General features: G+C 35.6%; 2 protein-coding genes across 4 annotated transcripts in view; both read right to left on the reverse strand.

The window, feature by feature from the left end:
• Nucleotides 1-6,169: 6,169 nt before the first annotated feature.
• Nucleotides 6,170-29,005, reverse strand: LOC118025671 (natural killer cells antigen CD94-like). Of its 3 annotated transcripts, XM_035028232.1 has the most exons (9): nucleotides 24,564-24,911; nucleotides 18,510-18,585; nucleotides 17,260-18,233; nucleotides 12,605-12,704; nucleotides 11,162-11,254; nucleotides 10,955-11,017; nucleotides 9,283-9,434; nucleotides 8,323-8,426; nucleotides 6,170-7,258 (listed from the first exon to the last, which is right to left on the reverse strand). In XM_035028232.1, exons 3-9 carry the CDS (start codon nucleotides 17,332-17,334, stop codon nucleotides 7,138-7,140), a joined length of 708 nt encoding a protein of 235 aa, XP_034884123.1. In that variant the 5' UTR covers nucleotides 17,335-18,233; nucleotides 18,510-18,585; nucleotides 24,564-24,911; the 3' UTR covers nucleotides 6,170-7,137. The 3 variants fall into 3 exon arrangements, with proteins under 3 accessions (XP_034884123.1, XP_034884125.1, XP_034884124.1); XM_035028234.1 differs by lacking the exons at nucleotides 17,260-18,233; nucleotides 24,564-24,911 and adding an exon at nucleotides 28,858-29,005; XM_035028233.1 differs by lacking the exon at nucleotides 24,564-24,911 and having other exon boundaries at nucleotides 18,510-18,647.
• Nucleotides 29,006-49,616: 20,611 nt separating this feature from the next.
• GABARAPL1 (GABA type A receptor associated protein like 1) overlaps nucleotides 49,617-72,089 on the reverse strand; it is a 37,878-nt gene continuing 15,405 nt past the window's right edge. The window contains exon 5 of the mRNA XM_035028236.1: nucleotides 49,617-49,659. Within this exon, the coding sequence (XP_034884127.1) occupies nucleotides 49,632-49,659 (28 nt within the window). The 3' untranslated portion in view covers nucleotides 49,617-49,631. The remainder of the gene's footprint in view (nucleotides 49,660-72,089) is intronic.

Below are 72,089 nucleotides of genomic sequence, written 5' to 3' on the forward strand. Positions count from 1 at the left end.
AACGTGCCCTCTTTAATACCCATCACCAGGCTAACCCATCCTCCCACCCCCTTCCCCTCTAGAATCCTCAGTTTGTTTCTCAGAGTCCATAGTCTCTCATGGTTCGTCTCCCCCTCCGATTTCCCCCCTTTCATCCTTCCCCTAGGAGGGTCATTTTTTTTTTTAATTCTTTTATTGTTATGTTAGTCACCATACATTACATAATTAGTTTTTGATGTAGTGTTCCACGATTCATTGTTTGCATATAACACCCAGTGCTCCATTCAGTATGTACCCTCTTTAATACCCATCACCAAGCCAACTCATCCCCTCACCCCTCTCCCCTCTAGAACCCTCAGTTTGTTTCTCAGAGTCCATAGTCTCTCAGAGTCTGTAGTCTCATAGTCCAATCATCCCCCCCTCGAATTTCCCCCCCTTCATTTTTCCCTTCTTGCTATCTTCTTCTATTTTTTTTTTAACATATAATGTACTATTTGTTTCAGAGGTACAGGTCTGTGATTCAACAGTCTTACACAATTCACAGTGCTCACCATAGCACATACCCTCCTCAATGTCTATCACCCAGCCACCCCATCCCTCCCACCCCCCACCACTCCAGCAACCCTCAGTTTGTTTCCTGAGATTAAGAATTCCTCATATCAGTGAGATCATATGATACTTGTCTTTCTCTGATTGACTTATTTCGCCCACATAATACCCTCTAGTTCCATCCCCGTGGTTGCAAATGGCAAGATTTCGGTTTTTTTGATGGCTGCATAATAGTCCATTGTGTGTATATATATTCAAAACCAGTGAGCTCTGGCTCCTTGTTTTAAAGGCCTTTCCTTAGCTAATGGGTCTCCTACTGCATTGTAATATAAGCAAGAGGAAGAAACTAGGCCCTATCTTCAACAATCTGGCTAGAAATAACTTTAGCTTGTTCACTCAATTTATTAGGTACATTTTCTACATTCCACATATTACAGTGATGCTAAACTTGATGCCACTGAACAGTAAGAATTCTTCTTATTCCAGTTTCTAAAACATGTTTCTCACTTCCCTGTATGCCCTCACTAGAAACCTTCCATCATTTTTTTTTTAATATAAATGGGTCATTTTATTCACATATAGCTCAAAATTAAGCCAGACTAACCTGTTGAGGGATACATATTTATAAACTACAAAGAACAACAAGGAAATGGTATGCCCAGAATCAGGATGGGGGCCACTGGACAGCATAGCGGGTGATCCCAAAGGACCGTCTCTGGGGTCTTCAGTGGCATGGCAGGCATGTGATGACTATTGGCTAAACTACACGCCTTCTGCTTCATGCACTGTAAGTGTGTTGTATTTCACAATAAAGGGTGGACAAACATTAACCCCTGCATATACACATGTGTACTAATTTATGTGTACAGACATGTGTCTTATACACATATTCACTTTTTGCTTGTATCTGGTTTTTGGTTCCCAAATTTTCCAAAGTGAACAATTAAAATTATAGTGAGTAGGGGCATCTGGGTGGTTCAGTTGGTTAAGCATCTGCCTTTGGTTCAGGTCATGATCCCAGGGTGCTGGGATGGAGCCTCACTTTGAGCCCCTGGCTCAGGGGGGAGCCTGCTTCTCGCGCACTCTCTCTCTCTCTCAAATAAATAAATAAAATCTTTTAAAAAATTAAGTAAATTTACAGTGAATGGAAAAGTGTCTCTAAAAATGAAGGCAAGTAAGCCTGGCTTGGACTTGCCAGCTGGTGGGGGCTCAGGCTGGGCGTGGGAGGGGGAAAAAGGTGCAGGCAGAAGGCTTTGGTCTTTCTAGGCCTCCCAGCTTCCATCCACTGTCATGGTTCAAGTACTCTGTTTGTTTCTTTATGGTTTCTTCTGGTACCAAAATCTGAAATATCTATTGCTATGTAATACATTATTCCAACACTTAGTAGCTTAAAAATAGACAGGTATTATATCACACACTTTCTGAGGGTTAGGAATCTTAGAACAACTTAGCAGAATGAATTTGGTTCAAGGTTTCTCATGAGGTTTCCATCAAGATGCTGGCTGGGACTATGTCGTCTGAAGGTTTGTCTAAGGCTGGAGAGTTAGAAGCTGTCAAGGAAGAGGAAGTCTCATTACCTGACGTTGGACTTGGGTTCCTTGCTCACTATGCATAAAATACTTTAGTTCATTGTCACACTGTCCTTGCAACAGAGTTTCTCATGATACAGTAGTTGGCATCCCCTATATCAAGTGATGTGCGAGAGAGAAAAGAGGAGGAAGCCATGCTATCTTTTATGATTTAGCCTTAGAAGTGGCATATTATGATCCCCACTGTATTCTATTGGTGACACAGATCAACCCTGGTACAATGTGGAAGGAAATTATACAAAGGTATGAACACCAGAAGATGAGATCATTGGCAGACACACTGCAGGTTGGCCGACACATATACTTTATGGATTTTTACCTTTTACAATGAGCTGGAAAGACACAACTGGTTTTGTACAGTAAAATTAATAAGTACATTTACAACTGCTAAGATGTGATGAGGCAACGTGGAGAGTAGGGTTCGTGCCTACATATTCTCATTTTAGCCATTTTGGCAGGGGTTGGCAAACTATGACTTACAGACTAAATTTACCCCACCATCTGTTTTTATAAATGAAGTTCTTTTGTAACACAGCCAAACCATTCATTTATGTATTATCGATGTCTTCATTTGCACTACCATGGCGGAGTTGAATAGTTGAACAGAGATTGGCTGACGAAGTTGATAATGTTTACCATCCAGCTCTTCAGAGAAGGCTTTCTAACTCCTACTACACTAAAACATAAAGAGAAAAAATTTAAAAAGTCCAAAATTACAGAAATGAAAAAGGGGGTTTAAATGTTCCAAAGAGGGGCGCCTGGGTGGCTCAGTTGGTTAACTGTCTGCCTTTGGCTCAGGTAATGATCCCAGGGTCCTGGGACTGAGTCCCATGTCAGGTTCCTTGCTCAGAGGGGAGCCTGCTTCTCCCTCTGCCTGCTACTCCCCCAGCTTGTGCTCTCTCTCCATCTGACAAATAAATAAATAAAATCTTAAAAAAAGATAAATGTTCCAAAGATTTTCAGGTTTAGATAATTGAAAGAAATCATAAGATTTTAGTAAGCATACCCATATAAGGCTTTTTAAAAAGGCACATAATATAATACAGCAGGAGAAAATTCAAATAAGCAGTTGGGGACCAAAAAACCATGTAGGAAAAAGCTTCCCAATATTCTTACTTCTACAAAGGCATGATTCATCCCTGAATAAAACTGCTGATATTTGTGCTGATTCTTATATGCAAAAACTTGGTTTTAGGAGAGCTCAGACAGAAGTTTCCTGCATAGTCTGGTTATATGGTAGAGACAGGAAATATAACTAATTATCTCAAGTATGTTATAAATAAACAAATTGGTTCTAGGTTCCACACAGGAAGTTTGAACTTTTAAAAAACTTACCATTAGTTTTTATGCTAGTTAGTTTTTATGTTAACTGACTTAGTTACTTAGTTAGCTAGCTCACTGCCCTACATAGCCAAGAGTCAAAAATCAACTCTCAAGCATCCCTGGAGATAAGCAAAGAGCTGTCTCAATCCAGCTGTACAAAAACTTTGTCTTTAATAAGCAAACTTAGATGTCAGTAGTGGAGGAACTAAGAATTAATACATTGGAAAAAATTTTTTAAAGTATTATTTGTCCTGGCATATATGAATTCAATTCTTAGTTATCTTACCAAGAATCAAAAGGCAATGTTTAAATTCAATAAACTATGTAGCAGCACTTACAGCATATTTTTAAGGAATATGTTGGTATGGTAGGCAGCTCTAAGATGACCTCAAAATTCCCATGCCCTGGTGTACATATGTATAATCATGTGCCCTTGAATTTCAGTGGGATTTATGAAGATGATGGGATGTTGCTTTGTGATTAGATTACGTTAAATGGAAAGATTAGGCTATTTCCCAGATGTAACATAGGTTCTAAATTAATCAATTTTCAGTTAATCAAAAAGAAAATATTGTAGGTACAGCTGACCTAATCAGTTGCATACTTAAAAAAGACTCTAGAGGTGAGAGAGAAAGGAGTGCTTTCCTTCTGGCCTTGAAGAAGCAAGCATCCACGGTGTGACCATCTATAAAGAGGGGCAGCCACTGGGAGGCAAGGGTCTCAGTTCTACAACCACAAGGAACTAAATTCTGCCATCAGCCTGAATAAACTTGGAAGAGGACTCAGTTTTAGATGAGAATTCAATGTGGCCACGACTTTGATTCTAGCCTTGTGAAGCCCTGAGCTGAGGTCTAAGCCATGCTCAGCTCCTGATCCATAGATACTATGACATACAAACATGTGCTGTTTTAAGTTTCTAAATTTATCATAATTTGTCATGCACCAATACATTCATAGTAATACACTTAGGTAACAGGATAAAATTAAGGAAGGATAAGCTAACTCTTGGCAATATTATTTTGTTACTGGGGGGTGGACATTCCCTCACCCTCTTTCATTAGTTTCACATTCAAGACTGAGATATTCACTCAACTAGATCCTTCCATGTGCATTAGCCCATTTCATAACAACAACAAAAAAAGAACAAAAGAAAAATAACATTTCTCCCCAGAAAAATATATCAGAAATCATGTTAGAAGAGAAAAGAGATATTTAATAGGAAGACCTTTATATAAAAGAAGTCTTTCCTATCCCAACGATGACAAAGATATTTTCAAGGTGAAGGAAGGTTATATGCAGGTAAGAGTAGGAGGAAGACTAATTAAAATAAAATGGGTCTAATGGTCATGGACTCAGTGTCACTAATATGATGGGATCATGCTGTGAGAAAGGCTCCCTAATGTGGAGGACTAGTATCTTCTTTTCAATCCAGGAGTTTCCATCATAAATATCCTGAGATTACATGGGAATTGAAAAAACCACCTAAGCTATAATGGGAGGCTACAGGAATTTTCCTCTCTCAGTAGAGACAATTTTTTTTACATAGATGACTGTCTGAAATTAGATCTAATTCATCATATTTAGCACCTTCTGTTTCCTCATTGATCTTGCAATCTTAATGAATGTTCACGAGTTCTCAGAATAAAGGCAGATAGGGCTCTGGGCACCGCATAGGGTGATGATATGAAAAGTAACAATTTGAAGGTATACTTGGCTGTGGCTAAATGAAAACACTTGAGATTCATTCTGGACAAAATTATAAAAAATAGACCATCCTTGGTTCACTTCAGAGAAAACCACCCCAAATAGAAAAGCAAACAAAAAACCAAGAGGAAATCGCCTTATGAGAAGAGAACAGGGAGATGGGATAGTTGGGATTGAAAACTATTAATTTTCATGATGTTTATCTCTATTTTTTAATTTCATTAAAAATATACTATTTTTAATTTACATGGACAACAAAGCCAAAACATTTTAGAGATATTTATTTATTTATTTTAGAGATTGGGGAGGAGGGACAGAGGGAGAGGGAAAGAGAGAATCTCCAGCAGACTCCCTGCTGAGTGTGGAGCCCAACATGGGGCTTGATCCCAAGACCATGAGATCATGACCTGAGCCAAATCAAGAGTCAGAGACTTAACCGACAGAGCCACCCAGGCGCCCCAAAACCAAAACAGTTTAAATATCCAGAAAGTATAATGTGTGTCCTCCTAGCCCAAGTTAAACATTTGATTTAGATTGTCTTGTAGTTTTCATAACATCACTTAAGTGCATTTTTCCTAATCTTCATACAAGAATGTGAAGAGTGCAGTTTGTAGTCTTATTATACTTATATATATTTTTAAGATTTTATTTACTTATTTGACAGAGAGAGAAAGAGCAAGAGAGCACAAGCAGGGGTAGCAGCAAAGGGAGAGGGAGAAGCAGGCTCCCCGCTGAGCAAGGAACCTGACGTGGGGTTCGATACCAGAACCCTGGGGTCATGACCCGAGCCCAAGGCTGACAGATGCTTAACCCACTGAGCCACCCAGGTGCCCCTTATTATACTTATATTTTAAGAACTAAAACACAGGGCTTTTTCTCTTCCTGGCTCTTTATTAAAAATCAAATTGAGGTTCTTAATTATTATAATTTAATTGAAATATAAAACAAAAAGATGTGTCAATATAAATTTTTAAAGATATATATGCAATAGTTTTAAAAAAGGGAATTGGCTTTTGATATCTGTGATATTAGGAAAACCCCATCCAGGTCACAGACATCAGACCGTACTATGTTCCCACCCTTCTCTGACACAGTCAGAAGCCCCTCAGTTAAATGGGTTGCTCCCTCCCCCGACAGAAAAAGGGAATTGTTCAGTATTTCACACCTAACTTTTAGGAAAAAGGCTTGGGGTTGATTAGAGATTAAGATCTTCAATTTACATCTCAGTGACTTTTTACTGGTGGATAACCATAAGGCAAGAAAGATGTGTAGGATAGAAAAATAAGTATTGCAAATTTATGTGATCAGGCTTGGATTCCATTTACCCTTGCAAAAGCTAAAAACAATCACATGGGAACCACTATTTGGACAAAGATTCAAAATTATTCTACAGAACTCAGCACCATCAAGAGAAGAACACAAATATGTTCCCCTCTAAAGTCTGATGATACACATGAGGAAGCTGTCATATGACACTTTAAGCTCTGAATTAAAACATATAGATATATAGATATCTAGAAAGAACTAAGTTCCAGAAAAGTAAAATGAAGATGGGACTTCCAATTTACTATGCCTTACAAAGAACTTAAATGACATTGATATAGGTCATTTGATGCAAATTATTTTATTTGAATTTCTGCAAAGAAAATTTACAAGAATATATGCATAAAATATATTAAATTTAATATTGAACATATGCATTAAATTACAACAGTCCTGAAATTTTTTACCTTGATGCATTGTTATTACAGATATAGGTGCACAAATTTCACCAATTTTAAAACATTATTTCAAATATATGAAAATTGTATCACAAGACTTGATTTGAAACATTTTACAGATCCCATAAGTAGATAATTAGCAATAATATAAGAGGTAAAGTTATTCTCCTCATTGATCTTGCAATCTTAATGAATGTTAAGTAGTAAGTATAAGGACTTTTTCTCTTATACTACTGAATCTTCACCACCCACCCCTTCCACTCCAAGAAACACTAAATAACTTTTTGTTTACATATAAAACGATATTTATCGTCACAGGGTTCATCCAAAACACTTTGTCTTGCGTTATACATTACACATTTCTCCGGACTTAATTTTTGAACTAATAGCAATCTGTAATGAAAAATAAAATGTTAACATATGAGAAAAGGAAACGAGAATATCTAGGGATTGTGTTTTTTAATTAAATGATAGAATTTTTTAAAGCACTTGAATGAGATATTAATATATTGAGTCAATTGATTTTTATTCAAGAGCCATGTTTTCACAATTTCAGAGCACAGTATTACAAAACCTCAGCTATTGCCCCAATAATCAACAGCATTAAGGCCAAGAATTTTGTGTTTTTGCTGTTGTTATTAATGGTTTTGATATATGGTATACCTCTATTTTGTTTAAAAATGTACTGGATAATCTAGCCTGGGAAAAGAAATCCAAGCATAAGATTCGTCATTGTCTGATGCTGCACGTCCAATGTTTATGAATTAAAATGAGAATTAAAGATTACAAATATACAGAAAATAACCTCAGAATATTTGAAACATGGGAGTATACTGAAAAATAACAGGCTCAAGAAGAGTAAAAAAAATAATAAATATGTTATTTTCCCTGGAGAGCTTCTGTGAAGGTAAGCATCTGTATATGCACATACTCATCCAAGTGCTTATACAAAGCAAAAAAAAAAAAAAAAAATCAAAAGCTGTTTAATGGTCACAAGTACACTAACTTCATGTCAGTTGAGCATAAATTTGGATAATCTAGATGGAACTAAAATTGTTAGATCTCCTTTCTTTTCTGTATTTTCATGCCTTAGACAGGTTATCCTAGCTACAGTGCTCCCAAATGTTACAGTCTCTGGTGAGATCTATAGATAAACTCATAAAAGAGTAAAAAGAGGGGCACCTGGGTGGCTCAGTCGTTAAGCGTCTGCCCTCGGCTCAGGTCATGATCCCAGGGGCCTGGAATCGAGCCCCGCATCGGGCTCGCTGCTCCACGGGAAGCCTGCTTCTCCCTCTCCCTCTGCTGCTCCCCCTGCTTGTGCTCTCCCTCTCTCTCTCTCTCTCTCTCTCTGTCAAATAAATAAAATCTTAAAAAAAAAACAAACTCAACTAAAAAGACCTTAAAAAAAAAAAAAAGAAAGAAAGAACTAAAAGGAAACTTGGCTGCCAGAAACTTACAGATCTTGGGAGACACTGGAGCCATCTTCCCACAACCAGGCATCACATTCTTTATGGTAAGAGAGTCCAATCCAGTAAAAATATTTACTGGAGCTCATAAAATACTGATTGAAAACAAAGACAAACACATTAATCAAACTTGAATCTATTCTGGGAATAATGTACTTTGAAGAAAGTGTCAGCATCAGATTTAGCTTTTTAATCATACAAACTGAAATAATTTTTAATGTCCAGTTTAGAAAGTATAGTCACATGCCTCATATTTCTTCCTTTTCTTCCTTATGTTATTTATTCCCTAATTTCCACAAATATTCATTTAAGATATAGAAATAAATGCCACAAAATATCACTTCTTAAAGGAATAAGACATTAGAGGGAAGTAAGAGTTTTCATGGAACACCTCCTCCAAAGAAGATTAAATCAAATTTGATCCCACATCAACAGTATCTTGAGGATATATTTCATAGATATAGTCTACTTAACTTATACTCAGGACAGGTTCTTCATGCAGCTATAGAAATTTTTCACTTTTTCTTAAATTGGGTAATTTTTTGATCATACTCTCCGTACTTATCACACATTATATCCCAGAGTGATGACAAAAGATATAATTACAAAAGAAATTATAAATTTAATTAATGAACTAAAAATTATGAAGTTATTTTATTAGTCTTTGAATAAAAATAATGGCCTATTATTCGTTCTTTGAATTATCTCTAAAATGTTCCTTGTGCTTTATCTGGAATGTAACTTGATTTTTATTCCTATAATATAAATCTTTGAGAAATTTTATGTAGGTTTTATAATGATTGTTTCAAGATATAGCAAATTAGTAAGTCATTAGTTCAAATAATAACAATCCACTTACTATAATTAAAGACAAACAAAGTATTCAGCTTACTTAGGTAGCATATTTTCCTAGGTCAAAGAAAAGGTAGGAAACCAGAATTAAATACATGCCAATTTATCTCCGTTTTCAATCTGAAGTAGACTGGAATTCTGAGAAACACAGAAATCACGACTCTCTTTCCAGGTTTTTAATTCACCAGAAAAGAAGTAGCAGTTGCAGTGGTACCCAATCCACCCTTTTGGGCAAGAACAACAGTTAGAGCCTAAGAGAGAAAAAAAAAAAACAACACATGACTTATGACATTCAATTTTTTCAATGCTATTTACTCATTCAAAAATCATTTGTTATTTCTTCACTATTTTCCACAAATATTCTTTGAGAATCTACTACACATACTATAGTTCAGGGGCTATTAATGTGAACAAGTCAGACATAACCCTTTTTCCTAATAGAGGTTATAGTCGAGATATAGAGTCAGAACTATATAATTTCCAATCATTTATCTATTATATTTAATGATAATTTTGGTAAGTATACACAAGAATAAGTCAGTATGTTAAACCATAGGGTAGCAGAGTATAAATTGGAGGGTGGCTAAAGAACCTTTTTGAGGAAGTGACCCCAAATTGAGCTCTGTTGTGTAAATAGGAATAAACTAGATTAAAGAGATATTTAAAGGGAAATATTTTAGCATATTTCCCGAGTCAGAAAAGAATATAGCACAAATTGGAGAATTCTGATGTTTGGATATTTTATTTACAAAATAGAGATAAATAAAACAATTAGCTTGAAGTCTAATACTACAGTTTACCAGTGATGGGTCTTGAACATTTACTATCCTCAGTGATAAAAGTCAAGACACATGGTAGGCACTCAAATCTTTGTCAAGTGAATGGTTCTGAAGTGTAGGGTGGAATGGTGGTTACTAGGAGCTGGAGAGTGGGGTAAATGAAGAGATGTTGGTCAAAGGGGACAAACTTCCAGTTAGAAGGTGAATAAGTTCTGGGGATCTAATGCACACAGTTATGATTATAGTTAGCAATACTGTAATATACACTGCAAGTTGCTAAAAAAGTAGATCTTGAATGCTCTCACCATAAAAAAAGAAATGGTAATCATGTGACATGATAGAGGTATTAGTAAATGTTATGGTAGTAATCATATTGCAACATATAAGTGTATCAAATCAACCTGTTGATTACTTTAAACTTACACAGCATTATATGTCAATAATATCTCAATACGGATGGAAAAAATGCAAAGGGGAAAAAGATAAATAAATATGATCACAGAAGATGGCGAGACAATTTGGAGACCATTTGCAAAAAATACCTTAAAAATTGGACTTTGAGCTGGCTTTCACTGGATAAGTAGGGTGTAAAATAACAGAAATCTGTGCACTATATTCTGAGACATGCAAAAAGCAGAAGCAAAGGTAAAGAGATATAAAAGTATGAGCTATGAGCAAACCAGCAGGTAATTAGGATTAACCATAGTATTTACTGTAACTTATATTTGTGATTTAAACATGAGCACTCATATAGGAAAAAAATGTCATTTCAGGCTAATATTTTCCTTATGACTTAAATATGTAAATGATCCATGTTCAATGTAATTTAATGCTTTTTACATTAGAGAATAATGAAATGTTACTATCCTACAATTGGTAGGTAAACTTGCATTACTAAGTGTACTATTCCATTATGCTCTGTGTGAGAAAACCAAGAAACTGTCTATTTCATCCTTTACCAACACTAAGGTTTTCCAAAGTATGGAACCTACCTTTCTGGAGTTCTGTGATTGCATCTGGAGACAATGTTGGCTGAATACTGTGTTTAGGATATACTGTAAGAAATGATTAAAAATTTACTTCATTAGATACAAGCTTATGAAATAATAAAATACTACACATTAATAAAATGAAACCTTTGCATTAAATGGTTTCACCACAGTTATGGTCTTTATACAAACTTGCCTAGAAAAACTTACAATCTTTCAACAAAATTCCCATAGTAGCCATCAAAAAAAGGCAGATTACTCCTAAGATCCCAGAAATCAAATTCCATGAAGTGGTCTGAGAAGCTGTAGTGAAAGAGAGATACAGTGGTTATTTAAAGAACAAAGGCAGGAGCTGAAGATCTTAAAAGCAACATGGTGAGAGAGAATCTAAAACATTCTTTGATTTGATAACCCAATCATCTTGCCAATGAAACACTGGAAAATGAAAATATTCCAATCAGAACTCGCCCCAATACCCAAATTTTTATGTGGTGTAATTTATTCATTACTGAGATTATCTATAACTTTTCTCCTTTACAAGTCCTGTCCCCGTAAAGTGGACTTACCATTTATTTCTTAATTCCACAAAGAAGCTTAGGGATCTGGAGTAAGAAGACATCAGCAGGCATCAGGTTGTGTTTTATGGGCTTACGTAACAGGTATTTATTTTCTCAACAAGAATCACAAGATAATATGATTCCCATTAAGTAGATAAGAAAACTTAAGGTCACTACATCAAAAACTAATGATGTATGGTGACTAACATAACAAAATAAAATAAAATTTTAAAAAAAGAAAACTTAAGGTCCATTAATAATGTTATTTTCTCCAGATACCAAAGCTAGTAAGTATCCAAGTCAGAAATCAAATGAAAGTTTGTCTACCCAGAGTCTTTTACTTAGCAAATTCTGCCATTGGCACAATAGTATACTTGGAAATGTGCCCTTCTAGTCATCTTAGTGCATTCTCTACCTAAGAAATATCTGGCTGCTTGTAGTTTTGTAGAGGTTTTTTTTATAGGGAAGATAAGACATAGGAGCACTCCGGACCTGGTGTGATGTATGGGTAATACCTTGGGGACCTGAATTCATTTCACAGCACATTAAATTATGATATATAAGCAACCATTTTTTACAAGAACATTATGCTTTTTCATACCAAAAATTACTGCTTATTGGCATTTACCCTAAAATAATTTAATGTTAGGAGATTTGGCATTAACATTAGCATACTCCCAAAGAGTCACTAACAGCCCAATGTGTCAAACTATTAATCTAGGTGATTTGGGGTGTCACAGCACAAATAGTAAATTTTTAAAAAACACTTGTAAGCATTGTCACTAATACTTGGCATTCTCTATTTACTTTGGTGCTAACATTATGTGGCTCATAATTTAACCTGGTAAACTCAGTTTACATTCAGAGTTTAGAGCTATCCCCGTCAGAAGCCACTCTTTAAACCTGCTGGAAAATCTTCACAAAATCTTTTCTAAGTTACAGATAAAGAATCAGAAGTGGAAAGTGCTGATACATAGAAAGCCTAAAAATGTCTACTTTTTCCTATAAAACACTGCCCTGAAATTAGCCATATCCCTGAGATGCCTTTTCTGTTTCATTTCATTTTTTTAAATTTTATGACTCGGGCCTCACATACCTGCCATGAGAAAGGATCCAGTATCGATGCCGACAAGGCACAATGTGTGCTTAACCAAGAAGGATGCGTGTTGTGTTGGTTCACAGAGCTGAGCCGGAAGCTAAACAATCCAGAAGTCACGCAGAAAGAAATTTAAAAGAAAAAAAGAGAAAAATTATTTATTTGAACAATGTTCTTGAATCTTCTATTGGTGAATGTATCATATAAACAAGAAGCAGTAAAGTCTCTAGCTTCTAAAATGTTCCAGGAACCACAACACAGGAAATTACCACAGTACATGTGTAATGCAAACCCTCTGACTATCATAAAAGAAAATGAGTGGGATTTTTTTTTTTAATATGTGAATATCAAAGTCATCTTAAAACATCATTTGGAAAACAGGACATGTATGGTTTTCATCCTTTGAGTTTACTGGGAATCTAGGTAGATTTTTTTTATCCTGTTAAATTGTTATCCTGGGGGCACCTGGGTGGCTCAGTCATTAAGCATCTGCCTTCGGCTCAGGTCATGATTCCAGGGTCCTGGGATCGAGCCCCACATCGGGCTCCCTGCTCCGCGGGAAGCCTGCTTCTCCCTCTCCCACTCCCCCTGCTTGTGTTCCCTCTCTCACTGTGTGTCTCTCTGTCAAATAAATAAAATCTTAAAAAAAAAGAAAATTGTTATCCTGCTTCCTTTGTTTTCTTGTCTCAAATTTCACACCCTGAGGCTCTACCTTGAGGGCAATTTTACAAAACTGCCTTGGTGTTACCTGAGGTTAAACTCAAAAAAAGACTTCAGAAGAGCACCAGAACTACCTGACACTTAACAAATTATGGGAGAAAGTGGAGCCATTCTCCCAAAACCAAGTACTAAGTGAATGTCTGACCTAAGATGGTAGGGAGTTCATAAAGCCCTGGTTAGAAACACAGTGGAACATATAAAATAAATCCCAGTCCCTGCAGGCCCAATTACACAAAGAGTCACAGATTTATCTTTGCCTATGCAAATCTGGGCACATTGCATTTTGAGTAAAGTAAATGAATGCCATCAGACTCCGCTATTTAACCACATGTCCAACATGATTTTCTCTTATAATAAGCAAGTAATCACATGACTCATTTCTCTCCCTCTTCCTCTCCCTCTCTTTTTGCCCATTCACTTATGGTTTATAAATCACCACCAAACTGTACTCATCTTAGGAGACATCAGAACATAAATGTCTTAAGCAACACTTTCTTCCTAAGTAATTAGATGTCCCCTCTTGGGACATTTGAATTTAATGAAACTTTGTGAATAAAGCATGTGCGTATGTCTATAGTTTATTTTTTAAAATTTTATTATATTATGTTAATCACCATACATTACACCATTAGTTTTTTTTTACCACAATTTTTTTTATTATGGTATGTTAATCACCATAAATTACATCATTAGTTTTTGATGTAGTTCCATGATTCATTGTTTGCGTATAACACCCAGTGCTCCATTCAGTACGTGTCCTCTTTAATACCCATCACCAGATTAACCCATCCCCCCACACCCTTCCCCTCTAGAACCGTCAGTTTGTTTCTCAGAGTCCATAGTCTCTCATGGTTCGTCTCCACCTCCGATTTCCCCCCCTTCATTTTTCCCTTCCTGCTATCTTCTTTTTTTTTTTATAGTTTCTAAAGTCAGCAAAAGTTTTAAATGCAGCCATAGCAAGAACTTTTTTTTCTTAAAAGGATGGACTAGTTTTTATGTTCATACCTCTAATATGGCTCCACATCTTATTTCAGAGATGCAAAAAAGCCCCATTATTTTAAAACAAATGGTATAAATGAGTTAAAATTGTTATGATTCAAAACAAGTTTAATTGGTTGTTGAATAAAACAATGGATAAAATGAAATTCTACTTTATTTTAAAGCCACATGTTAGAATTATGATTACCTATTTTATCTCCAATCACCTAAAGTATGAAACATGAACCTAATCACTTTATTTAAATGAAACATCACCTGGTAAGAATATGTATTTTTATTCATAATTAAAACAATTTATTTTCATAGGAACACAGGTGTCTGTATTTTAATATTTCATAATGGTCTATTTTTATTCATTGTAAATTTTCATAAGAGTTTCTTAACCTTTTCCCAGAAACCTGAATTTTATGCTCTTCACATAATTTGGTATGGCACCTTATGTCAGTTTTATAATAATTATTTTAAGGTACAAGGAACAACCAGATAATTTGTTCAAATGTTCATTCAATAACCTAACAATCAAATCAAAAACATTCAGCTTAATCTTGAAGTGTTTTTCAATGTCACCCAAAGGAAAATGTGTGACACTCAGTTTGAGAAAATATTGATTCATCTCTACTCTCTAACTGAAATACCCTAAAACTCTAAAATATAACAATACACCAATTCAATCAATCCTCAAGCACAGGAGACCCCAGCTCTCTCTCATTTGTGCTTCATTACAAAGGAGGTAGCCCTTGAATCTATTCCCAATCCACTCTGGAACAGAACAGAGAAACAGAGGAGGGAGAGATGACTTCAGAAAGAAAAAGGACTCATATTAAAATTGAAATTTGAGCATGAGCTTGTAGGATAAATTGGACTTGGAAATACAGAACTGTGGTTACAGTGAGAGTAGATAACAGACATGCCTCAAACCAATACCTAAATAAGATGGAAAAAATTCAACACACATATTTTCTTCCCATCTTTTTAAATAAAATATACATTTTGAAAAGTTATAAAAGCAAAAATTCTAACGAATTATCAAAGGCAAGACCTGCAACTACCACCCCCATCAAGAAATAGAACATTTCCAGCACCCCCAAGATCTTTCCTCACTTAAACTAGTACTACTACTCTCTTTCTCCTTCCGGATATCACCACCATCTTGACTCCAAAACTATCTTAACCTCAAATGCAAACCATAGTTTAGTTTTGCCCATTTCTTAAATTTATATAACTAGAACAACATAAAATAAACTCTTCTGTTTCTAGCTTATTTTCCTCACATTCTTGAGAGAGTCATCCAAGGATCCCTCTCCATCTTGTTGAAACTGACTAGGCCATGTGCAAATTACTGTGGCTAGTGGATAAGACACATTGATTGGTTTGAATCAGTTGGGGTCTAATTTGGACACTGGAGTGGGGTCAACTTTACTCAAAACAAAATGAATAGTAATGATCATCTAAAGGAAATCTAAAGCACTAAATTTCTAGAAAGATGAACTTTGGGAAATTGTTGACCCCTTTCAATAATTTTTAGTTTTTGTTTGTTTGTTTGTTTTATTTCCTTTATTTTTTTCTTAAAATAGGTCTTTATGAATGAGTCTACCACTGATCAACATGTAAAACTTTATTTTGAAGCACAGAAAAAGAGTGAACTTCTTATTGTGTACCAATTATAATCAATTCAAGTCCAGATTCATCAAGAAACAGTGTTATAAAGATGAGCAATGACTTCCATGAGCTTTGATTTGAAAACATTTAGCACATCCACCATCTCTGAATTTACTATTTTTTTTAAGTAGGCTCTACACCCAGTGTGGGGCTCGAACTCATGACCCTGAGATCAAGACCGGGGCTGAGATCAAGAGTCAGGTGCTTAACCTACTGAGCCACCCAGGTGCCATGAATTTACTATTTCTGAGGTGGAATGAATATTTTGTTAAAGAATATAACAGGGCGCCTGGGTGGCTCAGTTGCTTAAGCGACTGCCTTCGGCTCAGGTCATGATCCTGGAGTCCCGGGATCGAGTCCCGCATAGGGCTACCTGCTCAGCAGGGAGTCTGCTTCTCCCTCTCCCGCTCCCCCCTCTTGTGCTCTTTCTCTCTCTCACTCTCTCTCTCAAATAAATAAATAAAATATTTTTTTTAAAAAAAAGAATATAACAGAATTTGACTTTAGAGAGAGGATAGTGTAGTTGAGACATAAGAAAGTAAAAAGAAGATAGCTAGTGCTAATACCAAGAGAATGCACTATCTTCTGTTAACCTCTTTTTTTTTTTCACTTTTTATATTGCAATGCTTATAGATTGACGTAAAGTGCAAAATTAATAAGTACAGGTAGTTCCCTGGTACCCTTCATTCAGTTTTCCCCATGGTAATATCTTACACAATTAGAGTATAATATCAAATCCATGACATTGACATTCATACAATCCATAAACTATTCAGATTTCACCAGCTTTATATGCACTTATTTGCTTGAGTGTGTGTGTATGTGTATAGTTTTATGCAGTTTTGTCTTGTGTATAAATTTGTGTAACCACTATCATATAATCTCTGTTTTTATATTTTAGAAAGTAATTACCACCATTTATTTTGTTACTCTGAAGTTTGATTGTTAAAGAAAAGACAAAGTAAATGACTGGAACTTTTCCTTTGTTTACCAATTTTCATTTTAATAAGTTGATTTAGTGGGGGAAAAATTTAACATTTATTGAGCAAATATCACATGTCTATTCTACTGTTTAATTGAATGTCTCATTAAGTGTATGAGTACACATTTACCAGTATCAGTACATTTAATTCTAGTAAAATATTTGAGCACTCTACTGTTTCATTGATGTAGAAATTTGTTAATACATCAGAAATTCTGTTTTATCCAATACTTTCTTTAATGTAAAGATTATACAAGTAAACATAGCAATAAGAAATCATTTAAATTTTTCCCACCTTTGAATATTCTTGTCCCAGAGTTAAAGATCCTGACATCACTTTAAATTGAGTAACCAGATTCTTATTGGTCATTCAGTTCCACCAATAGAGCTTTCCTAAGAGTTGACCAGAATTGTTTCTTACAGGATCTTGCTCTGGCCTTCTCTAAGGAGTTGAGATGATCATTTTGTAGCTCCATCAAGTGAGGAAATATTTGCCATTAGTAGAAATGCTGATTTTTCAGTTCTTATTCAATACCTTGTTTTAATTTGATCTCGGGTCTTTTACCCAATATCTGTGCAATTATATTATGGGTTTTAGATACTGCACTGTTGTTTTGACAAGTAGGGTATCATTTTACAGTTGTGATTTAAATGACCATTTAAATCCAATCATGGATATTAACCAAAGATGTTAAACAAGAATGTTTCCCTTTTTTCCCATGAAATTAAAAGTACCAGGAAACTCCTACCCATCAAAAGAAGTAGAAAAACAAGCAACAAAACCAAAGAAACAATCAACTCTGCATCTGGCTCAGGAAGAGCTTATTCAGATTCAGATGAAAGAAAAAATAATAATGTGAAGGTTTGGGGTATATTTAGATTTTTCTCAGCACTTGAACCTCCCTAATAGCTGTTTTATAAAGTAAGATGTCTACACGGGAAAAGAAGCATTCAAAATAATGTCCTAATCGGTAACATAGATTTTGGATAAAACATTGGCAATCTCTGATTATTAAGGGCAGAGAGGGGTTTATAAAACCAGAATGGGGGAAAAAAAACGTACAATTTGTTTCAAAATTTCTTAATCGCAGCCTTTAAAGCATATGTCTTCTAATTACTAAGTCCCATCGCAGGAGACTTCGGTAGAGTGTAAGACCTCATGTAAGAGTCGCAAAGACCTTGTTGGCTGCAGCTGTGGCTTGTCGGTCCCCATGTAGATGGAAACAGTTTGTCTGCGGTGAGCTGGTGGTGGGTCTTTAGGTTCTCACTCTGAAATAACACCCCAAAGTGACACATTGTTTACTTCCTAAAGTCTAAAACTGAAGTATTTTTACTAAATATCTGTGGAACGGCACAGAGCCTCTTTCTTGACTTTAGACAAAAATACATGCATGATAAAACTCTATGATCAGTATCTCTTGATGAAACTTGAGCATAAAGAAAAAATAGGGGAAGTAAAAGAATTCCCTAAGAATAGTAAGACACATAAGTACCAAACAGGAGGTTACTCAGATCAGTAAAAGCCTATCAGTCTGGAAAACTCACCTTTTAGTTTTCATACTGATCTCTTGTCCAGTGAAGATCAATTAACCTATACATTTCCAAAATCCAGTAGCGTGAACTAAATTTGAAGGAAAAGAGGCATATAAAGGATTATTCTTTTTTTCTTAAAGATTTTATTTATTCATTTGAGACACAGAGATACAGAGAGAGAGAGAGAGAGAGCATGAGCAGGGAGAGAGGCAGAGGGAGAGGGAGAAGCAGGCTCCCTGCTGAGCCAGGAGCCCGATGTGGGGCTCGATCCCAGGACCCTAGGATCATGACCTGAGCCGAAGGCAGACGCTTAACCATCTGAGCCACCCAGGCGCCCCATAAAGGATTATTCTTAAAAATGTTATAATGTGTCTCTAATTCTTTAGTAGAGAAGTAGTCTTTTATTTATTTATTTGTGATTTTATCAAGTTATACAAAAACAAATATATCGTTTAGGTGGTACATAGATTTGGCAAGAAAAGGAGAGAAAGAAGGAAAGGAGAGAAGAAAGAAAAAAGAAAGAAGAAAGAGAGAGAGAAAGAAAGAAAGAAGAAAGAAAGAAAGAAGAAAGAAAGAAAGAAAGAAAGAAAGAAAGAAAGAAAGAAAGAAAGAAAGAAAGAAAAAGAAAGAAAGAAAAAGAAGAAAGAAGAAAGAAAAGAAAAAAGAAGGAAGGAGAAAAGGAAAGAGGGAAGGAAAGAAAAAAGTTACGAGGGTGGCACAGAAACTATTAACAGAAGCTATTAGACTCAGTTTCCAACATTTCTAACATTCTAGTTTTTCCATTTATATCATTTTTCTCATTCTGTAATAACGCCAATGATAATGATACCTTACACTTTATTTTCCTTTAAATTCACACAATTTTCATAATATATTATAATTTTCATATCTAATAATTATCTTTAAAGCAGTTAAATATTTTTCAGTTTACTATATGCCAGGCTTTGTGGTAGATCTTTTGCATAATTTACTTTATTTAGCATTATTTCTTAAGTTATATAGTTGAAAACACAGAGGATTATCAAGGGAAGTATGCTTTAAGTCAACTAGCTAGCAACAGCTGAGCCGAGACTCACTAAGCTTTTTCTACCTCTAATAGATCAAAATATAGAGAGTCACTTTTCATAACTGTAAGATGATGTATATTATTTGTCCTTCATTGTCCTAGTAATTTTGAATCTTCAATTTTTAGATACATAAATAACCATAGATGTATTGGATGCATATTTTCTATATAATAATAACATATATCTGTATATATCTATAAATATATAAATATTTAAGTTTAAGGGCACCTGGGTGGTTTGGTCGGTTAAATGTCTGCCTTCAGCTCAAGTCATGATCCCAAGGTCCTGGGATTTAGCCCCGCATTTGAATCCCTGCTCAGTGGGGAGTCAGCTTCTCCCTCTCCCTCTGTCCCTTCCCCCACCCCTGTCTGTGCTCTCTTTCTCTCAAATAAATAAATTAAATGTTTTAAAAAATATATTTAGTGTTTAATAATACACATAATATTTAATAAATTATAAATATGTAAATATATGCATGCACACATACTAGACTATGTACCATTTATTTTTATGAAGATAAAACCTAGATTTCAACAGATCATTAAACTAGATTGTCACCAAAATTTTGTATAACCTCTAATAGCTTTCAGTTATATGCTTTGCTTCCTGGTTTGCCTGTTTTCATTCTTTCTGTCTTCTAAAAAATATAACATATTTTTAATCTGTCTATATACACTAATATCTATTTGTGAATTTAATGATACTTTCAGATATAAAATAATTCACTTTAAGAGGATATTGGTACCAAAGTGGATGCTTCTTTTTAAAATTTTTTAGGTTTGTTTGCAGTTAGACTTCATAGGAAAAAAAAAAAAGATTTTACCCTGCTCCCTCTTTCTATTCTGTGTGTGTGTGTGTGTGTGTGTGTGTGTGTGTGGTAGGAGAGGTGATAAATCTTTAACCAGAAAGATATAAGTGCAAAGTTAACATTATAACTTGTCAGTAGCAATTAAATATATTTACTATTCACTGTATGTGAATATCATGTTTACAATGTTCCAGGCAGACACTAACAGGTAGAATGATGAGAATAAATGTTATCTCTAATTTTAAGATCTCTGCCTAGTGAAAAGTTTAGAAAATTGTAACTCAATTTTTTAGTAACATAAGAAGGGTGCATCCAACATGCTATGAGATAATAGAGTTAGGTCTGGTAAGTCAGCTTCATGACATGAAGTAGAAAATATAAATTGTCTCAGTTGAGATAAACCTTCTTTGTCAGTGATAAAGACTTTGTTTTTATTTTCCTGTAACCTTAAGATAATCAAAAATTTTTATATTACATATACTACATTTTACAATTTACTTGTTTAACATGAATTTTTCCCGGTTATAGTCACCTTCAGATTGCTGGAAATTAAAAAAAAGGAACAGAAATAGCCTGTATCCTGATTACTTTCTCCCAAGTCATTTAAATGCAGTTGATACTCTTAGTCTTTGCAGTGACTGGCATGAGAAGAAAGTGAGTGTTGAGTGTTGTTATTCCACTATGAACACTGTAAGAATGTTGATCAATAGGCTGAGGTATCCCAGAAGAGTATCATATCTTGGCTATTTGCCTTGTTGTATCATTAAAGTGAAATACTAAGTGTTTTGAAATTGCCATTAGTTAAATCTGAATGAGTTTCATTCTTCCTCTTCAACAGTAAATAGAGAACAGAATCACATTTTCTATTATATGAGAATTATAAATTTTTATGGCTAGAGTAGGAAGAACTTTGATGAAAAAGTAAATTGATACCTGAATATGTTAAAGCCAATATTTTGAAAAAAATACTATTTTAAAGATAGTTCATATTGAAATTATTAAGATTTTCCCCAACTCTTATGTTAACAAGCATCAATACTTCCTTTGAAGATATTTCAAGCTAAACTCAATGTCTTTACTTAAGGAATATTCCTGGGTAGCTGCTAAGTGCCAGACACTCTTTTGGATGCTTTGAATACAATAACCCACAAAAGAAAAAACAATCTGTGTTTTGTGGTATTTTAACTCTATTACAGGAATCTAGCAATAAGACCACACATACGTAAAAAGAGTTTATCAGATGGAGAAATATAAAACAAAGAAGGAGGACTTGAAAAGCTGGGACAGCTGTGAAGTGTGATGATAAAATTTTAAAGCAGATGATGAAGGAAAGCCTCACTGTGAAAAAGATAACTGAGCAGACAGGAAAGAGGTGAGTGAGTGAAGGGACACCTGGGTGGTTCAGTCGGTTAGGCAGCCAACTCTTGATCTCAGCTCAGGTCTTGATCAGGGTTGCAAGCTCAAGCCCCCATTGGGCTCCACACCTGAGTGTGAGCCTACTTGAAAAAAAAAAAAGAAAAATGAAAAAGAAAAGAGGTGAATGAGCAAACCATGCAGCAGGGGAAGGAGCACTGAATGCTTGTGGCCTCCACAGTTGCAGTGTAAGTACTCATTTGGCTCTTTTATTGACATTAGCCTGCAGCTGTTACTAGGAAATGTACAATCTAAGCCCAGAAGTGCTTCTCACTTAACCGAGTGAGCCACCCAGGTGCCCTGTTGATTCTTCCAACTGTTTCAATAGCTGAGATTTCAAGCAAATTTGTTATCTTGGATCTCTACTTTTTTTCAGTAGATCCCCTGCTTCATGATTTGTAGCCCCAAGTTATATTCCTAGAATCATCCTATCATTGACCATCCCATTCCACTGAATGCTCACCACTTTTCCCCCCAAAAGGAGATGACTCCCACTTCCAAAGTGGATGCAAAACACTTGTTCCACTTCCAAAAGACCATATATCAGAAAAGAGTAGTTTCTGTCCCATGTTGGGCACTAACAGTAATGAAACAGGACAAACACCACAAAGACACAAGATACAACTCAAGGAAACTCAGGGATAGTAGGATGTACATGGTGCAGAAGACTCTGCTCATACTATAGAGAGGCATGCTTGCCTGGGTACAATCAAAGCCACTGTAGATAGGGCTATGAGAAAGCAATCTTGATTTCATTCAGATTCATATGTTTATAAAGAGGTTGAAGATGTCAGGAAGAATTTTACCTAAGCTAGATTCACAACATCCTATGGTAGGCTAACACTCAGAAAAATACTTAATGCCAAGGGAATAAAAGTCAACAGTGAACAACATCTTTCACCACAGATACAAAAGATATGCATTTAAAAATTAGGGAAACACAACAAAAGGTTACAATAAAATGTTTGGGGTAACAAATTAGGATTTATTAGAGATTTCTTATCAGAGATCAATTTATGTCATTTTGAATATTTTTTAGCTCCAAATTTAACCTTTGATATATAAAAACACTGATTTGGTCCTTGAAAATTCCTGAAGGACTAAGGCAATAACTAGTTAATGAATTATTTATATGTTAAAATGTTAATTCTTAGGAGAAAAAGGAAATAATTAGAATTTTCCATGTTCAGGATCAAAATAAATTAATTAAACATATCTATATTCAGGAAGAAACAGTGAGGAAAATGCTAACGGGGGACTTAGAAGACAGAACTTCACAGTTGCACAACCAACCAGGACGTGATTCAGAACAAGCCACCTCTCAAGGTATCAACTGCAGCACTGCTAGAGTGCTTAGATCTAAATCAGCGATTTTCATACTTTTATCTTTTAGAGCAGAACTTTTATATAAATAAAATTTTAAGTTGAGATATAAACCAATAAAATACACAAAACCCAGAAGTATTATTACGGAAGCCAGGGCTACCCTCCCATTTAACTCTCCCCACACTTGCCTTGGAGGATCTAAGGTTGCTACTTTTAAAACTTATAAGCAACTTATTTAGATGATCAACATCCATTCTAACATTCAAAATCTATGATTTTTTATTGAAGTATAGTTAATGTACAATATTATATTAGTTTCAGGTGTACAATATAGTGATTCAACAATTCTATGCATTACTTAGTGCTCTTCATGGTAAGTGTACTCTTAATCCCCATCACCTATTTCACCCATCCCCCCCCACCCATCTCCCCACTGGCAACCACCAGTTCTCTATATTTAAGAATCTGTTCTTTTTGTTGTCTCTTTTTTTTTTCTTTGTTTGTTCTTTTTCTTTGTTTCTTAAATTCTACATGAGTGAAATTATATATTTATTTGTTTTAATACTCACAATTTAGTAGATCTGCTTAAACTATATTCCTATTTCTAGATTTTGCTTGATTTTTTTTTTTCTGAACCAGACCAATACAGTGAAAATAAGTCCTTTTTGATTGAATTAAATTCTATAAAGAATCTGAACCCATAACATTGTAAACATCAGGCTTGGACTGTTTTACTATCTTTACATATCTGGCTCTTAATATCAATGGGCCACAGCAGACGTTCATGGTTAGTTTTCACATGTATTGACTCAAGACTAAATTGATAATTGATTAATATGTGTAGCAGATGGTTATAATGTGACCCCCAAATACTATCTTCTTGAATTCATGTCCTTGTGCCCTTCCCTTCCATTTCAAACCTGAACTGACCTCGTTACTTGCCTTGACCAATAGAATGTGGTGGACATGGTGTTTCTTTCTCAAGTTCTCTAACCAAGCTCTTAAGAGGCCCTGAATCTTTTTCTCTCTTGTGAAGAACTAAGTTACCAAGCAGTCTGGGTTATCATGCTGGCAAGGCCACATGGTGAGATGGGTCACAGAAGATGAATAGCCATGAAGGGAAAGAAGTCTTTGACAATAAAGACCAAGGAGAGACAGGCTTCAGCCTTGCAGCCATCTTAGCTGAAGGGCAAGACAGAATTAATGGAATCATGGAGGCTTCCGTCCCAATAGCAGCTCCATGAGTGAAGCCGGCCAACATTATATGGAACAGAAAGAAGAACTATCCCATCTGGGCGCTTCCCAGCCAACCCACAGAAACATGAGAAACAAAATATTTGTTGCTCTAAGCCATTAACCTTTGGTGTGGTTTGACACACAGCAATAGATAACCAAAACAGTATGAGATACACAAGTAGTTTCAAAGGCTCTCTCAAAGAAAAAAGAACTTACCCATTTGAAATCTTTACATTGTCTTGTTCCACTATTTTCTCTAAGAGTTGTATGTCCTTTCATTCCTTCACATACATCATTTTTACATATGTTATCTAAAGCATTTCAAAGAAATCTATCACATCTTATCTAGTCAGGACACTTCAGTTTCATTTCAATTTTAATTAAAATTTTAATTTTAGTACATTCTTAGTTTCAGTCACATCACACATATAAAATATATTCAAAAAGTAACATTATTTGTACATTAAACCTAATAAAATGTTTAATTTAAAACAAGAATTATGGAGTAGTCATTATTTGGAATCAGTAACAGATCTGATTCATTAATCACAGATTTTCTTTAACTTACCTTCATATCTAAAGTGTCTTGTTGATTGTTAATCTCTATCTCCTCTGGTCCTGTCTTTAGCATTTTCCTTGTGCTGTATGATATTTCATCTTAATATGATCACTATTACATAGCTATTTTCTTCTTTTCATTTACAATTTTATTTCATTCTATTTCCCTTTATTTTTTTACAAATATAAATAATAAACTTTAAAATATAATCGAGGCATGCCTGGGATGCTCAATCGGTTTGAATGACTGACTCTTGATTTTGGCTCAGGTCATGATCTCAGGGTCCTGGGATGGAGCCCCAAATCAGGCTCCACACTTAGCAGGGAGTCTGCATGAGGATTGTCTCTCCCTCTCCCTCTGCCCCTCCCCCTGCTCATTCTCTAAAATAAATAAATAAATCTTTAAAAAAATAAAATATATTTGAATAAATTTTCTCTGAACTCTAATAGTAGATCTAATACTTGTTTAAAACTGTGTTAAAAAATTAACAATAATGAAAAGCATATTTCAGGATTACAAGTTATGTTTAAAATGGTAGCAGTTTTCTTTTGTTTTTTTTTAGATTTTATTTATTTGAGAGAGAGAGAGAGCACAAGTGGGGGGGAGGGGCAAGATGGGAGGGGGAGGAGCAGACTCCCTGCTGAGCAGGGAGCCCGACATAGGACTCATCCCAGAACCTTGGGATCATTACCTGAGCGGAAGACAGACGCTTAACCAACTGAGCTACCCAGGCATCCAGTAGCAGTTTTCTAACAATAAAATTTGACGTCCATTTTTTTTTAATGGAAAAGTAAAAGATGAATTTGGATGATTTTATATTGTAATTTTCTTTCCATCCCCTCCCTTTGTTGTTTTCAGATATCATTAAAACTAAAAGATAATTGAATGGCACATGATAATGTATCAAGACAGCTTGCATGGTTAATATCTACATTGTTCAAATAAAAGAATAAAAACATTTTTATGAGAACATGTTAGTTCTGACTGAGCCAACTAGAGTTTGAGATAAAAGATTTTTCTTCCCATTTGATCTGTTGTGTGAGTTTATAATTAATGAGTCTAAGCTATTTTTTTTCTCATTTTTCTCCTTAAATGAGATGCACTAATTACAGGTAAAATTCTGTATTCAAACTACTCACTGAATTGAATTGGCCTCAGCCAACATAGTGAATAAAACAGCATGAATAGGGGCACCTGGCTGGCTCGGTCTTTAAGCGTCTGGCTTAGGCTCAGGTCATGGTCCCAGGGTCCTGGGATCGAGCCCCACATTGGGCTCCCTGCTCTGCGGGAAGCCTGCTTCTCCCTCTCCCACTCCCCCTGCTTGTGTTCCCTCTCTCACTGAGTCTCTCTCTGTCAAATAAATAAATAAAATCTTTAAAAAAAGAAAACAGCATGAACAACAGAGCTTCATAGGCTTAGCATTGGAATATGAAAGATCTAGATTCAAAGCTAAGCTCTACCACTTTCTAGCTTGGTGAATTAAATAAATTACAACTACTCAGCCAGAATTTCATAATTTCTAAAATTATATGTTTAACTCATTGGTTTGGGGATGACTAAATAAAATGAGTGTAAATTACAGCGTACAAAATAATTATGCTGACCTACAAAAGATAAATGGTGTTTTATTAGTAGTAGCCAGATGAAAAGGACAAGATAAATGCAGATATCATACAGAAGACAAAATAGGAAGATCACTAATTCCTCCCTTTCATGGCAGAATGTGGAGTTCTGTAGTTGCTGATATCGCAAGGTTTCTGCATGTCAGATAAATAGTAAAGGTTATTCCCCACCTGCTGTCCATTTCCCTTTCTGCAACCACCAACAGTTGTCTGGACAACAAACAGTCCTGGAGTCATTCAAAGGAGATGTCACGCTGGATTTATGCTCATTGGTGTGAATACCATTTCTCATCACACCTTTGAAGTTGCAGGAAATACTGACAGTATAGGGGACATTAAGCTATATATAAGAAAAAAATAAGCAAGATTCTGAGCTGGTTCAGAGGGCAACAAGTACTACTCTGAGAATGGGAACTAGAGAATGAGGACAGAGGGGCAGGAGGGCGAGGAAAGCACACTTTGCTTTTGTCACTGAAATCACTGTTTAGATTTGGAACCAGTCTTTTTTCTGGACACCAGTAAAGTAATGAGGAAACTCAAGGACCTGGATAGGAGTTTAGTATCTCCCTCTCATTTGAATGAAAAGTGGCCCATTGATGTGCTTTTGATTTTTGGTGTTACTGATGTTTCCTCTAGATGGATTCAAACTTTATGAAAATAAATGTTTATTTTTTAAATAATAATGTCCATAACAAAGGTATAGAAAATTAAAAAACTGAAACAAGCTAGAATTAAACTTATTCTGATCATTTCCTGATAATACCCCTCCAATGGAGACTCGTATGATGTTACAGTCTGTTACTGACAATAGCTGGAGTTTGACAATATTCTATCAGTTTTAAAACTTCTAGAGTTGTAGACAAAACTTCCAAAACTTGAAGACAGTGAAAGGCATGGGCCTATTTTTATTTTTTTTTAAGATTTTTATTTATTTATTTGTCAGAGAGAGCACAAGCAGGGGGAGCAGCAGGCAGAGGGAGAAGCAGGCTCCCTGCTGAGCAAGGAGCCCAATATGGGACTCGATCCCAGGGTCCTGGGATCATGACCTGAGCCAAAGTTCCTGTCGTGATGCCTGGGTGGTTCAGTCAGTTAAGTGTTTGCCTTTGACTCAGGTCATGATCTCAGGGTCCTGGGATCAAGTCCCATATCAGGTTCCCTGCTCATCCGGGAGCCTGCTTCTCCCTCTCCTCCCTGCTCGTGCTCTCTCTCACTATCTCTCTTTCTCTCAAATTAATAAGTAAAACCTCAAAAAATAAAATAAAAAATAAAATAGCTCCTGTCTTGTCGTTACCTATCTCTGGTAGGCTTGACAGAAAAAAATAATATGAGAGTGGGGATTGTATCTCTTTGGTTTAGTTCTGTATCTACAGCTCCCAGAATCATGCCTAAACCACAGCAGATTTTTAAAAAATAACTATCTGTTTAATGAATGAATGTGTGAATATGGAAATGGAATCAGGTGATAAGTAGATGTATAAAAACTGAATGACACTTAAAAACCAGATGAAGTCTGAAGCAACACAACTGTCTCAGTACCATGGAAATTATGATATCAGTGGAATAAGCTAATGTGAACAAGGCACACAGAGAATCTGGAAAAATAACATATAGCTAAATGAGAAGACAATACAAAGGCAAAAAATATTTTTAAAAAAGAATGTTTAGAATTCAAAACCAATTTCTAATTGATCCCAATCAGATGATCACTTTGTTCCCTTCTTCAGCCTGTTAAACGTGAGGTGTCAAAAGTCAGTAGTTTCAAGTGTGTAAGTCTGGTTCTTTTTGTTAGGTCTGTAAACTTGAATGGGTTACAGAACCTCTTTGATATTTATTTTCATCATCAGAAAAGGTAAAATGCAAGGAAGAGTTTATTAGAAATATATTGTAAGAATAGTTTAATGTATCAACATAAAGATAACTTATAAACACTTTTAACATCTAATAAGTGCTCAAAAACATTAGGATATATACATATATAATGTATATGTAATATATAATGTGTATATATTATGGACAGGGGCCATTAATTACATTCAGTTTGGAGATTAAAGTTTTTCAAGAAGGCTGTCTGGATTCAGATATGACTCTGGCTCTTCTGGTCAGACTTCATCAGCAGCTCAGTGCACATTATGTGTGTAAAAGTTGCACTTACTGTACAGAATATTTCTAACCACAGACTTGTTGCTGCTTGAAATAACATTTAATGCTTACACTAGCCTTGACATGACTGTACCATCCTGGGGATGGTAAATGGGTATTGGGCAGAGGAAATAGCATGTCTGCTATTTTGTAACTACTATAAAAGATACTGGGAATCAAAGCAGTTTACCTGGTCGTGGAACAGAAGATAAAGTTTAAGGAAGAGATGGGGCTCCTTGGGTGGCTCAGTCGTTAAGCGTCTGCCTCCGGCTCAGGTCATGATCCCGGGGTCCTGGGATCGAGTCCCACATCGGGCTCCCTGCTCCATGGAAAGTCTGCTTCTCCCTCTCCCACTCCCCCTGCTGGTGTTCCCTCTCTCGCTGTGTCTCTCTCTGTCAAATAAATAAATAAAATCTTTATAAAAAAAAAAGTTTAAGGAGAAGACGAGGAGACCAAAAGTGAGGTTTGCAAGCCTGGATGTGGAGGTCATTATCACTTTAATGTCATTATCTGTGTCATTATCATGTGGGCAAACGTGACCACGGAAATGACACTAAATTCAGAATTATGACAGCATTTACCCACTAAGAGGGGAGGAAGTTAGAGGAAAGAGCCAAACACAGAGAAAAATAACATGAAGATCATAAATCATGGATTAGACTGTAAATACTGGAGTTATATTTTAGATGAGGTCTTCTTTTATCTGGACTTTTCTTCTGATAGAATGCTTACCAGTAGCATATTTTATAGATGGAAAAGGTAAATAAGTAAGGACACAAAAAAACTAACATTTAAGCTGCCATGGAGAAATAATATGGTTAAATAATACAATACAAAAGTTACTGGAGTACCTGTGTATATAAAAGTTTGTGAAAAGAATTGTTTTTCCCTGAGCTCCTCCTGAACTGTTATCATAACAACAGTGACTGGAACAGAAAGTTTTCAAAATAGACCGTCGATTTACGTGAGAGGAAAAAGAAGTCAGTATATGGCAAAAATCATTCCAGGAATACAAGTGAATCGGTCATGATTTTGCTGAGTATTTTAAAAAAGCAACCCATTCTTTACAATCGGGTAGCAAGACACCATACTTAAATGTTAATTTTATCAAGAACACGATCTAAAGGTGAGAGCTTATTTTGTAAATAGTAAAGTCTTTTTGAAAATAAGAAAATGTTATTCGAATCCAGGTTAACATGCAACATCACTGTCATAGTGTACCAACAACACCAATATAGCCAAAAAATAAGAGAGATGGAGAGACAGAGACAGAGAAATCAAGCAGAATAGATCAGAGGTTGTTCTTGTATACAGTGGTTTCTCACCATTTCTTTAAAAGAGATAGAACTGAAAATTAAGTGATGTGCAAAATACAAATATAGCCCCTAGTCCTGTACCCAAAATCCCTGGAAAGAAATGTATTATGAGATTCACAATTTTGTCTTTTAAAATATAATCTGTGCATATTCATAAGTTAACAATACTAGTGGAATTTGGTGGTGGTTCACCCTATAACTAAGCACAACAGTATTTCCTTAGCAAAATATATAAAACCAAACTCATAATCGACTGAGTTCAGGTTTTGGAGCCAAACTAATAAAAATATTTTATCTTATAGATATTTGGTTTTTAGCATTACAGATAAGCAAGTGGGAAGTTGTATCTCCCAAGTCAGTATATGCATTAAAGTATACTCAATTCTTTCTTCAAAACCTTTTTTCCAAAATCCTTTCCCTTCTTATCAAGCCCTTCCATATGTAGTTTCATACTGATAATTTATCTGAGAAATCCTACCCACATGTTACAGTAAGGAGACTGACACAGATTGGATAAGATACATTTACTCTCTTTATAGAATATTGTGTTAACAAATCATATTTTTATTTGGATATGAGAAACATCTGTCCCCAGATATTGTGATTCTATGCCGTGGTCAATCTGGTTTCTTCCACAATCATTTTCCTCTTTGGTCTCCATGGCCTTTCCATGCTCTGCCCATAACTCAGCGTGCTGATTCCTGCAAAACACATTTCACAGTTTCCATGGCCAACCCGCTTTCAGTTAGGTTCAGTCAACTGGCTTGATATTTGGAAGGTGGGAAGAGGGGAGAAGCATGGTGTTTTTTCTTTCCTCTCTCTGCTTCAGGCTTTATCTCTTGCCAGGGCTGCACATACAATGTGGTCCTGCCACACAATTGCCTCTTCTTCCCAGCTCCCACCAGGAACCATCCACTGTCGTTCCAGTGAACCCTCCTCCTCCCTCAGTCCCTCCATCTCTAGGAACGGCACCAGCTTTCTGTTTTGATCATCTCCGTGCTGTCTTCTTTCTCCTGTTACCTTTTGGGCTTTCCAACTGCTTTATAAATATTTTTCTATATTAAATTCCCTCCATTTTCCTATAATAAGTTCCCTCTATTTAATGATCTTCCATAGGCTTTGTTTACCTCCTGGACCCTCACCAGTACACTATTTACTTTAAATAAGATCCAAACTATTTGCCACACCTTCACTTTCCTGGCTAGTCCTCTGATTTCCTTTCCTACCTCACTGACTGCTCCAGTCCCGGTGCCTTCTTAGTCTTCCTCAAACAAAGCATGATCTTAGAGTCTTTGGATTGTTTGTACGGTTCCGCCCCCAACTATTTTAGAGCCCTTCATTTGGGCCTACTCAAATGTCACCCCTTTAAGATGTGAACCTCTCTGACCACACCTTCTTAATTTGTGCCTTTATCATTCCATGTGATCTATAATATTTCCTGCGACAGATAAAGAGGCCAAAATTCCTTCACAGGACCAACAACTGAAACTCAAAATCTAAAGTGATTCACTATTTTAAATGTATTCTTATATGTAAGTTTTATGTCAAGTGTATTTTTATTGAATGTCTCTATCTTTATAGGCACTTTATTTTATAGACAGTTCTATGACTAGGTAATACTGACAAATATTAGAGAGATCAGATAGTTTGATTTTAATAAATAGAATAAACAAAACAGGGACATTTAACCACCAGAAGAGTTGATTTTCAAACAGACAAGAATACCAGATACCCTAGGAAGATTGGAACCAAAAGAGATTTTAGATTATTGATATTTTTAACAGAATTTAGATAAAAAGGAGTATATTTCTGGGCTAATCAGTGTTACTCAGGGTTCCAAGATCCTGTTCATAAAAGCAAAACAATTAAAATAATTCAGATATTGCCTGTGTAAATTTAGGGTCAAGGTTTCTCTCAATTTCCTTTGAACTTGATATATGTAGTTTTGTTCTTTACCTGCTTCCCTGGATCTCCAATAATATAACTAATTCTCACATAGTTGCATCTTTCAGTTATTGTCAACCACAAGAACATGCCAGTTCAGCAATTCAAATGTCCAGTTCGGTACAATAACAAAATTATGGAATATAATGCAAATTTAAAATTTCTCTCCTTATAGCTTCAGCTGAACTCAGACCAGAAAAACAGCACAGAATAAGGGGTGTGTCTGACTTCTCTCTTTGTCCCACTGCAGTCTCAGGGAGTTCCTGGAGAAGTCCCCATGAAACTCTATACGTGCAGGTCCTATGACATGGGCCATTAACCTCCACTGGTTTGTGGTCTAGTTCCGATTCTTCCCTGGAACTGAAGACACCGTGTGTCCCATGAGAGACTAAACACCCAAAAGACTTTTATAAGGCTCATATCATGGTTGCAGCAGGGTTGAATGTATCCCGTGCCTCATGCAGCTCTCATGTCTTCCAGCATTTATTGGCTTATGGCTGAATCATTCCAATTTCTGCTTCCATGATGACATTGCCTTCCCTTTTGTACTCAAATCTCCCTCTGCCTCCCTCTTCTGCAAATACTTGTGATTACATTTCATGCCCACCTGGAAAATCCAACATACTCACGCCATCTCAAGATTCTTAACTTCATCACTTCTGCAAAGTCCCTTTGCCACAGAAGGTAATATTGACGGTTTCCAGTGATTGTGATGTGGATATTTTGGGGGCCATTATTCAGACTACCGTATAACCCAAGATGCCCCAGGTTCAGTTTTGCCCCCACCTGGGCCCTTTTCAGCCCACAGGAAACACTCGGACAGTTTATCCCGGTATTGCAGACATGCCATTGTGTTCTCAAGGGAACTTTCACTACTCTGTCACATAGGCTACTTCAGTGGGCATGATGCTAATATCTTTTATTCATAATGTCACACCCACATCCATATTCCGTAATTCTTTGCTGCATTCTATGCTCCTGGATGCTGAACTGGTAACAACTGCATCACTCAGCCCTCCCCCGCTTTGGCTTCTGGCTAGTTTCAGCCACTGGGAGACATTGACAAGAAAGGTGAGAGGAGAAAGTAGGCAAATTATTTAATTCTTCAGTTTCTCCCTGACTAATCAGGACCTGGAAATGGCTAAAATCTGTCCCTGTGAACTCCTGGTATCCTTCTGACACTCAACAGTGGAACACAACATGATCATTATCCTGATGCCCTACGAAACATTGCCTAGGATATATATTACTAAAAAATCAATGTATTCTATTCATTAAGGAATAAAAACTGAGTCCTGATAAATTGCTCTGTGGTAGTTTTCTAGAATATTGGCTGCTAAAAAATATTTGTCATATAATTACTAAATAAATAAACCATCTGTATTCTGATATGATATATGTGGCCTTTTTTCAGAAAGATACAACAGTTTCTTTAGCATTTAACCCAGCAGTTATTTTTAGTTTAATCGTCATGCTTCTGGTCAATATGCTCTAAGTACTAAAGCTGTTGCTGACATATATACTCACTGTCCACTCCTCTGTACAGAATATTTCCAACCACAGTGTTGTTAATATTTGAAAGTGCGTTTAGCACCTAAACCACTGTTGATGTTTTTGTGATGACTCTTGGGGATCATCACAAAGGAGTCTATAGTAAAAGAGACTGAAATTTCTGATGAAAAAACAATTCTACTGTAGAAGATATTGGAAGTAAAACCTGTGTAGCTGGCCAAGAAGCAGTAGAATTAGCTTCAAGGAAGAGAAGGAAATCAAGACTGGGATTTACAAGCTTGGATGTAGGGATCACTACCACTGAAACAGTCACATTTGCATCCTTATGAGTTGGACACACATCATCACGACTAATAATATTAGCTTCAGCATCATGACTGCTTTTTTCTTTGAAAGAGGAAGGAGGGAGGAATGAAGAGAAACCTAACAAAGTGAAATAACATGAGGCTAGAAAAATCTTTGATGTAATGAGACTGAGATACAACATGAGGATGAAAATATTTCTGATGCGGGGTGCTTGGGTGGCTCAGTCGTTAAGCATCTGCCTTCAGCTCAGGTCATGACCCCAGGGTCCTGGGATCGAGTCCCGCATCGGGCTCCCTGCTCAGCAGGAAGCCTCCTTCTCCCTCTCCCACTCCCTCTGCTTGTGTTCCCTCTCTTGCTGTCTCTCTCTGTCAGTCAAATAAATAAATTGAAAAATCTAATAAAAATAAAAAATTTAAATCTAAATTTAAAAAAAGAAAAGAAAATATCTCTGATGCGATTCCTACATACGACTATGTAAATGTTAGTCATTTCCAAGTATGTGTTTCTTGGAAATTTCTTCTCAATTGGGTCTATTTAAGTAACATATTTTGTAAATGAAAATAATGAGCAAGTAAATGCATAGAAGAACCCCTGTCATACTATTTATATAAAACACTCTTTTATAATCTTAAACTTTCTACAAAAATAAATTGACGGATAAGGAAGTTTTTGTAAAACACATTCAGACATTCGTATTAGAGAAACAGAAAGCGAGGCCATGATAAAAATAATTTCTGAAACAATAAGGTAAAATAGCCATGGTTTGCTGAATATATTGAAAAAAACAATTCATTCTTAGCAATCAGTAACAAAAACTCTGCATTTAAGTGGCAGTTTTAAGAAGAATATAATTTAAAACTAAGGTCTTACTTTGCAAATAGTGCTAATGGCTTATAAATCCATGCTTATGATGAAACACAGCCTGTACGGAATGCACAAGGGAAGTAAGTGTCAGAAAATAAAGAGGAATAATTAGAACATCATTATTTCAGGGCTTGTTCTTAAGTACATATTATGTGGACCAAGAAGGGGTGAGAAAGACCCAGACATTTCTTTTGTGTATTTTTGAGGAGGCCATACCAAAACTCAACAATACCAAACACCTGTGGATGGTAGAGAGCATGAAAATCCATCAAATACTTTTTTATACATTCAGGCATCCATAATGTGTAGGTGTTTGCTGTGGTTATGCATAGATATGTGTTAAGACAACACCCCGAAGTTATAAAAAATATATATTTAGGCATATTTGACTCTAAATGAACATGAAACATTTGAATGTAAGACATATCTGAAACTGGACTCCTAATGTCTTACTTCCCCAAACCTGCTCCTTCCTCACTCTCCCTCATCTCGGTTGATGGCCACAGTATTGTTCATTTGCTCAGAGCAAAAGGCTTAGAGTCATACCCATCTTCAGTCAGCCAGGAAATCCTATTTCCTCTGCCTTTCAAACAGATCTGTCTGGCTTTTGACCATTTTCACTCCCTACCTGTTGCAAACCATCATCACCTAAGGTCTGCATTGCTTCAGTAGCAACTTCTAGTATCTTCTACATCTCCCCTTATCCCATTCCAGTTTTCTCATCCAGTACCTACAATTATCCTGTTAAAACACAACTCAGATCCCATCATTCCTCTGATGAAAACCTTTCAATGGCTTCCCAATTCTCTCAATATGAAAGCCATAGTCCTCACAGTACCCCCACCTGCCCCTATACCCATTATTTCTCCAACTCATCCCACACTACTCTCAAGCTTGGGTCACTCTGCACCAATCACACTAGTCTCCTTGCTGTTGTTCCTCCAATATAACAGCCTTAACACTGCTCTTTCTCATTTCTGGAATGGTATTCGCCTGCTATCCACAGGGCTTCTTCCCTCTAATCCTTTATGACTGCTTACTGTTACCTTCTCATTTTCTCAAACCCATAGCCTACCTCCAGATATTTAAACCATAACTGTGGGATTGTTGGTCTAGTCCTACGGATTGTTAGTTCATCAAGAAAGGGGTGTATTTTAATGTGCCCTCACTATTCTCTATAGGAGTTCATTACATAAGCAAGCTTCTGTCTCTTGATAATATGCTTTCGTTTCTCCAGCCCCAAACTGAGATCCCCTTTTACTTATTTCTATCTGAGGAAAAAGGGGCCTAAATGATGGTGTAACTGCATGATTATCTACACAGTTTCTATGTACACGATACCTCTTCTATAGACCTCTTCAAGTATCTGGGTTCAAATGTGCTCATTCCTTTCCCATGGCCTACAAAGTCCTCTTGCTGTTTCCAGAGTGAAGGTCTGTCCTTAAGGAGGATATCCTTGGAAAAGAGGAATGAATGTTTTCACAGTTGTCTTACCTGGGATCCAGCATTTGGACTAAGTCTTTTTCATAAACACAAAGAATCACTTCGCATACCAACTTGTACTGGTTTGATGTCCGCACATCATGGCACACTGGTCTCAGATTTTCCAGACAACATCCAGGGGTAAATGGGCAGGTTTCTCTCAATTAGGTGCACGGCTGTTTCCACTGTGACCAGCACACCAATTGGACCTATTCCAGCACTGCAATGAACTAAGATGGGTTCACCATCCACTCTCACCAACCTCACATAATTTACACATTCCAGAAAGTCCGAGGAGTCACTGGGAACAATGAGATCAGGTCACATGACATACTAGAGATGCCACTACAACAGTTTTAATGAGACAGTTTCATTTTCTCGCATGTTCTCGATAAATGTTCTTTAAAATCTTGGAGCTGCAGATTTAGTTCTATTTAATTCTTTGAAGAACCTCCATACTGTTTTCCATAGTGGCTCTACCAATTTACACTATCAACAGTAATGCACAAGGGTCCCTTTTCTCCACATTCTCATCAGCATTTGTTATCTCTCACCTTTTTTTTATCACAGTCATTCTAATACGCGTGAGGTGATATCTGGTGGTTTTGATTTGCACTTCCTTAAAAATTAGTAATGTTGAGCACTTTTTCCTTTGCCTCTTGACCATTTGACTATTTACAGGGCAAAACGTTTAGTCAAGTCCTTTGTCCATTATTTAATTGGATTATTTGGAGTTTTTTGCTATTAAGTTCTATGAGTTCCTCGTATATTTTAGATATTAACCCCTTATGAGATGTGGTTTGTAAATATTTTCTCCCATTCAGTAGGTTGCTTTTTCATTTTGTTGATCATTTCTTTTGCTGTGCAGAAGTTTTTTGATTTGATGTAATCCCGTTTGTTTATTTTTGCTTTTGTTGCTTCTGTTTTGTTGTCATGTCCAAACAATCTTTGCCAAGACCCATGTAAAGATTATTTCCTATGTTTACTTCTAGGAGTTTTATGGTTCCGGGTCTTACATTTAAATCTTTAATCCATTTCAAGTTAAATTTTGTGAGTAGTTAAGAGAGAGGTCTATTTTCATCCATTTGCATGTGAATATTCAATTTTCCAAACATTATTGAAGAGACTAGCATTTCTCCATTGAGTATCCTTGTCTTCCTTATCAAATATTAGTTGGCCTTATATGCAAAGGTGTATTTCTTGGTCCTCAGTTCTGTTCCATTGGTCTATGTGTCTGTATTTATGCCAGAACCATACTGTTTCAATTCAGTTTCTAATACAGCTTCAAATCAGGACGTATGGCTTTCGGTAGTGTGGACATTTTAACAATATTAATTTTTCAATCCATGAACATGAGATATCCTTCTATTTATTTGTACCTTTTTCAATTTCTTTCATCAATGTTTTATGGCTTTCAGAGTAGAGAGTTTTCACCACCTTGGGTAAATTTATTCCTAAGTATTTTAAGTATTTTATTGTTTTTGATGCTACTGTAAATGGGATTGTTTTCTTTATTTCTTTGTCAGATTATTTGTTGTTAGTGTATAGAAATGCTGCAATTTTTAGGTGTTAATTTTGTATCCTGCAACTTTTCTGAGTTAATTGATTAGCTCTAACAGATTTTTGGTGGAGTTTTTAGGATTTTGTATATATAAAATCCTGTCATCTGCAAATAGAGATAATTTTACTTCTCCTTTCCAATTCTAATGTCTTTTATATCTTTTTCTTGTCTGGCTACTCTGACAAGGACTTTCAGTACTCTGTTGAATGAAGGTGGTGAGAGTGGGTACCTTGTCTCATCCCTAACCTTAAAGGAAAAGTTTTCAACCTTCCACCACTAAGTACAATGTTAGCTGTGGTCTTATTATATATAGCCTTATTATGTTGGGGTACATTCCTTCATTACCTAATTTTTTAAGAGTTTTTATCATGAACGGATGTTTATTTCACCAAATGTTTTTTTTCTGCATCTATTGATATGAGCATATGATTTTTTTCTTTCATTTTATTAATGTGATGATCAGAGTGTAACAATTACTCTTACCTTTTAATGCAGTCCTTCTTGGTCTTTGTAGTCCAAAAGGGTCCTTTACCCTCACTGTTGTGTTCTAGGATTTTCCCTATGGTGTCTTGTCTATGGATAGTTGCTGGTTGGTCTTCTTTGAAGGGGATGGAAGTCAGGAATGGCTTTTATTGTCATCTTGATGACATCACTCCCCCAGTATTTTAAAAGTATCCAAAATTAGTAATGTTTGTCAGCTAACAGAAGAAAATGTAAATATTCTCTAGAACAACTCATTTCATCCCAGGCTTATTAAATTCCCATAAATAAATTAGTGAGGCAGATAAGAAACTCAGAGCCAGAAACAAACATACTGAAAAATTAAGCACACAAGTAAACAAGTCATTTTGGAAAGAAGCAGCAGGAACAAAATGACAGCTGAAGATTCTAAATCATTACTGCTATTATCAAACACATTGTGTAAACTTATATGTATATTTATATTCTTAATTTTAACTGTATTTTACCATGTTTAAAGAAATATAGGGCGAATTTAGAAATGTGTTTAGAGAACAAGAAACTTTAAAAATGATCAAATAAGTTTGAAAAGGTACTAAATAGAATTTCTAAAAAATAATAAAATAAAATAAATAAAATATTGGATAGATTTATCATCTACCTTGGCACAGATGAAGAGAAAATTAATGAATTGGAAGATATTTCTGAAGCTACTGTTCAAAATATAGTATATAGAGGCAAAAAGAAAAAGATAAATATGAAGCAACTTCACTAGATGCCAAAGGTAGCATTTCAGAGTGAAAAGCAAAAGGAGAAGATGTGGTCTCTGTGAAATTAATAGCAAAGACTTTTTCAGTCCACTGATAATGACACACCACCCCACATATTTATGAAGTCTAATTAACATCAATCAGGATAAAAGAAAAAAAAGAATTTCACAAAGACACATTATAGTAGAAACTGAAGAACACCAAGAACAATGATAAATTTCCAAAAGCAGCACTAAGGAAAAGGCAATTACTGCAAATAAGCAACATGTATTCTACCTGCTGTTTCAACAGCAAAAATGGAAATAAGAGGAAAGTGAATGATGCATGTGCTATATTGACAGAAAATGAATCAAGATAAAACTCAATACCCAGGCGGGTTTCCCAAGCATGAGGGAAAAAAAATATGTATTTTTCAAACAAAACCTGAGAGAAATTGACATTTTCATTCAATAAAGAAACAGTATTGTTTGAATCTTCATTAGATTGTCCAAATCTGATCTCTTTGGTCTGCTTGATGTTTGTCAGAAGTATGTTAAAATTTCCTTAAATGATTGCATTATGTTTATTTCTCTTTCTGTATACACATATCATTTATCTTTGTTATATTTTGAAGTTATATTGAAAGATTATATTAGGGGTGCCTGGGTGGCTCAGTCGGTTGTGTCCAACTCTTGGTTTCAGCTCAGGGTGTGATCTCAGGATGGTGAGATCTAGCCCTGTGTCTGGCTTCATGCTCAGTGGGGAGTCTGCTTGAGATCCTCTCTCTCCCTCTCCCTTTGCCCCTCCACCTGCTCATGCTCTCTGTCTAAAATGAATAAATAAATCTTGAAAAAAAGATTATATCAAAATTGTGATATATTACTCTCAAATTAAAACTTTCATAATAATTATTAAGAAATCTACCTTAAATACTACATTTTGCAGTGTATTTTGTCAGATATTAGAAGCTATGATTGCTTTAATTTGTGTGCATCATGCATATTTTCATCTCTTATTTTCAAACACTTCATACCTACCTATTAAATGTGGCTTTTGTAAATAGCATATAACATTTTTTTTTAAAGCCATGTGCTAATTTTTATCTCTTTACTGGAACATTTAGAGGGTTCACATTTATTGACAATATATTTTCTTTTTTTTTTTAAGATTTTATTTATTTGTCAGAGAGAGAGAGAATGAGCACAAGCAGGGAGAGTGGCAGGCTGAGCAGGGAGCTGGATGTGGGACTCGATCCCAGGGTCCTTGGATCCTGCCCTAAGCCAAAGGCAGATGCTTAACCAACTGAGCCACCCAGGCATCCCAGATATATTTTCTTTTTTATCAATATCATAATTTTGTGCTTTCTCTTTGTCCTACCTATTCTTGGGCTTTCCCCCCTCCTTTCTAACTTCTTCTGTATTTATTTACTTTTCTCAATCTATGTTTCTTCCCTAATTTTTGAAGTTATATTTTCCATCCTGTCAGCATTTACTCTAGAATTTAATGCATGTGTACTCAAATTATCAGTGTCTGAAATTGATCATTATCTTTACACTCTTCCAAAACAATATAAGGCCCAAGAACGGTCTATGGTCTCCCAAATTATATACTTTTGTTATGAAGTTTAATTCTGTTGATCACAGGTGAGGGCAGGGGCCCCTGTGGTCACTGTGGTGTGAATACATCAGAGCATACATTAGCTGAAAATAGAACACTTTATTCCTACCAATGATAAAAATAAATGTTCAACAGTCATACAAAAATGGAAAACCACATAGGTAAACTAAAAATCTACCAAGTTAGTCACTTAAATATTATTACACTACAATCTTAAATGACCAGGTTAGGCAGATATTATTGTATTAGAAACACATGCATAACAACATTTATTTTTCTACAAAATACAATATAAAATCATGTTATGAAATACTTTGTGACTTTTCACCACTTAATATATTATGGAATATTATCCATGTCAGTATTTGAAGAACTCTCTTATTTATATTTAATGACTGTATAAGCTTTACTGTAGGAAGACATTATAATTCATTTAATTATTTAATTTATTGATAGTTAAATTATTCTTTTTACTTTTTTAAACAAAGCATTCATTGGTCACTCAAAAAATTAGAAAGTTATGAATAATTATGTTAACAGTACATTGAGGAAACAGGGTTGTATCATTTTCACTTTCTATAGGAGACATTCTAATATCTTTTCAATTATTTGTAATGAGAATGGATACTTATAACTATAAAAAAGATATTTCCAAAAATCAGTATCTGTTATAATCTTATTCAAATACAGTATATCATTTATTTATATAAATGTTTTAGTCTTTATTGTTTATTCATTCTTTTTTAAAAATATGGCAGAGAAGAAATTAGTATGGTTAAGATAATTTTAAACATTATCTTTGGGAATAAAAGTGTGCTTCATTATGCATAGAAGAATAACAAATTTAATCTATAGGGACTGGATTACATTGCCTTTTATTTTCTTAAGGGGAGAAAGTAGTTTACATATTAAAATTAGAGTAAACATCCTGTCTGATGATGCAATATGGAGATCTGTTTTCTGGATTCTGTCTCATTCTAACCCTCTGCTCATCATATGACCCGTGCAATCTGATCTAAACTATGGAACCAGACACATCGGCAATGTCCAGTCCTTGTCTTGATCTTCATGCTTCGCCAGTGGAATTTCATGAAATAAATACAGGTAAAATCAGATACTGCCATTATTGCTAAGTAGTCCCTTTATTTAATGAGAAAATAATATTATAAACAACAAAGTTCATAGCCAGATACTTTCAAATGAGGAGTTGAAAATCTTTTCTCTGTATGAATCATTTTAAGATTTTCCAGTTGAAGATGATTTAAATTTCTGATAATCATCATTTGATAAGTCAATATTTACAATGGGGTTAGAATTAAGATCATTCAGAAAATGTTACTGACTTGGTGGTTGAGTTCTACTTTACTTGTACTAAAGGAGTACATGCAATATATTGCTAAGGGACTTTACCTACCTAATGAGAATCAGATGAATTTTTTTCACGCTCTTTTAATTAAGATTAAATTCAACTATAGGAAGGGGCAAGATAGGCATTTAAATTAAGTTTTATATTTCTACTCTTGCTTTTGCAACCAGTGTTACTCTTAATGCTACTGCCCATTATATTCTTACAATCACTATTCTACACGGCTACTATTACTACTTCTACAATAATAAGATCATTTGCATGATTTTTTTCCTCATATACCTTTATACATGATTGCTTCAAACACTATGCTATCGACTTTATATACATTTAATCTCCACAATATATCTATGAATGAATACTGTTGTTATCTTTATTTTATAAAGAAACTAAGAATTAAAAAAGAATTGTCATATTTCACAAAGTAGCTACATGATTGAGCAAATTTTAATACTTTCTCATAAGCATAAGATGGGACAATTTTTTCTTTTATTTATTTTTTTATTTTACATTTTTAATGTTATTATGTTATGTTAATCACCATATATTACATCATTAGTTTTTGATGTAGTGTTCCATGATTCATTGTTTGCATATAACACCCAGTGCTCCATTCAGTACGTGCCCTCTTTAATACTCATCACCAGGCTAACCCATCCCCCCACCCCCTCCCCTCTAGAACCCTCAGTTTGTTTCTCAGAGTCTGTAGTCTCTCATGGTTCATCTCCTCCTCCGATTCCCACCCTTCATTTTTCCCTTCCTACTATCTTCTTCTTTTTTTTTAACATAATTTTTTTGTTTCTAGTTTTAGCATGCTTTTCAATTGTATGTCTATGTATCAGATATGTATATGCACATACATATATTAATTATATATAAATAGTTGTTATGTGTTTTTCTTACATATTTTCTAGAGTTTTGTGACGAAAGTGTAACTTACTCAGAAGTCAAAGTTCATGGCTCTTCAAGTATTGAGAAGAGAAAAACAACTAGGAATTTGAAGATGAACGGTAAAAAAACTTTTAAAATTCTAGATTCCCCTTTTTTGCTTGAATATTTTAATGAACCAATCATAAAAACAAATATTCCTGGACAAACCTCCGAATCAGAGTTCATCTCTCATATCAACACCTTTAAAGTGGTCATATTGACATGAAGGGCTGCATTAAAAGCCAATGACAATGTATTACTGATGGCCACATGGCTTAGAATAATGTACCATACCTATAGAATAATAATTTAAAAAAATGTTTCATATATACCTTCTCAGTTTGATATTTTAGTCTTGCACAGTGTCCCTTTTATAGTATTTTGTGAGATATCTCATGATAAGTAGACTTTTATCAAAACTGTCACAGAATATCGGTCTGGACCAACAGCTAATGCAGGAATTTTGTTCTTAACCTAGTTCTACTATAAAAACAAAGAAGTCATTTTTTAAAAATGACTTAAAAGTACTCATTTGTCATCTTAAAAAGACTTCTTTAATAGGGCAACTTGTTAGTCCATAATCCATTCCTACATAAAAATATTAATATATTCTCTGGCTGTATCCAAATCTGCAAAGTAAGTTTGGGAATTCCCCTCTCAGGCTGGGGTTTATTTTTCCACAATTTGGTGCTCTCATAAGCTTAGATTTCAGTCCAATTCAAGCTTAGATTTCAGTCCAATTCAGTCCAATTCAAGAATTGGATGTTCTTGTCCAGAATTCTTTCTAATCCCAACTACAGAATCTTGTTTTCATTGATCATCATAGTAGCTCACTTCCCTCTCTTTGGACAGAGTCTCCATGGTACCTTGTTGCAATATTATTTGCCTTCCTTTACCTTATTTTTCTGGGACTAGCTGCGATTATGACAGCTAAGGGTAAGTACTTTTTAGAGCTATTTCATTAATTTGTTTTAAATTACTAGAATATAATTTTAAAGGTCTTTAAATTGATTACAATATTTTCCTGAAGGTATTTTCTTATATTATATATTTTAATTATATGAGCATTTTATCAAATCAGTGATTTATTGAATTATCAATAGCAAAGGCCCAAGTGATCTTATCAAAGATGTCAGTGAATAGTTGGGTATTTAATAAAAGTGGAAAATAATAGCAGCATTCTATATTTTGTAGTATCATAATGACATTAGATTCACCACCTGTGAGATGTAATAAAAACTGGAAACAGTTATAGAATTTATCTATCAGGGCAGTTAAAAATGAACTATAAGGGCATGAAATCAAGTAATTTGAAAAAGAGAATTTAACAGAGGAAAGAAAAGATGGTGGGTAGGTATTCATCAAAAAAAATAAAGCAAATGATCAGGATACTGTACTGAGCTTACACATTGCTCAAACTCAATACTTCATTACATTATAAAAAATATTTAGCTTTTAAAAGAATAAATCTATAACACAGCACTATTAACAGGCCAGAAATGTGAAAAATTTCATCAAATATAGAAAGTAAGATAAATACGATTTATAAGTCAGAGAAAACAGCAATTCAAAACACATAGCAAATAAATTTATTTAAAAAGCATAATTACATCTAAATCAATTATAATCTCAAAGTGAATTGTTTCAGAATAAAGCAGAATATATAATTTTTAATAATAAACACAAAAACTTGATTAAATGTATGATTTCCTGCAAAGACACATGATAAAAGGCTCAAGATAATGTAGAAAAATTGAATAAAATAACTATATTCTATAGATAAATATATGCTATATTCTGTAGATAAATAATCAGTGATATACCTTCACGTAGATACCTGACTAATAACTTTTATTTATTTTTATTTTTTTTTTTAAGATTCTATTTGTTTATTTGACAGAGAGAAACACAGCGAGAGAGGGAACACAAGCAGGGGGAGTGGGAGAGGGAGAAGCAGGCTTCCCGCGGAGCAGGGAGCCCGATGCGGGCTTTGATCCCAGGACCCTGGGATCATGACCTGAGCCGAAGGCAGATGCTTAATGGACTGAGCCACCCAGGCATCCCTGACTGATAACTTTTAAAGGATGAATTTGAAAATATCTTAATAACTAATCTGACTTCAAGATAAACTGTTTATAAACTAACAAAAAAGAAAAGTGCTACCCAGATCAGGAAGAGAAGCATAGCATTATTCCAAATTATCTCCATACACAGGAAAATATTTTAGGACAACACCCCTGACAAACATAGAAGCAAAAATCCTACATACAAGAGCTAACATAATCTACTATTATACTAAAAGGATACTATGTGATAACCAAGTTCTGGTTAAAATCAGGGATGGGCTTGTACATTTACAAGAAATTTGTCATATTGAGGAGAAAAAGAAATACCTCGAAGTAGAAGGAAATATATTTATTTTGATCCGTAAGAATCAAATATCTTTCATAGTAAAAATTTAGACTCATTTTCAATAGAATCAGTAAGACAAGGATGACTGATAGAACTACTATCCTTCAACATTTCTTGGGATGCCCTGGCAAAAGAAAAGCAAACATACAGAAAAACCTATTTAGATATAATATAAATATTACAAATTAAATACTGAAATTATCTGCAGATGATGTGCATTCTTACCCATATATTACAAGGAAATCTACTGAAAAAAAAAAAAAAAACAGAATAAAAGAACACTTCAATAAGGAAGCTAGATACAAAGTTAATGTAGTGTTACTATATACAAGCAAGAACTAAGGTCCAATATCTAGGTCCTCATTTTAAGTTTCTTACTAACATTTCTTCTGAGATATCTTTAAAAAACAACTAGCATACTATATTTCCAAACAGACTATCTTCCCAACCTGGATCCTTACCAACATCAAGGGAAAAATCAGATGCTTTAATACTATTGTCTTTCTTGGTGGTTGATATTTAGTGAAATGAACCTAGGAGTCATCTCTGTTTCTAAGTGCTACTAAGTATCTCAACTTAGTGAATTAATACACTTCTTTACATTTGCATTACTACCCATCGAATCCAAGACAATCTCCTTCTCCCTCACCCGCTCTCTCCCTCTCCTTCCCTTTCTCTCTTTCTCCCTTCCTCTCTTTCTACTCTACAAGCCGCCAAGGGATCTAACTACATTCACTCATGACTTCTAATCAATTTCCAGAGTAACCTCCTCAAAAATATAAATTTTATAAACTCACCATACTTTTACTGTTAGCTTCTTAATACTCTAAATTCAATATAATCTAAAAATCCTTAACATGGTTTATAAAGTCCTTTCTTACTCGGTCCATGGATCTCTACCCCAGCTAGTACCACGTACTTTCTCACTCTCTAGGCTCCAGCCACAGTTGCTGTCTTTTAGTTCATTAAATGACTCATGATTAAAGTTACCATTGTAAAGACAAGGATAATTAAAAAAAAAAGACAAAGATAATTTTAAGAATGGGGTAGATGCTGTTAATAATTACTCTGGGACGACAACAAGCATGAATCAGGACTTCTCTGGGCCGATTGACATGAATTGTAACTTGATCCATGATTTCTCTGGCTACCGAGCATATGCATAAACTATTCCTTTTACCCTAGGTACCCTTACTTACACGGTTTTTTGGAGTAACTGAATCCTAAGGTAATCAATTGTCCCAGAAAATAAATTTTCCTTTATAATTTCATAATGAAGCCAGCTTCCTCTATTACAGTATCTTATGTACCACCATAGGTAGCATCTTTCAGTCTTACCTGTATATCTGTGTGGTTATTTATTCAATGCCTGTCTTTCCCACTAGATTGGTAGCTTCATTAGAACACAGCTCATATCTGTATTTGCTCTACATTTTATCCTTTGCTTTCAAATATTATGGTAACCCGTTATAGGTACTCAGTGAACATTTTTGATTAAATAAATTCATATACCTAATAATGTATATGAGATTATAATACTTTGTTAAAAGGCATAAAGAAGGGCATTAATGAATTAAATATATATTAAATGTTCCTTGGTAGGAAGATTAATAGTGTGAAGGGGCGCCTGAGTGGCTCAGACGGTTAAACTTCTGCCTTCGGCTCGGGTCATGATCTCGGGGTCCTGGGATCGAGCCCCACGTCTGGCTCCTGGCTCGGTGGGGGTCCTGCTTCTCCCTCTGCCTCTCCCCCTGCTCGTGCTCTCTTCCTCTCTCCCTGTATCTCTGTGTCTCGAATGAATAAATAAAATCTTTAAAAAAAAAAAGTGTGAAGATGATAATACTCTTCTAAATTCATCTAAGATTTATGTGATTCCGGGGCGCCTGGGTGGCTCAGTCGTTGGGCATCTGCCTTCGGCTCAGGTCATGATCCCAGGGTCCTGGGATCGAGCCCCACATCCGACTCCCTCCTCTGCGGGAGACCTGCTTCTCCCTCTCCCACTCCCCCTGCTTGTATTCCTGCTCTCTCTATGTCTCTCTCTGTCAAATAAATAAAGAAAATCTTAAAAAAAAAAAAAAGATTTATGTGATTCCAATGCAAGTATATTTTCATGATAAATAAATTAATTAAAATTATACAAAGAAGTAAAAATGTATGAGATTAACACAATACAGATTGAAATATATTGACAAGAGAGGTACAGATCTAGCCTTGTCGGGTATCAAAATAGTCTGTCTATAAAGTTATTAAGCTATAAGTAACATTATGGTACTGGTATAAAATACATATATCAAAATAAGAAAAAACAGCCTAATAATAAAATCACATGCATGCTCATACCTATGGCATATATCTATTTAGTATATAATACAGTAAGCTCTTCAAAATGACAGATATTTAACAATAGGTTTGGGTTAATACTTGGACAGTAAACACTCTCATACACATTTTTTTCTCATACACATTTGATGTATGAAATTATCAAGCTTATTTACAAAATATAAGGATGAAGTATACATGCATACATACAAACATATACACATATATAAATTCACACAAAGCAATCAGATATATAATAATCTGTTAATATGGAAACAATTATTAATATGAAAGCAAGCAATAGCCTGTTAATATGGAAGATGGAAATATTAAAGAGTATTTAGACATGTAAACAATTAGAAAACAACCAGAATGATATATATAAAGCTATTTACAGAATTGTCTTTGCTGAAGTAAGTGGTATTGTACGGACTATGAAAGGGACTCTTTTCTACTCCTTACAGTGTATACACTTACCCACTTTTTTTGTAAAATAAATAAATTCATGTATTACTTGTGTAAAAGAGAAATAATTTAAAAAGAAAAATATTATATTCTAGAAATGAAGAAATTGTATTTGGGTATGACAGACATAGGGTAGTAAATACCAAAATAAAGTATAACTAGGATTCTGATGGGTACTCATCTAAGATATTGTGTTTTTAAAGCCTGTTTTAAAATTATCACTAAGTATAGAAGACTATTTTATTGTGAGGACCAAGCAGTGCTTAGAAGCAATTGCACATACTATTTTGATCAGCATATCTTGGAAAAGTCATGAAGACACCAATATAATTTAGATATGGAATACTAACTTGTGAATGAAATAAATAAAATAAATTGGTGAAATATCCTAATAAACACAGCTTTTTCTTCTGTTTTACTATTAGTAAACTTTGTCTTAATAAGCAAGAGTCCTAGGAGAGAAGCAGTTGAACCAGCGGAATTATTTCCCCCTGTCAAGTAGCTAATCTTATCTGTGAATTACCAATCCGAAGGAAGATCTTCCTGGATACTTAGGTTTTAGTATGTAAATGAACCATGCATGAATAAACATATGGCAGAAATGGAAGGGCAACTTTGCAAACAAACAAGAATGTTCTTGGTACAAAATTTAATTAAGCATGGCTTGCTCATTCAATTGACAAGATTTAGCTTAATTATTTGTCTTCTCATTTTAAACAAGAAAGAAAAGTTGTAGGTCTGTATTCAACTAACATCACATCAGTGATTAGCAGCATCCTTCACAGGAGAATATGTTTAAAATATGTAATACAGGGACACCTGGGTGGCTCAGTCGGTTAAGCGTCTGCCTTCGGCTCAGGTCATGATCCCGGGGTCCTGGGATCGAGTCCCGCATCGGGCTCCCTGCTCCGCGGGAAGCCTGCTTCTCCCTCTGCCTCTGTCTCTCTCTCTGTCTCTCATGAATAAATAAATAAAATCTTTAAAAAAAATAAAATAAAATATGTAATACAGTTTAGGAAACAAATATGAAAGATGCAAGTGTGAGGGAATGGAAAGTTGATGATAACACTTTCTTCTTTATCCATTGAATTGGCATAGCAAAAATACTCAACTTTAATACTCTAAGTGGTCTGATGAGGGAATGACCCAGCAATATTTATTACATTGATTCCCATGTGTCCAGAAATGCATTTGGGACTCAAGCTGGAGTAATATGGTCCAGAGAACTTAAAGTCATGGTGATATGCGTCTGCACTTGACTAAGTTGAAGCCCCACGTCCGGCAAGTTTCATGTTCTTGTAAGTGGACTGAAATCAAATCTTGGTAAAGGAAGCATGCAGGAAGATTTTCTCTACAATTTGTGTGAAGTCTCCAAAATCTGTTAGAAGTAACCATGAGCCATTCAGACTAAAATAAATTTAAGCTAGGAACATTCCACTCACTCTATTTTTATTATTATTAATTTTTATTTTATTTTATTTTTTAATTTTATTTTATTATGTTATGTTCATCACCATACATTACATCATTAGTTTTTGATGTAGTGTTCCATGATTCATTGTTTGCGTATTATTTTTTAAATTCAGGTCGTGCCATCTGGGGTTCCAGATCTTTCAAAATAAAACAAAGCACATCAATGTGAAATGATGTGGGTTCAAGTTTTCATATTTGAAGATAGCTCGAAATGGAGCTGTGAAGAAAAATGATACCATTTTGTAAACTTTTCCTTTTAGTTTGAATTTTAGCATATAAACAATTGATAGTCTCTGCAGATGGTTGATAAAGTAGCATAACTCAAGCTGTGCACTGGAAGTGTGAATTCTAGAGGCATTTTGAAGAAAATAGTGATAAAGAAGCACTAGAGGTAGAGATAGAAACAGTGTAGAATATTATAATAGCTCAATACAAAAATAATGAAAATCTGAATAGGAAAAAGATTATGGTACTGTGAAGAAGGGAACAGATATATGAAGCAATGTAGTGATAGAATAAATAGTACTTTGTGGCTGATTGGATGTGTGCTATGTCAAAGATGTTTGCTTCAAATATAACTTAGGTCATTATGTCCAGACTGTCCAGGTTTACTAACTGCTTAGAATGGCATCAATCAGACGTAGAAAATCACAATTATCAAAGCACCAGTAATTAACTCATAAGTATGTGCCATAAGGAAAAGTTCATATTTTAGATCAGTTACTTGCTGATGATATTTTACAATTCATTCCTCAGTTAATAATAAAAAATAAATGGCTAAGTTGTATTGAAGAAATGTTAGATTTCTATTTTATTTGCAACACTGTTTGAAAATGATAATAGTCTTAAAATGTATTTTCCTTTGCAAATTTTATGAATTTCAGTTCGTTGTCTAGAAGGGGTTCTGATGACACACGAAACCGCTAAGCAAAATGACACGACATATTGCAAAATAATATAACAAAGCAGAGGTATGTATTGGATTGCAATGGGAATCTTGGCATCACATATAAACTGTTTAAATCTAGATGTATATATGCAATTAATAAATATAACATCAAAGTTAAATATCTATGGCATAGGTGTCAGAAAAAAGGTTTCATGTAACTCTTGAAATTAGGGAGCATAATTAAAAATGATAATACAAAAATTATAATACATTGAGCAAACATGGTGACAAAGTTATCTTCATGCATGTACTTTTTTTTTGTCAAGGTAACTGGTCTTTTCTGAAGAAAACTGGTATTTTATTTCCACTGAAAAATAAAATCTTGGCAACAAGAAAATTGTTCTGAAGTACTGAGCTCCAGTCTTATCAAGACAAATGGCAAGGAAGAATTGGAAGTGTATGGCGTGATATTCATTACCATATTTTCTTATACAGAACATCATTATAAACCTCTTAATATCTTGTGTGCTTTCAAGAATTCTCAACTCAACATATTGTAAGCAGAGATCTCAAACTGAAAATATTAAAAAATGGGCTTAAAATGTTTATGTGATTTTAAAATTTTTAACATATTTGCATATAGAAGTATATACTAATATATAAAAATTTCATACCTTAGTAGATAAATGGGGAGGAGTAGAAATCACATAAGACATACAAACTAAAGGGAATCTGGTCACAATTGGCACCTTAAAATAGCTAATGTTTATTGATTGTTTCTAATATTCCTAGTAATACTTGAGTGATTACATATATTAAAACATGTACTGCCCCAATAATCTTATGAGACAATACTGTCATTACTGTTGTCATATTAATAAAGAAACTGAGGTCCAGAGAGGAATTTGTAGCTAGCAAGAATTAGAAACAAGATTTAAGCCATGACAGTCTTACTCTAGAGATCATTAGCATAATCATTATGCTATGCTAACCCCAGAACAAGAGATCATATTAAACCAAGAATATTGCTTTTGTTGGAAATAGATGTGCTTATACAAGCAGATTTATATTTTTCTCCCTTGGATGTATCTTTCAGAAAGGGACAAATAAAAAGAACTTTCAAGAATCAAATATCATGATAGCTGTTCATGAGGAGTGACATGTTTATATTAATTATTCTTTGAAATATGAAAAAAAAGATTAATAGAAGGGATTTTTCCCCTAGTAGACTCTAACAAGCCTAAAGAATATAAATCTCCTTTATTTTTAATTCTCCTCCAATATGTGGCTCTTGCGTTTATATTGTTGCTCTTTTTGCACTGTATTCAAGTTGTTACTGCCTTTAATAAAGACTTCAATCTACATCTGCGATGGTAAATTTGTGGCATATATGCTGACGATTTCTATATGGTGCTCTGGGGAAGGCTCGTTCAACAAAGCACACCTAAAAGTTTTCCCCAGTGGTGATGCTCTCATCTCATCCACACACTATGCTTTAAACTAAACTTGTATATACAGATCATCAGGGAACTCTTTCAGGAAAAGCATGTAAAAATGTATATAATGAGTTTGCTAAGGTAATGTCTCCTAAACCTCAAAATTCACTTTTGTAAAACATATTGACAAAGCCTTATGAACCCCAGGAAGGTGAACAAAGTGAAAACAAATTTATGTGTATCTTGTAAATTGCTGAAAACCAAAGACAGGAGAAGGTTGAAAGGCAGTCAGAGAAAAATAGAATTTACCTTCAAATGAGCAATTGGCAGCTAACTCTTAAAGGCAAAGATGGCGCCTGGGTGGCTCAGTTGGTTAAGCATCTACTTTCAGCTCAGGTCATGATCCCAGGGTCCCGGATCAAGTCCCATGTCAGGCTCCCTTCTCTTTGGGGAGTCTGCTTCTCCCTCTCCCTCTGCCCCTCCTCCCCACTCAATCTCTCTCTCTCTTTCTCTCAAATAAATAAATTTTTTAAAAAAATAAATAATAAATAAAAAGACAAAAAAAACATGAAAGCCACATACTTACTGAAAGAAAAGTGCCATGCTAAAATTCTATTCCCAGAGGAAATATTCTAAATATATTAAGAATCGTATGGGTACATGATCATATTTCATAGAAGAAATAAAGGTAATTAAAGATAGAGAAAAAAAAATTTATTACTTTGGGTCTGCACTAAGGATATAAACTATAGTGGGTTCTTTAGGTGTAAGAAAATTATTCCAAATGGAACCTCGAAGGGACAATGAAATAGGTAAATGTGGGTATAAGTTGAAACAGTGATTATATAAAACCATAATATTAATGTCTATGGTTTAAAATTGTGTAAAATCAAAGTACACTCTAAGTGGGGGCGCCTGGCTGGCTCAGTCAGTTAAGCATCCGACTTTTGATTTTGGCTCAGGTCATGATCTCAGGGTCATGAGATTGAGCCCTGCATCAGGCTCCATGCTGAGTGTGGAGCCTGCTTGAAATTCTGTCTCTCTCTCTATCCCTCTGCCCCTCCCCCCACTCGTGTGCTCTCTCTCTCTCTCTCTCAAATAAATAAATAAAAGGTTTGTTGTTTTTTTTTTTTAAAGTACACTGTAAGTGTAGCAATTAAACCAAAAGGGGGATAAGTGGAGTTTAAAGGGCCTAAGTTTATCACAATGTCTAGAAGAGGTAAAACAATTATTTATATTGGACATTAATAAGACAAGGAAACATGTTGGGATTTTCAGAATAAACACTAAAATAATAACAAAATTTTATAAAACTATGAATATAGTGAAGGAATTTACCTCAATTAATGGAACAATAATTTATTGAATAACTTAATTAGTAGAATTATATTCAATGAAGTCAATGAAGGAAGAAATTTCATATCAGAATCATTTTTAGACAAAGATGCAGGAGTTCAAAAAAGAACTTCAGCCTTATCTTTTGGGTCCTTTCTGAGTGTTCAGGGGCCCATAAAGTACTGAGGGTGGATATTGGAGAATGAGAATGAATGATTCTAAGGGCAAAAGTGAAAGCATCCCCAGGTACCTCTGAGTCACAATTTTCCATAGTTCTTACAGAATCACTTACCTTGGCTTTATAGAGAGAGAGAGAGATTGGTAACCCACAATATATTTTTCTCAACCTCTTTTTCTAGAAAAATAGCCATGTAGTTTTGTGAGGAAGCCACATCTTAATAAGCCTCATTTTTTTTAAAGATTTTATTTATTTATTTTTGAGAGAGAGAAAATGAGCGAGGGGGAGGGGCAGAGAGAGAGGGAGAAGCAGACTCCCTGCTGAGCAGGGAGCCCGATGTGGGGCTTGATCCCAGGACTCTGGGATCATGACCTGAGTCAAAGGCAAATGCTTAACCAACTGAGCCACCCAGGTACCCCTAGAAGCTTCATCTTCACGTTATTCTTGCTCTCCCTTTGTTTTTCAGTCTCAAGTGAAGGCCTACAATAAATTTCAAAGGTCTCTTCTGCAGTATTTCCTCCCCTTGAGACAAATCTGTTTCTGTAAAGACTAGTTTGTCTCTATGTGGAACTGGTAGTAATTGATTCTTCCAACTGTTTCAATACCTGAGATTTGAAATATATGTATTATCTCAATTTCTATTTTCAATAGATCTTCTGCACCAGGATTTTGTAGTCCCCAGACATAATTCCCATTATCATTTTATCACTGACTATCTTATTTAGGCTGAATGCCCACTATTGTTCCCTCAAAAGAAGACACCCCCTCACCCCAAAGTTGCTGGACAGAATTTGCTCCATTTCCAAAAGGCCATTATCTTGGGAAAGAGTAGTTTATGTCCCATGATGGGAAAAAAAATTGTCTACTAATTCAATAGGACAAACACCACAAATGACTCATGAAAGAAGGCACAAGAAAACTAAGGATAACACATGGTGTCACAGACTTTGATCAGACCAAAGAAAGATGAGCTTGGGCTGAGCATAACTGAACATACTATACATTGCACAACAGGAGAAGACTTCTGATTTCCTTCAGATTCATATGTTTATAGAGGGAATGGGAGTGGCAGGGATCATCTGACCTGAGCTAGATTCACCAAATCATCTAGCAAGTTAACAAGCTTCTCTCTCTACAACCATAAAAATACTTATAATGTAAGGTAGAGAAGCCAAGATTTAAAAAAATATTTTAGTCACAGATAAAAAAATATATATACACCACAAAAAATTGGAGAGAGTTGGAGTGATGCCAACAAAATGGCAGACTAGGAAGTTCCAGGCCCTTGTTTCCCCCATAAAAATATTGAAAATGATGATTAAAGACTAGCTAAAATTACTGTATAAGTGCTCTGGGAAACAGTTAAAGACCTGCAGAGTGTCTAACCAAGAAAAAAGCCACATTCAGAACAGCAGGGAATTTTGTGGCATTTTTGTTTGCCATTGTCCCACAGTCTCCCTGATATGGCATGGCCTTGGTCTGGTGGGAGTGACAATCCAGATCTTGAGTTCAAAATGTGAACCCCCTGGGCTTATTTTTTTCTTTTATCACTTTATCCAGTGACATTAGGAGCAACTGGTCAGCATCATTATAAACATTAGTTTCCCAAAGTGCTTGAAAGTATCATATACAGAGGTACTCAGCTCCTTGATTCTTCTAAGTGGTTGCTTAGAAATATCCAATGCAGATATTTTTCATATCTCTATCACCTGATCATGCCATGGACTATCAGTGCTCTCATTATTAACAATACTGTCTAGGCATCTTTAAACCGAATCAGGTTACAGAACCAATTCCAGGAACCCCAAAACCAATTCAGAAAACTCATCTTAAAATCCTGTTCCTTTAGAACCACTCTTGGTACCAAAATCTGTGTTAGTCAGTGTTCTCCATGAAAACATAACCAATAGGATAGAACCAATAGGATAGGAATTGGCTCATACAATTATAGAATCTGAGACGTGCAAGTGGGAGAAGTGAGATCCATCTGAAATCTTGTCATGATCTGCCATCTACAAGCTGGAGACCCAGGAGAGCTAGTGGGTGTAGTTCCAGTCCAAGTATGAAGATATACACACCAGGGGAGCCAATAATGTAAATGTCAGGCTAAGGGCAAAGGAAGACTGATGTTCCACCTCAAACAGGCAGGCAAGAGAGGAAGGAATCCTTCCTTCTTCCACTTTTTTATAGGACAGTGCAGAGGGCCAGGTTCCAAGGGCTGTGCTGACTGCTGGTAGGTGGGTTTAATTGGGGGTGGGGGTTCCTGCTTTAGGCAGGAACAGCGGTTAGGGCAGTGGTTAGGGCAGTGCAGGAAGCTCTGTTGGGAAGCCTGCTTACAGAAGCAGAAACGGCTGGTTATCTCTTGCTCCCAGTGGGGCTTCTCATTATCTCTAGTAAATTTCCATCTTCTGGGGCCTGCCGGGCCTGGGTCTGCTCTGTGTAATTTTCCTCTTCATAACCAGGCTCTCAAGGAGACTGGATGATACCATCCACGATATGGAGGGAAATCTACATTACAGAGCTCACAGATTTAAATACTAAACTCATCCAGAACTTCACCTTCCCAGACATACGCAGAAATAATGTTTAATGTGGGCACACCATGGTCCAATCAAATTGGCACATAAAATTAACCATCACAAACCCTCAATAAAATACTAGAAACCAAATTCAGTGGTATATTAAAAAGATTATATACCATTTCCAAATAAGATTTATTCATGGAAAGCAAGAATGGTTCCACATATGAAAATCAATCAACATGATACATCAAATTAACAGACTAAAGGGAGAAAAAAAATCACACAATCATCTCAATTTATGCAAAAAAGAAAAGTCATTTGGCAAAATTCTACACTTCTTCATGATGAAGAAGTTGACAAACTAGAAATAGAAGGAAATATATGAAAATTCATATATGAAAAGCCCATAGCTAATATACTCAAAGCTTTTCCTTTAAGACTAAAAACAAGAGAAAGATGCCCACTTCTGTCACTTTTATTTACCATAGTTTGGGGAAGTTCTAGCCCAAGCAATTAGGAAGAAAGAAAGAAAAGAGAGAGAGAGAGAGAAGGCATCAAAAAAAGGGCATTGGAAAAAAAGATGTAATAGATGACAGGAACTTATATAGAGAAAACCAAAGATCTTCCATCCCTCCCCATGCACACAAAACACACACACAAACTGTAAGAACTAATAAAGAAACTTAGCAAATTTCATGATACAAACTCAAAACACAAAATTGGGATGTGTTTCTATATACTAACAATGAATAATCTGAAACAGAAATAAGGAAGAAAATCATATTTACAAATAGAATAAAAAAGAATAAGATACTTAGGAATAAACATAAGCAAAGAGGTAAAGATTTATACATGGAGAATTATAAAACATTGCTGAAACAAAAGCATAAATAATTGGAAAGGCATCCTGTGTTTATTGATGAGAAAACTTACCTCTTAACTCACTCAGAATTTATAGGGATTGTATTGAATCTGTAGCTTACTTTATGTGAGTTGTTTTTTTTGTTTTTTGTAAAAATAGAAAAAGCTATCCTAAAATTCATATGAAATCTCAAGATCCTTTGCCCATTTTTAATTTGGAATATTTTTCTGCTACTGAGTTGTAGGAGTTCTTTATAAATTTTGGATATTAACTCCTTGCCAGATATGTGGTTTGCAAATATTTTAATAAGATTGATAAACCCTTGGCCAGACTTATCAAAAAGAAAAGAGAAAGGACCCAAATAAATAAAATCATGAATGAAAGAGGAGAGATCACAACCAACACTGAAGAAATACAAACAATTATAAGAACATATTATGACAACAATATGCCAACAAATTGGGCAAATGGATGCATTCCTAGAGACATATAAACTACCAAAACTGAAGCAGGAAGAAATAGAAAACCTGAACAGACCCACAGCCAGCAAGGAAATTGAAGGAGTAATCAAAAATTTCCCAATAAACAAAAGTTCAGGGCTGGAAGGCTTCCCAGGGGCATTCTACAAAACAGTTAAAGAACTAATACTTATTCTGAAGCTGTTGGAAGAAAAACTTCCAAACTCTGTTGTATGAAGCCAGCATTATCTTGATCCCAAAACCAAACAAAGGCCCCACCAAAAGAATTACAGACCAATATCCCTGATGAACATGGATGCAAAAATTGTCATCAAAATACTAGCCAATAGGATCCAACACTACATTAAAAGGATTATTCTCCATGACCAAGTGGTATTTATTCCTGAGCTGCAAGGGTGGTTCAACATCTGCAAATCAATCACTGTGATACACTACATAAATAAAAGAAAGGAGAAGAACCATATGATCCTATCAATAGATGCAGAAAAAGCATTTGACAAAGTACAGCATCCTTTCTTGATTAAAACACTTCACAGTATAGGGATAGAGGGAACATACTCCAGTATCATAAAAGTCATATATGAAAAGCCCTCAGCAAAATTAAAAAAATAATAATTCTATGATCAGTGAATGAATGCATGCATGAATATATAAATGGAACCACGTGAGGGGTAGCATTATGAATTTGAATGACACTTAAAAATCAACTAAGGTCAGTTCAACACCAATGTCTCAGTATTACATAGGAAAGGAAAACTGAATTAAATGGGTTTGTTCAGTGATGTTCATAATCATTCCAAATGATCAATTGAGTAGGGTAATCTAATGAGAACAATGCACACAGAGTATCTAGAAAACTGGCAGCACAAAAGTAAATAGGATGACAATACAAAGGCAGATTATTTAACATTCAAATCTAATTTTTAATTGTCCTAATTGAGTGGACAATTCTTTTCCCTTCCTTCTTCAACCTGCTGAATGTGATGTATCAAAAGTCAATTGTTTCAAGTGCCTGATTCTTTTGTTAGATCTATAAACCTGAATAGGATACATAATCTCAAGATTCATTTCCATCAGGGCTCCTGGGTGGCTCCTTGGTTAAGTGTCCACTTTTGGCTCAGGTCATGATCGAGAGTCCTGGGATAGAGCCCTGCATCGGGCTTCCTGCTCAACAGAGAGCCTGCCTCTCCCTCTCCCTCTGCCGTTCCCCCTGCTTGTTCTCTCTGTCAAATAAATAAATAAAATCTTTAAAAAAAAAAAAAGATTCATTTCCATCATCTGGGAAATATAAAATTAAACTGAATAGTTTATTAGCAATATATCATAAGGATGATTCAATATATAAACATAAAAAGTATTAAAAGGATTATAATGTATATCATATAAAAATATCATATATACTTATATATAATATATATTTAAATTATATATGTTGGGGCTCATAGGACAGAAGTGGTGATTACTTATAATTAGTTTGGAGATTAAAGTTTAACTGAATTGTCTGGATTATGATATGACACACTGTTGAAATTTTTAGAAATGCTACTAAATGGTCATTTGGGATCAATCAACCTATTATTCTTCAGACATTATGCATTAGTTCAATACATTCAGTGAGTTCAATACAGTGTGTCCAACATGTATGGCTGACAAATCACACTGTACAGTACAGAATACTTCCAGTTGTAGAGTCGTTGCTGCTTAAAACATTTAATACCTACGTAGGTCTTATGAGGATGAGGTGAAGGGAACAGCATTTTTTTTTAAAGATTTTATTTATTTATTTGACAGAGAGATACACAGGGAGAGCAGGAACACAAGCAGGGGGAGTGGGAGAGGGAGAAGCAGGCTCCCCGCTGAGCAGAGATCCGATGCGGGGCTCGATCCCAGGACCCCGAGATCATGATCTGAGCCGAAGACAGACACTTAACGATAAGCCACTTAGGGGCCCCAACAGCATTTCTGATTAAAAGAAAAAGAAGCAACTGAAAAAATATAGTAGGAGTCAAAGCAGTGAACCTGGCCAAAGAACAGAAGAAGATAAAACTTAAGGAGAAGAAGAGACCCAAAACTGAGGTGTGCAAGCCTGGATGTGGGTGATCATTATCACTTTAATGTCATTGTTTGTGTTGTTATGACTCTGGTTAAGAGTGACCACAAGAAACAACACTAAATTCAGAATGACAGCCTTTACCCACTAAGAGAGGAGGATGGAAGAATAAAGAGCCAAACACGGAAAACACCAGCTGGTGTCTGAGAACTGATTGGTTGCATGGGAAAAAACAAAAAACAAAACCCACACACATTGGAATGTTAGATGCAGAATCATTAACATGGTCTTAAATGCCTAAAACTTTCTTCTGGTGTGGATCTTATCTAGCTTTACAGATACAAAACACCTTACATTATTACCCTAAATAGCTCTCTCTTTAACTTTCTTGGAAGTGTTCTGATGCTGTGATTAAGAGTACAACTTTGGTATCAGATAAGGCAAGATACTAATTCCATTTGTGCATTCAAACCTGTATAATCTTGGTCCAGCTGACCTCACGAATTCAATATTTCCATATTTGTAAAAAGAAGAGAAAAAGAGTACCTTTATCAAAGGGTTCTTCTAGGTATTAAATGAGAAAGCATGAACTATTGTTATTGTCCTTTGTTCAAGTCAATACCTTTTTCTCCTTTTGCATAGTTTTACTACATTTTTTTTCTTTCTGGAAATATTTTATATAGTAAAGGCCTCAGGATTTGGCATCAAGAACTGCCTCAATTGTCCAATGTAAGAAATGTTAGCAACTCCCATTTCTCCCCCTTTATGCTCAATTTAGAACTTTCTCCAATGGTTTGCTGATGCTAATGTCCCCATACTTGAAGATATGCTTACTTTATGGCAAAGATAATAGGGTATACATTCTCAGTCATGTATGCCTTGCTATATATGAATTTATACCTGGTAATTAGTGATGCAAATGGAACTCAAAATTAGTATTTTCAAGTATGAAAGTGTTAGAAAGTCTTCTATGGTAACAGAACAATAATGATGTTCTATTAAAGTTTGTGTTTCAAATAAAAGAAATTTGCATCTTCAATAAGCAAATATATTTAAATATCATAATTCATTTCAAACAATAAAACATACACAAAATAAAATCTTAAAATAGTTGATTACTGTCAGTAAAGTAAAGGAAATGTATTTATTGTCATCAGAATTGTTCTAAACACAACATTGTCCTCTGTGATACTAAGAACAAAAATCTTGTAGCATTTCTTAAAAGAGTGCCCTCTACTGTCTGTAAAGATTTTCTTCCTAGCTTTTGGTGCTCATTATTCAGGCTTTATGCTAATAATTACTTGATATGTGAAAATGTTGTCAAGTTGTCTGTAAAAATTTTGGAGAAAAAAAAGAGGTTTTATATTCCATTCTTGAATGGTGCTTAAGCAGTCTGTTGACAAAAATATGCAGGACAACCAATGTACATAACTTATTTGGAGAACACTATCACCATCCATGATGAAGGTCAGTTATATGCACACAATTACAAAGACAGAGCATATGTCTTCTGACCTACAGTTATTATAAGACTCCATATATTTTAAGAGGTATCCTGATTTCAGATGTTAAAATGTGAAAAACAACATATCTTAGACTTATTGAAATAGATTGAGGAGAGGAAAATATGAAAATGAAGCAAAATATAAAAATAAGTATGATAAATTTTAAAGAAGCAAAATACTATGTCAAGTCTAACACATAAAAATCTATTAAATTATCTAAAAAATTATATAAAAATTGTGTTTTTGATGACAATTGTGAAGAATAGAGTAAGCTTTTTAGTTTTTGAATTAATTGAGCTATGAAACAGGGCAAAATGAAGTTTGCAAACCTACTCAGATGAGAAGTTTTTTAAAAAATTATATTAGCTGACTAAATGGCATTTCAATAAATTGTTCTGATGACTTAAATGACATTACAAATATTAAAATATCAGTATGATAAGAGCTAAACAAGTTTCAAACGCAACTCCTATTAGCTCAGCAGAAATATGTAGAAAATTATTATGGAATATATAAACAGCTGATTCTCAATTTAATGGACTATGGAAGATAGATTTCAATCCGCTTCCCTATTTCAATTCAATCACACACATGTGAAGTACAGCTAGATGCAGGAAAAAAAGAAAAACTTGCATCAACATTTTCTTTAAAAAATTTGTACATTCTACAAATGATGTGACAAATGACATGTTCCTTCCATATTCCATTTATAACATATAATTGCACAATAAAGAGGAAGATAAATTTTTATTTTGTCTACTGAATGATATGGCATGCCAATATCCATTTCTATGCCAGTTGATAAGTATTTTATCTGTGTGTGTGTGTGTGTGTGTGTGTTCCATGCTTGCAGGAAGAGCACACAAGAAAGGTCCAATGAGGGGCGCCTGGGTGGCTCAGTCGTTGAGCGTCTGCCTTCGGCTCAGGTCCATGATCCCAGGGACCTGGGATCGAGCCCCGCACCGGGCTCCCTGCTCCGCGGGAAGCCTGCTTCTCCCTCTCCCACTCCCCCTGCTTGTGTTCCCTCTCTCGCTGCATCTCTCTCTGTCAAATAAATGAATAAAATCTTTAAAAAAAATAAATAAATAAAGGTCCGATGAATTCCCAAAATACAGAGAGGCCTTAGTATTGTAGCTATTGTATGAAATCTGAACATTAAAGAAATAATAGCAGAGGTAACTGGTCTAGTAGTCAACCTGGATAACTACGTGTAATACCCAAAGTTTATTTCTATGAGTGAATCAACTATATCTAAAAGGCCAAGGACAGAGTATATAGGATATAGATCATTTCTAATTTTTCTTTTCTGTTTTTCTGCACTCTTACCTGAAATGAGAATGTATTCATATTAAATTCACAGACTGTAATCTTTATCAAAGACCACCAAATATACTTTTTGGATATCCGAAGCCTATAGGGCAAATTCAACTTAGGAGATGGCATGAAAGGCTTTTCTCAACAGGCCACAGATCGTTTCCTACATTAATTTTGAAGCAGTCTGGGAGCAGTTAAAGATGGTGGCATAGGAAGATCCTGAACTCACTTCCTCTCATGGACACACCGGATCTACAGCTACATATGGAACAATTCCTTCAGAAAAAGAACCAAAAATTAGCTGATGATCTGCCTTCCAATCAGCCTGAGACTAGGTGCTAAATGAGATCCCTCCCCTTGGAACACCGACAGGTCTTGGCACATCCTCAACAACAGGGACCCATCAAGAATAAATCAAGCTGCTGCTTTTGGGGACTGTGACGCTAGGAATGTTCCAGCTGGGCTGAGGACATTGGATCTTCCTGTCCTCCTCCCCTTCGACCTTTCCCCGAAACCCCTCAATAAAATGGGTTGGTCACCCCCTCCCTCCAAAAAATAATAAATCAAGCTGCTTAGACAATCACCAAGGTTTGAGAGACAATCAAGAGCTAGGGCAAAGAGAGACAATCAAGAGCTAGGACAATAAGATTCACCTCCTACACAGAGCCACTCTTTCAAGACTAGGCGAGGTAGTTGTTTCACCTAATAGATGGGAACAAACACAGAATCACACCAAATGAGAAAATAGGAATATGTCCCAAATAAAAGAACAAATAAAACTTCAGAAAAGACCTTAATGCAACAGAGATAAGTAATCTAAGTGATAAAGACTTCAAGGTTATGGTCATAAAGATGTTCACCAAACTTGGAAATGAATGGATGAACACAGGAGAACTTCTACAAAGAGATTAAAGAGTGCACGTGACATGATGAGCACTGGGTGATACAGCCAACTAATGAATCATTGAACATTATATCAAAAACTCATGATGTACTATACCTTGGCTAATTGAATTTAAATAAAAAAAATAAATGTAAAAAAGAATAAAACACAAAGAGATATAAATATAAGAAAGTACCAAACAGAAGTCACCAAGCCAAAGAATACAGTAACTGAACTGCAAAACTACACTAGAGGATTTCAACAGCAGGCTGGATGAAATAGTCAAAGGTGAGGCAAGAGGGATGATTTGAACACTCTAACGACTATATGCCATGCACACCTCATCTACATCATATCAATGTATTATGACTGGTGTGTGTTTATTAGTTTTTCCACTGGACTGAGCTCTTAAAAAAGAGATACCATAGGGGCACCTGGGTGGCTCAGTTGGTTAAGCGACTGCCTTCGGCTCAGGTCATGATCCTGGAGTCCCAGGATCGAGTCCCGCATTGGGCTCCCTGCTCGGCAGGGGTCTGCTTCTCCCTCTGACCCTCCCCCTCTCATGCTCTCTCTCTCTCTCTCTCATTCTCTCTCAAAAATAAATAAATAAAAAATCTTAAAAAATAAAAAAAGGAGATACCATATTTTGCCAGAATTTTACCCCCTTAGTAATTTTATGTTTACTGGAACTTGGTAAACATAAAGCTCATCAATACTGAATGGAAAATTCCTTACCGTTTCTTCATTCAGACTATAGTGACAACTTTGAACCGACATCTTTCCAGTCAGAGCTTCCTCCTCACACGCTCATAGACACACACACACACACACACACACGAGGGAGCAACATACAATTCAGGCAAAAAAAAAAAAAGTTAACTTCAAATAAATTCTAAGGAAATCACAAAATTGGCCCCACTCAACAGCAATACAATAATAAAGTGAAAGGTATTATGTCAAAAAGTATCACAAGGGGCTCATGATCCCAGAGTTCTAGATCAAGTCCTGCATCCTTCCCAGGGAGCCTACTTCTCCCTCGGCCTGCTGCTCCCCCTGCTTGTGCTCTCTCTCTCTCTGTCAGATAAATAAAATCTTTAAAAAAAAGTATCACAAAAATCTAATATAGAGAAAGGGAGAGTTGACTATTTTTAAAGTAAGTATAAACCCCTTAAAGGGCAGAACTCATGGGAAGAAAGAAACTGGGAAATAAGGCACATAATGAAAGCATGTCAACACTCCTAAAACTACTTTGGTTATAGCCAAAGTTTCATTATATGCCAAAATTTATATTTTAGCTCAAGGAGAACAGGTATATAGTACATAGAAAAGTATATGTACATCAACTAATGATTAAATAATCAAAATACATGTAATACGTGCATGCTTTTTTATACAGCTAAGTTCAACCAGAGAGCTACAAAATTACTGGGATAATTGAGGCAAAAAGAAATTGGATTTTAATGTAATTACGCATATTGTCTTTCTGTGTGCTCAACCTGGAGTGCAATAAACATTTCTTAGACAATAAACTTTTGCAATTTACCAGCTTGGTGAACTTGAGCATGTGAATGTTTAATTCTCAGTGTCTTTATATGTAAAATACAGAGAGCAATGTGATCTACCTCATTGTATCATGGCAAAGATCTTATGAACTAATGCATGCAAATGCTTAATACGAAGCCAGGCACGTAGTGAACATCAATCAGCGTTAACTATCACTGGAGATTATATTTAAATTAAATCAACGTGATTCAGACTTTGTTGAAAGAGCATGGTTTCCTTCAATGTAATTGAGTTTCTTGGTAATCAGTCCTTCTTCATCATCTTTATTTCTGGCTTTGTTTGTTTCTGGTATCTGGGGCTTTAAATCCCATAAACAGACTGATAGTGAGTAAATGGGTGATTTGATGGTTTATAAATCCTTGAGCCTGAGGGGTAGTTACTAACTGAATGATTAATTTCTAGTTTTTAGTCCTGAAGTTGTTCCCTGATCTTTCTTCAGGCATTTGCATGTCTTTATATCTATCTATCTATCTATCTATCTATCTATCTATCTATCTACTCAAGTTTTAACAGCAAAATCATAGACTACAAAGTTTTATGAAACAGATTTTCCCCTAAATCTCCTGGCTAGGGGAGTTCAGAACCATTTCCCTGATCCTTAATAAATTGCCTGAGATTTTTGGCTACCAAGAAGTGACTTATTTGCCACAATTTTTGACTCCTTCAGTGTGAGAAAACTGAAGCCCACCAACAGCTCACCCAGAGCAGTGGTTTTCTGCAAGGAGCCCCAGCAGCTGGCAAGCTCTTTGAAGTTCTTGCGTGAGGTATTAACACCTTATTTTAGCCCCACATACTTAGAGTAAGTGATTAGTGAATCACATGTTTATCAAAATCAACACGGAAACATTGTATTTTGAAATCATGTTCTTCTCAACTCTGGTTTATAAAACCTCTTCCGATGAGAATTCCTAATAGACCAATGTTCCACATGATAGCATCTACACGGGCACATCCCTTCTCCTGGGGGGATGTCTCACTCCGTGACATTGCTACTCAACAGTGCTAAGCACTGACAAGGAAAATAACAGCACCCAAATCTCACACATTGTCCCATATCCTTTGTTTGATTGTGAGTAAATGAATCTTTATCTACCAGATAGTGGAGTGGATAATGTTTTGGTTGGTTTGTGAGAGGAGGGATTGAATGTGTTTTCTTGTTTATGTCCAAACATGAGGTTGAGGCAAGTGAAAATTACATTCTGTAATGTGTTTTAGTTAATATTTAAGCATTCCAGATTTTGTTAATGTCACCATAAAACATAAAATTATAAACTTATTCTACATTAGTAAAAGAAAATCAGGACAGCATTGACATTCCAAATACAACTGCAAATATGATGGTCAACACTTTAGAGGATGTGGAGAGTTGAACAAGGAATTAAGGTCATCACTTTTCTCCCATTTTCTCATCGCTTCCATTTGACTAGAGGTTATGAGATGGTCACCTTTCCAGACTATAGGCCTCTGCCCCTCCCCCACCCCCTCACCTCCCTCACGCTCTCTCTCAAATAAATAAATAAATAAATAAATAAATAAATAAATAAATAAATAAATTCTTTTCCACAACAGAAAGTTAAAGAATACAAAAACACATTTTTCTCCCTTGGTCACTGGGTACAGAGGACGTGTCTGAAGGATGCTCTACTAAGCAAGTCATAGCACACAAGATCATGACATGAATCTGAGCAATAAACATGAGGGGAAAAAGACACTCAGAAAGTAGAAGTGAGCATCCTAGAACACCTTGAAGCTTCACCCTTGGTAATTTTCTTCTAAAGCAAATTACAATGGTGAAGCTAAGCAAAGAAATTTAGCATTAGGCAGAAGGTTTTGAGAAAGAGAAGATGTAGCAAAAAGACCCAATTAAAAGTGGAATATGTAATATAAAAAGTGATATTTGTTGTGTATTTTCCAAGTGACAAACACTTTTCATGTAGTAAAATATTCAACTTTTCATGTAGTAAAATATATTTTTTTTTTTAAAGATTTTTTCATTTATTTTTTTAACAGAGAGAGACATAGCGAGAGCAGGAACACAAGCAGGGGGAGGGGGAGTGGGAGAGGGAGAAGCAGGCTTCCCGCGGAGCAGGGAGCCCGATGTGGGACTCGATCCCAGGACCCTGGGATCATGACCTGAGCCGAAGGCAGACCTTAACAACTGAGCCACCCAGGCGCCCAGTAGTAAAATATTTAACCTGCACAACTACTCTATGAAGTAGATGCCCTAGTTATCCCCATTTGTTAGATGGAACACCTAAATGCAGAGAGCATGTATATTTTGCCCAAAGTTTTACAGCTAGGAAGTGGAGGAGCTGGGACTTAAATACCAGCAGCCTGGCTTTGGAACCTACGTACATGACCTCAACTACACTAGCCATGGCCACCACAGAAGAGGTTGGGTCCAGCTGGCAGACCGCTCAGTGCCTAAACACTCCTCTCTGACTGTATAGTTACTATTCCAGAGCCTTGGATCAGGGTGTCTAATTGCATGCACATAGTTGATGTTAAGCCACAGAGCCTCCATGGTCACTTTCCAGGATGGATAAATGATGCACAAGAAACACCTACATTAGATTGTTTACATGCCTATGTGATTTCATAATCTTAGGGGAAGCAAATTAATTCACTTAAAATTGACAAAATTAAAATAAAAGCTTTATTACAGAGGTTGTATTGCAGTAATGCTAGAAGGATAGAGAGATGGTAGATCAACTATAGACATCAGAACGCATGATGGCACTACCGAAAAGACAGGAAATGGCAGAGCTGAATTGGTATCACCCCCAGAGAGTGGGTCATGCTTTTAGAGTCTTTTTCCTGGACAGAAAAAGGAATTCTCCAGTTATCTTCACAGTACCTTGGGTTCTTAGAACTCATATGCCTAGAGATTAGTTGTAGGAGTGCCTCTGTTTAGTTCCAAGCTTGCTTGCTATATAATAGATATTCTTTGAATATGTTAGCTGTCCTGTATTCCCCTGCCTATCCTCGGCCACTGGCCCAGAGGAAGCCTACTTCAGCTGCATGCTACTAAATAAATATCTTTAGATCTTGTTAAATTATGCTAAAAGTTAAGTGACAAGCTACAGCAAAAACAACAGGAATAAAACAACAGGGAAAATCTTTGGCAACGGCTCATCTGCCTGCCTAGTCAAGCATTCCAGAATTCCTGAGCTTCTTGAACAATTTAGCAATAATTAGGTGAGTGCCCAAGACACACTTTAAAAATTCTGAAGGCCTGAGAAGGTGGATGAACTGGAAAATTCTCAGGCCCAGAGACCACAAATGTGAATTTCAAACCACTCATTGTTATCCTTTGTCAGATGAGATTCACACAACTGTAATGAAAGGAAAGGTCACTATAATCATATGTTAAGGTTGGAAAATCCCCCTAATTTTGACCCCAAATGGACTGGCTCTGTCTCATTTCAACATCACTATGTTTGTTAAACTAATGTTGTATGCTAGATTATTTTGGTTCTAGGCTAGGATGTGTCTGGCTCTCTGGTATGTGTTCCACATATTTGAGTCATTAGGTCAATTAATTGCTCCCCTTTTTTCACATATTCATCTTATTTAACAGGCGTATCTATTAAATTTCTTTCTCATTGAGATTCAAGTGAAATTATCTGCTTAGGTTAAATTCAAGAGTGTAAACTCTTACTGTTTGCTTCTCAATTCATATATAGAAAATTGAGGCATTCCTTCTAAAGAGATATTGTTACTTATTTAATGAATATTTACTGCTTGCTTATCAGCATAGTACCTGACACTTAGTAGCCACAAATTAAATATTCAAGTGACAAAATGTATGAATGAAAAACAGACATGGCCTCTGTCTTCAGGGAGACTATATTATTCCTAATGAAAGAAATTATAGGGGCGCCTGGGTGGCTCAGTCCATTAAGTATCTGACTGTTGGGCTTCAGCTCAGGTCATGATCTTAGGGTCCTGGGATCGAGCCCTGCGTCGGGTTCCCCGCTCAGCGCAGAGTCTGCTTTGTCTCCCTTTCTCTCTGCCCTTCCTCCTGCTCACTCTCTAAAATAAATAAATCTTAAAAAAAAAAATTACAAAATCTAAGTAAAAGGCATAAAAAAAAAAGTTCCAATCAGTGTTATAAATGAAACAAAAAAGGGTTTGAGCTTCAGAGCAATAGTGGAGGGATGGACAATCACTAATTGGGTGATGAGAGATGGCAGTAATTAAGCCAAGACAAAGTGTAAGGATGAATGGGACATACAGAAAGCTAAGGGAGGAGCAATTCAGCAAAACATACCAGCAAGTACAGAGCCCTGAGACAGGAAATTGCTTAGTATAGTTCCAGAAACAGATACAAGACCACTATGGTTTAAGATTAATTAGTGAGAGGGCAATGGGCATATGACACATGCTGTTGGAGAGATAAGCAGAGGGCTACATCTCTTTAGATTTGGACATTATAAAGAATGTTACTTAGATATATATTTTGTGGCTGCAGAAGTCTTTTTATTTTTTGATTTTTATGTTGTTTGCCTTTTTTTTTTTTTTTTAAGGCAATACCAAAATGCGTTTCTGGTCTTTGTATCCTTATATGAAAGCTTAATCTCTAAACAAACAAGGAGTAGAGTACGTTTGGAAAAAAGATGCTATTTTTAGCACCTTCTTTCCCTGCCTCACCCTCTGCTAGCCACCTTAGCATGGGAAGTTCTTCATTAGCTTCTAACCCTCTATAAGTGGAGGAAATGAGGGCAAGGTCAGTTCGAGAGACATTTAAAGAATTTATAATTGGCACCCGCTTTTTGAATTGCCACGACAGTCTACAAATAAAACTTCACCTTTTACAGAAGCAATACTTTCAGAGGTGTAAAAATCAGAGTTGAAACTAAGCATTTTGCTTTTTCCCCTTATAAATCTTTATTGGTCTTCAATTTTTTTTCTACCTCTTAAGTAGCTCAAACAACAAATGAGGGAACAAATTTATGTGACATTATTTCCTTTTAACTAGGCCTCTATTTCCTTCAGCAATTGAGTTCTTAGATATACATCACTGTTACTTTTTTCAGCAGAAACATTTCCATGTGTTTGAGATAAGAGTGTTGGTATTTATCTAGATTCTGAAAGAGATACCGGAGTTGGAATAACAATTTAAAAATGTGTAATGCATCTCCCTCCTTTGGGAAAAGATTAAAAAAAAAGTTGACAGTAAATGAACAAGATGATGTCTCATATTTTTGTCTAGTCCTAAGATTATATGGCCTTTGATTACAGTAAGGTGGCACACTATTAGTGACAGATGGGAAAATGATAGCCTCCACCTTTGGCAATCGACTGCATTGAGTTACTAAGCGATCTGGCCCGCCACCTTGTGGCCATAAGTGTTCATTACATATAAACACGTCTGGACTCCCTTGCTGTGACAGAGTTGAGGATAAGGATGCCTTGCAAGTTAGTTCATCAAAGTCTTTCGGTCAGATCAAAATGGCATCAAAGCCACTGCTGACAGAAGACAGGTGACTTATTTTCTTAAAGATGTGCAAGAAGCCTCATGCTATAGCCTCCATTCGTCTGTAGCAGAAATCAAATTCACTAACTAAAATTGTCTTAGGGTCTGCGGCACTGCAAGAGTTGGAGAAGGAAATATGGATCTGGCAGGAATTATTCTGTCTGTTACATAGAAGAAAAATTAAGCAAATTCAGGAGAGAAGTTCCTAGTGCCAGAACTGATATCGATGTGTTGTGCAACAAGCGCAGCCCAATGAATTCTTCACAACCCTGACTAGAGATCACTTGAGGGGTTTGTGAAAAGTAAAGATGCTTAGACCCTCCCCATGTCCTTCCCAGGAGTGATGCTGAAGTGGGGCCCTGGTATGAGTGGTTTTTAAATGGCTTGCCACTTGAGCTAATGGGCAGCCAGAAATGGAAACAGCACGTCCCTTAACCCCATTCAGTAGGATGGATGGTAATTTCAATTCAACATGGTTATAAAGCCACAGGTCATTTTGTTCAATGATATACAAACAAAATCCCCTACATTACAGCAGATTGTAACACACCAATATTACCTAAGTTTTCAAAAAAGATTAGAAAATGAAAAGAAACCCAAAATATAACTTTTTAGAACTTCCTTGAATAGGCTCCAATAAATCTGTTCTACAAAGAAAGTATCCCAAATGAGTCTCCTGGTCTTCACTCCTTTTGGGGCCTAGATATATCGTATTGTGGGACATTATTATGCGAACTGTGAATTTCTCTCGTTCTAGGGGACGTGTGACACTTTACCTAGTGAGGTTCCAGAGATTTCATCTACATACATAAAGCCTTGTTTAAAATGCAGGGGCATCTGGATGGCTCAGTCGTTAAGCATCTGCCTTCGGCTCAGGTCATGATCCCGGGGTCCTGGGATCGAGCCCCTCATCAAGCCCCTCATCGGGCTCCCTGCTCAGCGGGAAGCCTGCTTCTCCCTCTCCCACTCCCCCTGCTTGTGTTCCTTCTCTCGCTGTCTCTCTGTCAAATAAATAAATAATAAATAAATAAATCTTTTAAATATATATATATATATTAAAAATAAATAAAATGCAGTTTTCTGTATTTACCCCTCAGAAATGCACATTAGTAAGTTTGGAGTAATAAGGAGAAATCTCCGTTTACCTAACAAGCAATCCGGAGATGCAGGTAGTTTCATGCATCTCAGAGAAGCTTTGCTTAGCGATACTGCAACTTACTAATTCACCAAGGGCCTGGGAGTGTGTACAATAAGGTAAGAGATGTTTTTATATTTAATTTCTACTAGAGTGGTTTCCAAAGTGTGGTTCTTGGACCAGTAGCATCAGCACCACCTGGGAATTTCTTATAGAAATGCGAATTCTAGCCCCCTTCTGGACTTATGGAATCAGAAACTCATGGTGAGGCCCCAAAAAAGTATTTTAACCAGCCCTCTCGCTGATTCTGATATACTCTTAAATTTGAGAACCACTAGTCAAACGATCCCATCCTCCTTGATGGCTTTTTGGTGTAGCTTCTCCTTGTTCTTAGAATTTTTTTCTCATCCTCCTAACACATCTTTAGGAAGGAAGCATGCCCCATGCCTGTATATCAACCTGTGGGGAAATCCATGGTATTTGAAATTACAAGACCTGGATGGGAATCCCAACTCTTGTCAATTACTAGGAATAAAACCATGCATAAATCGTTTTACTCTCCGAGTGAGTTCCTCATTAAACATTAGAAAGAAAGGAAACGTTTACCCAGTAGAGTCAAGAACTTTGATTGAAGCTTGACTCTTTTGTCAGCTGCAGTTGGCATTACTTGTAATTTATAGATGAGAAAACAGAGACACAGAAGACTCAGAAAGGTGAACATGTTTGCCTTAGCCAGACCCATTGGACACAAACCCTTTGACAGTGTTTCTTTATCTGCAGAATGTGGATAATGACTCCATGAGTTTGTGGTAAGAGCTAAATAAGGCACTGGAATTTTAAAAGACTTGTAAAAGGCAAATATTATGTTTGTATTTATTATCTTAGTAGCATAGTAGGTTGGGGGGAATCAGCACACCCAAATCTTCAGCTGAGAAAAATCAATAGCTAATAAAAGAAAAGATGAAACCAGAGGCTCCATCCAGCCAGGTGATTTGGTCATTTGATTCCCGGGGTTCT

The sequence above is a fragment of the Mirounga leonina genome, unplaced genomic scaffold (genome assembly GCF_011800145.1).
Source record: "Mirounga leonina isolate KUSES-001 unplaced genomic scaffold, KU_Mleo_1.0 Mir_201, whole genome shotgun sequence".
NCBI classification, from domain to species: Eukaryota; Metazoa; Chordata; class Mammalia; order Carnivora; family Phocidae; genus Mirounga; species Mirounga leonina.

Coding starts and splice junctions, on each gene's coding strand:
- LOC118025671 (XM_035028232.1), bottom strand. CDS start 17,334: ATGACCAATAAGAATCTGGTTACTCAATTTAAAGTGATGTCAGGATCT. Junction 11,255..12,604: donor TGGATCCTTTCTCATGGCAG/GTATGTGAGGCC, acceptor CTTTCACTACAG/CTTCTCAGACCACTTCATGG. Junction 7,259..8,322: donor TCCAGTGTCTCCCAAGATCT/GTAAGTTTCTGG, acceptor TTTTCATTACAG/ATTGCTATTAGTTCAAAAAT.